Below are 69671 nucleotides of genomic sequence, written 5' to 3'. Positions count from 1 at the left end.
ATGGATGTTTTGCTCTCCCACCCGCTTCCAGGAAGGGCACAATCCCCAAATAAAGCATCTTACAATTGGATACAGTGGTCCTTTAAAATACCGTGAAATCCTTATTTTTTCATTTGGCCACAGACCCTAAAAACGCTGCTACCCCAAGGTTTGCAAACAAGGTTTGGGAGCCACTTGGTGGGAGGTGAGTGAGTGGCTTCTGGGACCTGGGCGTGGACAGTGGGCAGGTAGGGAGCTGGGAGGGGGGAGCAGCGGGTGTCCAGTCTGGCAGGTGTCCTGGCTGCTATCCGGAAGGCACAGGTGATGCTGCAGGAAGGGCGTGAAGCCACACTGTGGTCCCAGTTGCCCTTCAGAGAGACCACTCGGGGCGCATGAAGGTTGCGGCAGCTAAGGGGCTGAGGACGGAGTTGGACACCAGGCTCCTCAGTTCCTTCGGGGGGCCCACCTGCCACTGCTGCTCCCCAGACCCCCCCAGGCTGGGACCCTGGGCAAGGCAGAGGGGTGTCCGGAGCCTGGATGTGCTGGCCTAGGGCGGAGTGACAGCACCACTAGTCCTGCTGGAAGTAGAACTTGGTGACCCTGACCGCCTCCCGGGGCTCATTGGTGAGGCTGACGGGCTGGTCGGCCTCCAGGGCTGTGCAGAGGAACCAGCCGGGGCAGGCGGCTGACTCAAAGGTGGTGGTGGGGCCGCTGTCCGAACGGATGAAGGTGAAGCGCTTGTTCTGCTCCGTGGTCTTGCTCAGGTCAGTGATGTTGACCTCCTGGAAGCCAAGAGGTGAGCAGGTGAGCGCTCCTGTGCCACCTGCCCCTCCACCCACCACAGGGGCCCCGGGACTCCCAGGACATTCCAGGGGGACGCTGACTGCAGCGCCTGTGGGAGACCAGATGGCCCACAGACACACCTTGGCTTGGGAAAATCTGGCTGCTCTGGCCAGGGCTCAGAGAGTTTAATGAACACATGACCCATCAGCAGGGGCGCAGGCCTGAGCTCAGTTGGGTCTGTGCCTGCAAGGAGAGGGCAGTGCAGAAGGTGGGCAGAGCATCATAGTCCATTCGATGCCGCCATCTCTACCCCACCCAGCAGGCAGTCACCCTGCTGCGAGTGGAGCGATGGGACAGTGCCACGGTTACGGCCACTGGGCTAAGGTTACATTGGGTTAAGATGTGTCCCAGCACTCTCCTGAGACAGAGCCATCTTTTCTGAGGGCAGCCCATGAACACTGCATGGGACTAAGGTGTGCAGAGCCCAGGTGGCATGTTAGCCCGTGTGTCGGAGTAGACCAGGACTGGGAGAGAGAGGCCAAGTCTGCGTGGGTTGGAGGCCCTTGGACAAGAGAGCAGCACCCAGGGATCGAGGTCCCCAAATGAGTCTCTTCCTGGTGCCCACCCCTGTGTCGCTCCCTCCCCCACTGAGGCAGACTCAGCCACGTGACGGGCTTTGGCCAAGGGGACGAGCAGTGTGATGCAAGCAGACATTTAGTAAGTGCTGTGACTTTGGAATAATCCCTGTGAGAAGCCAGCAGCCGAGCTCCTTGCTGGATGCACCTGCAGGACCGGCCCAGCCAGCCCACGTGAAGCAGAACAGCCCGGGGGACCCCAGACAGCCCACAGGAAGAGCACATGCAGTCGCTCATGGTTGGGGTGGCTGTTAGCAGGCGGGTGCTTACCTCCAGCTGGAGCCTGGTCTCATCGCCAGCCTTGACGCAGGCCAGGCACAGCTTCCCGCCATGGATGCCCAGGAGCACAGTGTGGGGCTCGACGGGCACCACGTCTATCTTCTCTGGGGAAGAGCAGAGGGCAGGGTCAGCTTATAGAGAAGAGGAGGCCCTGATGGAGAAGAGCCTGGATGCTTCCCGGGGCTCCTCTGTCCTCCTGACTAAACCCAAGGTCCTACAGACAGTGGGGCCCCATCGTTCTGGTCTGCATCCAAGCTGAAGATCCAACCAAGAGCAGCCACCTAGCTGCTCCTCCGGGCCAATTAGCCTGGGTTCCACCTGATTTCTATCTTCCCTCAATCCCTGGAGACCTGCATGCCAGGTCAACGGTGTGGTGCTCGTGGGCCATGTCGCAGTAAAAGCCACGCCTTTCTGCTTCAGCGTGTTTATTAGGAGCAATACCAGGACTGGAAAGGTGGGTCTTGCCCTGGGGGGGGGGGGTGGTAAGGAGCATGGAGAGCAGGGGAGGCAGGGTGAGGAGATGGAGGGGATGCCAAGCCAGCCGACAGGATGTGGGAGCTTCCCAGAAGGCCAGCGGTGAAGCTCTCCCACCACGTCATCTGCCGCCCTCATCGTACTAAAGGGAAACTGAGGAATAGACTGGGGCGGCTGCCTGAGTCCATCTGGCTTAATTAGGACCTGCCCTGGAGCTGTGGCCCTGGGACCACAGTGCCTGAAGGTGGAGGCTCCCCAGCTATATCTCCCCTCCCTGCCCTCAACTGTGCCCTCCAGTGGCCCGGCCTCCCCAGTGGGATCAGGATGTCACAGAGGCCACAGCGCGGCAGACCCAGACCGTGACCCAGTGCCCGCACATCGGCGTTCCTGGCAGCCACTCACCTTCTAGTTTCGTATTTGGTCCTTGCAAGTATCCGGCAACTAGTTGGTTGTTCCTCAGGTAGAAGGTCTTCTGGTTAACATCCCAGATTCTGAAAAGCAAAAGGGCCCGCTGTACTGGACAAGGTTGTGCCCGGCCCTGGGCTCAGCCCCTTCTTGTGTCTCCCGGAGCTCACTGAGTCTGCACCCATCTTTCTGCAAGGGAGTGATGTTTCCCACACCCAGGGCATGAGGAGGCAACTGAGGTGGCCCCGGACAGGAGACAGGCCCGCTCCTCGCCCTGCTCCCCTCCGCGGGTTCCCTGGACCAGCGCCTGGACCTCAGCCCCGGAGCGGCCCCTGCCAATAGGCCTGCCGGGGGCACAGAGTCCGTCCCCTGCCCCACATGGGCCACCAGCCACCATGGCTACTGAGCTCCTGGAAGGTGGTGCGCCTGAGGATCTGCATTTTTAAGTTTGATTTTACTTTTATTAATTTAATTTTATTAACTATTAAATGTACACTTAGAGTCATCTGAGACCAGTGGCCGCCGCAGAAAGCTGCATTTTAAGGCACAGAGGACCTTGTAGCAACTGTGGGGATCTGTCCCAGAGCCTGTCCTCCACCACCAGGGACTGTGCTGGGTCTGGCAGGGGCAGCGTCCCTGGAAGGGGTCAGCTTCCCGTCCAGCTCACCCAGGAGCCTGTTTCTGGCTCCTGGTCCTTCCTTCTTGGCGAAGGGCCCGTCCACTGGAGGGCCCTCCACTCCCTGCTGCCCACCAGCCCGGCTGTGGCCTGTGTCCTACGAAAGGCAGCTGACACCTCCACCTCCCCAGGGGGCTTTGAGGAGCCCCCGCGCTGGGTGGGCGGTCAGGCAAACAAAAGTTCTTTGCACGTGGATGCATTTAACCTTTCGTAATTATTCTAGCTCTGGAGGAGTGTCCATCTGAAGGGACTAACAGCCCCGACTGGAGCCTCCGGGGGCATCTCCTGGAGCCCCCCGCCACAGGAGGAGGCAGAGCCAACCTCCCCCTCTGGATGCGCACGCACGCACACAGTCTGACCTGCAGCCCCCGCCAGAGACACCCAGCGCTGGGGGTGAAGTCACCCAGCCCAGCTCAGTCCTGGGTAGCAGGGTAGCGGGCGTGTGCAGATGCGTCACAGCCTGTCATCCGCACAGCAGTGATGGTGATGTCTCACAAAGCTCCTGACCCCATCGCTAAAGCTCAGAACACCTTGGGGGCACGTTATAGTTCACAGAGCACAGTCACACTGTGACCTTCACAACCTCTCTGCAGGCAGGCAGGCAGGAGTCACTGGAAACCCCCTGTCACAGGTGGGGAAACTGAGGCCCGGGGGTCAGGATCTGCCACCGTGAGCACAGACGGACACTGCTAACCACCATCTAGAACCAAGGGCCACCCTGCCCCGGCGCCCTCTCTGCTTCTTCGCCCAGCACACCCCGCCCACACCTCAGCCAGGTTCTTGGGCACGTGTCCGTCACCTGCTGAGTTGCCAGGGTGTCTGGGAAAGCCAGGCAGGCCTCAGAGCCAGCCATGCTTGCACATCTGGGACATTTTGACACACAAGTCCTGCAGGCTTCACACGTGGCAGCCACTTTGTGCAATAATGGACGGCCCTTTCCCGCCCGACAGAAACGCGAGGGCTGTGGCACGTCCCCCGCCTCCTCCGCCGGCCTTACCTGAAGGCTTGCATCTTGCTGGGCCTCCTGCCTGAGGGGCGGCAGGCTGTCTCTGAAGGGAACAGGAAGAGGAGGAGAGAGATTAGGTGACTGAGGGGGCACCTGCAGATTGCCATCCCGGGGCGCCTCGTGCAACAAGGACTGCCATTCTGGGCCGGAGGAGCTGCTTATAAAGAAGGTAGCCACTCACCACACCAGCAGAAACGGAAATGCCCTCACATTTCCAAAAAGAGAAACCTTGCTGTTGTCACGGTCAGGCCTGCTGGGTGTCGCAACACAGTGTTGTAACCATCCCTCCCCTTTTCCCCGGTGTAATTTCCCCAAAATGGAGATCTCCATTTCCCTTCACTGAGTTCCTGGGAAGAAAAGCACAACCATCACCGAACACCGTCATCTGCCTGACAGGTGGCCAGGGACTGTTGGCCAACCTGAAGCAAATGTGAAGAACCTGAGGCATGGCTGCGTGGAAGACTGACAGACAGCTGTCAGAGGGGAGGGGGCGGGACCGGATGAAGGAAGGTGCTGGGAATTAGCCGAAGAGCATATATGCACAGCCCAAGCACACACACAACAGTGTGGTGATGGCCAGAGGGAAGGGGGGTTGGAGGCTGGGAGGAGGGGGGCAAAGGGGTGGGTTGGGGAGGAAAAGAGACCTTGCTTGGGGGGATGTGTGCAGGATGCAGTGTGCAGAGGAGGTTTCGTTGACTTGTACACTTGAAACCTATATAGGTTTCACCCCAACGTCACCCCAATAAATTCAATTTTTAAAAAACCATGAATCCGAGTAAAAACGTCCCCTTTCCTAATGCCGAGTGCCAGGGCGGAGCACAGGGACCGTCTCCTGTCACGTGGTGTCCACAGAAGGAGGGACGACCTAGCTGGACTCTGGACCAGGGCTGTGAACCTCCTGTAAAAAGGACCAAATAGTAAACATTTTAGGGTTTGTGGGCCACGCAGTCTTGGGATTTCTCAACTCGGAGTTGTAGTTCAAAGGCAGTAAACAGTCCGTAACTGAACGAGCTGGGTGAGCTCCGTGTGACTTTATGTACAGAACCGCGTGGCGGCTTTGCCTGCAGGCTGCCACTCCTGCTCCAGAGCCAGCTGCCTGGAAGGGGCTTTGACACCAGCTCTGCTCCTGCTGTCCACTCTCTGAGGTTATGGTCCTGGGACACTGGGTGAACTCAGCCCCGGGTCAGAAGTGGGTCCAAATTCCCCCTGCCCCTCGCCCACAGCCACCTGTGTGGCCTTGAACAAGTCACTTCACTGACTGCAGCCTCTGCCTCCTCACATTCAGAATGAGGCCTATCATGTCTTCCCCACAGTGTGAGGAGGGAGGGAAGGAAGGAAGCAAAGGGAGGGGAGGGGAGGGGAGGGAAGGCAGCAGGGAAGGGAGAGTTCCGGTCCAGAGTGGGCAGTAATAAACACAAATTCCCTTCCTTATTGCATTCTTGCATTCTAGAGACTTAGGGGAAAGGTAAGCACACTGGTTTTTATGGAAAGAACAAAGGCAAGAAGGGTTCTCTGTGGCCTGAGTGATGGGAGTACATGTTGGTACAGAAACAGGCCTCAGCGTCTCAGGACTGAGGGGAGCGCGGCAGTCCCCCCATCTCCCAGCCACTGTTTGGAAGAAGACCGAGAAGGCCCAGGAAGGAAGGGGACCTGCCCAAGTCACACAGCTCGTCAATGGCACTGACAGGACGCCCAGCCAGGGCCAGCCTCCTGCAGTTGTCCATGGGATGGGTCTGACTTTATTTTTAATCAACAAATCAGAGTCTCTGTCCAAATGAGGGTAAACCCTTCAAAGGGGAGGTCACTCCGTATATTTGAAAGTTGCTAAGAGAATAAATCTTAAAAGTTCTTATCACAAGAAAAAAATTATATAGTAAAACCATGTGTGGTGACAGGCAAATCATTGTGTCCTACACGCGAAATCAGTATATGTCAATTACGCATCAATAAAAAAATAAAGAGGAAGGCTATACAAAAGAACTTCCCAGATCTTTAAAGAGCTCCTCATGAGAACAAATGGAATATTTCTGAGAAAACTGTATCACCTCCCTGAGCGTTTGCTTGGGGAGGCAGATGGCTCATACCTGCCCTGCTCTGTTGCTACAGCCTTTGAGTTGGTGGGAGTCGTTGACCCACGTTTGAGAGATGGTATCTGTCTTTGAGGGCCAGGGATCGATTTGTTTTTGTTAGTTTTAGGGAGGGCTGCTTGAAGGAGGTGCTGTGCATGAACCCACAGTCAAGGTCCTGCCCACAGTTTGGTTCCTGGGTATGTTCCTCGGCCCCCAACCCAAATTCAGAGACAGATCTCTCCTGGAGAGCTGAAGCCTGGGTTGCCACCTTTCCCACATGTGTGCCCTTGGCCCACTGCACCCGAGAAGTGGCCCACAGGCCTTCGGGCCCGGCTTGAAGTCAGGCAACCTGGGCTGCGTCCTCCTTCGTCATTCCTGAGCTGGGCCGCCGGGACATGTATGTGCCCAAGCTCTCCTGGTCCAAGTTTCATTATCCATTAGCTGGGCTCCTAACAGACGCCTTGTCATGGGTCGCTACGTGGACTGAGGTGCTGCACGTGGTGTACTTAGCCCTGACCTGGTCACAGAGGAAATACTCAAACAATAAATTGCTATTGAGTGTGCTTTCCATCCCAGTTAAAGTGGGTGAGGGCAATCACAATGCCTCTGACCGTCTACACTGCCCTGCACTCCGGCCCTCACTCCCTGGTGTGGGAGGAAGCAGGGGAAGGGGCAGCTCCCTCCTCTACTCACGCTTCTGGCCACAGTTCCACTCTTGGTTCCGTCTTAAGACAGTTGATGTCCCTACGATTTCTGCCCACAGGAAACCTCTGACTAAACTTATTCTCAGTTCTAGTGCTCAGTCCCTCACGCTGCTTCCTGAATTAAGATCAATGACCACATCATACAGTGGACTTGGCCCTCCCAGCTGCCTCTTGTCCCTCTCTCTGAGCTGCAGGCATCACAGGTATGTCGAGTGTCTTCCATGCTGAGCCCTCCCCGACTGGACACTTATGACAGCAGAACCGACCAAGTCCCACTTACAGAGAGACAGGAACACCAGGCTGTCCACGTCCCAGGAGTGGCAGTAGGCAGGTCTCCAGGGTGAGCCCTGGGTGTCGATGCCCATACAGTGTTCAGCACGGCGACATTCACCTGAACGCCATCTCTTTCTCAGTTTCAGTTCATTGTGTCTTTCCGTTCTACAGTTTACATTTGGTTCCTTTCTTGTAGTTTCTAGTTCTCTGCCCAAAGTTTCCATCTTGTCTTTTACATTTTCAACATTTTATTTGTGGTTCGTGTAAAGGCTGCTCCTGATAACTCCCTCGTTGGAGCTCCACTGGGCCTTTTCCTATTGTCTGTTTCATTCCTGCGCAGGTTGCCTTGTCTGTACCTGACAACAGGCTGCTGACTGCTGGACACCGTATAGCAAACGCTGTTGGGATCAATGAGGCTCTGGATGAAGTTGTCTTTATCCAGAGACGATTCACTTTGGTTCCACTGGGCGGTGAGGCCAGGGCGCCGCAGCCCAGGTGCCCTTCCCCCAGACAGGGCTGGAGATGACGCAGTCACTGTGCAGACTGCTCCACTTCCATCCACTCCTCATGCTCCAGGGTCCCAGCCCAAACCTGCAGCGTTTATCCAGGCCCCTCCTCCCCAGTGGGAGATAAAGGCAAATGTTATCTTCCTCATCCCCAAACCCCACGAGTCTGTTCAAAGACCAGCCACAGCTTTTGAAACCAGCAGATGCATTCAGTGCAGTAAACGGGTAAAGGCCCAGGTGCTGAGCTCCAACTCACTGGGCCTTTGCCGTTCCTCAGAGCCTTGGCCAGAACATTTCCGGTCAAGATGGTGGTGTAGGTAAATGCAGTCCTCCAATCCTCCCACAACCACATCAACATTACAACTCAACTACAGAACAACCATCATTCAGAACCACCTGAAATCTAGCTGAATAGATGTCCTACAACTAGGGATTTAAAGGAGAAGTCACAGCCTGGCCGGTATGGCTCATTGGTCAAATGTGGAACTATGAACCAGGAGGTCACAGTTCAATTCCTGATCAGAGCACATGCTGGAGTTGTGGGCTGGATCCCCAGTGTGGGGCATGCAGGAGGCAGCCAATCAATGATTCTCTCTCATCATTGATGCTTCTATCTCTCTCTCTTCCTTCCTCTCTGAAATCAATTAAAAAAAATATTTTTAAAAATAAAAGAGAAAAATAAAATAAAATAGGAAGCCATGTCTTGGCTGCGAAGGTCCCTCCTGAGAAGCGAGGTGTCCCAACCTCACACCAGGCCTACCAGCCCAGGGTTCCAGAGCCAGGAAGAGAAGTCCCATAACTTCTGGCTGTAAAAACCAGTGGGAATTGTGGCTGAGATGGAGGCTGCTGGAGTACCAGGCAGTTCCTCTCAAAGGGCCCACATATGGATTTACTTGGACCCACTCCCTCTGAGCTCCAGCACTGGGTCAGCAATTTGAACGGAAACAAGGACATATTCAGAAACTGAATTGTCTGGCGTCAGGATGAAAGGGGCGGGGGGAAGGGAGGTCAGTTTCTGTCAGACAAAAGTCCTGGATGAGGCCATTTCTCCTTTTCTGGCCCCCACCACCACCCCAGAGCCAACAGGCAGGCACAATATCTGAGTTTCACCTACCTGGCTCAGACTGTTTGCCCCACCTAACCTGTGGGCCCACCGACACTGTTTCCAGTGGCTTTCCATGCAAATGGCCTCTTCCACCTGATGCTTTGGACTCTCCTAACATCTTTCTAATAAGCAGCATCTGGCCTTGACATGCCCTGTACCTCTTGCTAAGCGGCCCCAGGCCTGGCACTGGCAGTAGTAGCCTTGGTTCGTAACTTGACCTGTCTGGGTACCTTCAAGCCCAGCATAAATGGTAGCCATTTACAGATCGCTCTGTAGCTCGTGTTGGGTGGCCTGGGTAGTGCACAAGTGACGGCTGACCTTGCACCTCCCAGGAAGCCCCAAAGCCAGTGCGCCTAGTGGACAACTTCTGACCACACTGGATTATAACCCTACCACCTCCATGAGTGACTCATCAAGGGGTACACTTAGTGGGCACCAAAGCCCCACTGAAGCAAGTCCTGCTTCATACAGTCAACGCCTGCACAGCGGCAACTCCACTACCGTCGCAGCTGATCCTTGCAGACAGTTGGCCTGGGGGGTCAATCCCTCCCAGTGTCTCAAACAGCAATCAAGGCTCAACTACAACAGGACAGTGCACACTGCTCACACAGGGACACACCTGGAGCACCCAGCTCAGGTGACTGGGAAGGCTGTGCCACTGGGCCTTACAGGACACCTACCTGACAAGGCCACTCTACTAAATCTGGGAGACGTAGCAGCTCTACCTAATGCATAGAGACAGACATTGGGAAGTAGACAAAGTGCGGAGACAAAGAAACAGGTCCCAAATAACTATAAGGATGCTCAAGGAACTTAGTGAGAGCATTAAGAAACTTAGTGAGAGGGAAGGAGGGGAAGAGAGAGAGAGAGAAACATCAATGTGAGAGAGACATGTCAATTTGTTGCTTTCTGCACACACCCAGATAGGGGCCAGAGATCAAACCTGCAACCCAGGTGTGTGCCCTTAACTGGGAATCTAACCCAAGACCCTTCAGTGTGAGGGCTGATGCCAAAGAGAGAATCTTAAAAGCGGCAAGAGAAAGACAGCTATCTACAACAGCAGTCGCCAACATGTGGACCACAGACCACTGGTGGTCCGTGAAGTCCGAAAGGTTGGCAACCACTGATCTATGAGAGAGCTCCCATAAAACTATCAGCAGAAATTTTGCAGGCCAGAAGGGATTGGAAAGAAATTATTCAAAATTATGAAAAGCATGGATCTACACCCAAGATTACTCCACACAGCAAAGCTATCATTTAGAATCTCAGGGCACATACAGAGTTTCCCAGACAGGAAATAGCTAAAGTAGTTGGTTCATCACCACCTAACCAATATTACATGAACTATTAAAGGGTCTTCTTTAAAAGTAATAACAAGAAAAGATAAAAAAGATGAACAATAAAAGGGCAATAAATGCATATCTATCAACAATTGAATATGAAAAATAAAAACAAACAAACAAGCAGAAACAGGCGTAGATACAGAGAACATTTTGATAGTTGCCAGGTGGGAGAGGTGTCCCTCCATCAGTCCTCAACACTCCAGCCCTGCCGTGTAGCCAAGTCCATTTTAACCAAATCAGCAGCTTATTGGAAGCTCCCTCCAGTAGCCGGTCAGATTCTCCTGGGCATCTCTGCCCCCCAAACCTCAGCATCAGGGTAGTCATATCTGCTGTCCAGCTGGTGAAGGGCAATCGGGAGCGTGTGTGTGTGTGTGTGTGTGTGTGTGTGTGTGTGTGTGTGTGTGTGAAGCCAACTGTTACAATCGCTGCTCTCCTTCCAGGTCTAAGTGCTCAACGGATAAGGAATCCTTGCTCAGCTTCTTCCACGATGGGTCTGGGCCAGCAGCTTCTGGGTTTGATGTGGATCTGCACTGCAAGCTGTTCTTTGTTAAGCCTAGTTATCTTGGGTTTCCAGAGGGACATGTTTGCTCTTGCCGTCTTGGTTCTGATGAGAAGCTTTATGAGGCAGCTTCTCCCAGGCAGAAGGAGAGGGATGGGCACTTGGGGAAGGAGAGCCATCCCTGCCTGCTGTGCTCAGGCTCCTTTCTCATACAGATCTCATGTTGTCCTCACAACATGATAACAACAAGCTGTGCAAGGTGGGCACGTTTACACACACCTTTGAGAGTGGCAAATACATACACTCAGTCTGTAGGATAAGAAATCAACTCTCAGCCCTGACCAGTTTGCTCAGTGGATAGAGTATCGGCCTGCAGACTGTGAGGTCCCAGGTTCGATTCCGGTCAAGGGCATGTACCTTGGTTGCGGGCACATCCCCAGTAGGAGGTGTGCAGGAGGCAGCTGATCGATGTTTCTCTCTCATTGATGTTTCTAACTCTCTATCCCTCGCCCTTCTTCTCTGTAAAAAATGAATAAAATATATTTTTTAAAAAGAAAAAAAAATCAACGCTCAGAAAGATTAAATCACTTTCCCGGGTCCTGGCAGAGGCAGGATTTGAACCCAGTTCCTATACTCACCCGGACACCGCTGTCCTGCCAGTGTGGCAGCTGGCTTTTCTTCTCTGCTTCATATCGCAGTTCACAAAAGCAAGAATTACATTTGTTCTTACGGTGTTCCTTTCAGTTTCAACTCATATCTTACAGACCAACAGTTTATTCCATAATTACTTTGAAATGTTAGTGTTTTGTTTTGTTTTGGTAAGGAAACGATGGTTCTAAAACCTTACATGTGCTAAAGAGAAAGCTCTTTATCTGCTTACAGAGTAGGGTGGCCACTTGCCCTGGTCTTTCCAGGACTTCCCCAGTATTGGTACTGAAAGTCCCACATCTTGGGAACTCCTCAGTCCTTGGAAAACTGATATGGTCACCATATTACAGGAGCCCTTAAAAAGTGCTATCGCCATCTGGTGGCTGATGCCCCAAATTGTAGGTACAATTCACAAGCATTGTATCTTGCCTGTTCAGCGTGGGTTTTTTATTTGTTTTGTTTTTGTTTTAATCCTCACCAGAGGATATGTTTTTATTGATTTTTTATAGAGAGAGGAAGGGAGAGGAAGAGAGAGAGAGAGAGAGAGAGAGAGAGAGAGAGAGAGAGAAACATTGACGTGAGAGAGAAACATAGATTAGTTGTCTCCCTTATGCACCTGACTTGGAATCAGACCCCCAACCTGGGTATGTGCCCTGATCAGGAATTGAACCTGCAACCCTTTGGTGCACTGAACAACATTCCAACCACTGAGCCACACTGGCTAGGGCTGTTTAGCGTATTCTGAGCAGCAGAGATGTGGTCCATTTTACTAGATAAATAGACATATAGATAAAGCACATAAGAGTGCCCCCCAAATTTAAATTTTCCATTCAAGAAAAGAGACCATAGTAGATATAGTAGTGATCAATTAATTTTTAATTTATCAATTCATATCTAATTGCCTCCAACTATGTAATCACTATATAGTCAACATCTAGCAGCTTAAAATTGTTTTCAAACTTGGGTCCTATAAAGGACTTATCGCGGATCAGTGGTACAGGGAGGCCCGGAGGCGCAGTAAGGTAGGTGACTTGCCCAAGTTATGTACTAGGTGGCCCATCTACATCCTGCTCCTCTGTACTCGCTCTCCCGGCTCTTTAGTCAAACCAAGCATCTCTCCATGTTCTCTCTCCTCAGAGCCCTGTCCTCTGCTTGGCCACAGAGGTGCCACCCAGGCCCCTGGCCTTAGATGGAGAAGGGATTCCTCTTCCCAGGAAATGGTGTTCTCACTGGGCTTTCATGCACTGTCTCCTGAATTCGATTCAGATCAAGTACAAATACATTTAGTTAGCATCTATGTTTAAAATATTTTGGAAGGAACCACTTTTAGGTGCAGTGATTTTTTCACAGTATAGTGATTTTTCAGTCTGGGAGTGGTTCCAGCATCCTCCTTTACACATTGGAAAAATGCACAGGCCCATGGCCTAACATAGTAACACGTCACTCTAGAGCAGCGGTTCTCAACCTGTGGGTCGCGACCCCTTTGGCGGTCGAACGACCCTTTCACAGGGGTCGCCTAAGACCATCCTGCGTATCAGATATTTACATTATGATTCATAACAGTAGCAACATTACCGTTATGAAGTAGCAACGAAAATAATTTTATGGTTGGGTCACAACATGAGGAGCTGTATTTAAAGGGCCAGAAGGTTGAGAACCACTGCTCTAGAGACTGTTCCGCGCCCTGGGGGAAGGTGGGGACTTGCTTCCTGTGGAACAGTCCCTTGTGGTTTACAAAGCACTTCTCCTTCCATGGTCTCCTTTGGTCTCAGGCCCCTGCAGCTTAGCACAGTGGGGAAACAAACTGTCTGCAGTCAGGCCAGACTCTTCCCTTACAGCCATGCCTGGTCTTGAGCAAACTGCTTAACCTCTCTATGCCCCAGTTTCCTCTTATGGAATGTGGAACAATGATCGTCCTTCCCACACGGTTGTTATCAGGATTAAATAAGATAAACCACGTGAGGAGCTCAGCAGAGCCCCCGGTTTGCAGGGAGCCCAATGGAAACTTTTGCGACAACAGACACACCTCGGAGATCTTGCAGGTTTGGTCCCAGACCACAGTGATAAAGCGCACACCACAATAAAGTGAGACACACAAACTTTTCTCTTCTTTTGTGCATATGAACGTTATGTATCTACTATAGTCTATTAAGGGTGCAATAGTATTATCTCTAAAAAAGACCTCAATTAAAAATAGTTTACTGCTAAAAACGCTAACCATCACCTGAGTCTTCAGCAAGCCAAAGTTTTTTTGCAGGCCGAGAGTCTTGCTTTGATGTTGATGGCCGCTGACAGATCAGTGGTGGTTGCTGAAGGTGGGTGGCTGTCCAGTTTCTTAAAATAAGACAACAGTGAGGTTTGCCACTTCGACCGACTCCTCCTTTCACAAAAGCTTCTCGGGAGCATGCAGAGCTGCCTGATAGCATGGTACCCACAGCAGAGCTTCTTTCAGGATTGGAGTTAGTCCTTCAACCCTGCTGCCGATTTGCCAACCGAGCATATGTGATATTCTAAATCCTTTGTTGTCATTTCAACAATCTTCACAGCATCGTCACCAGGGGGAGGTGTGCGACTCTTCCTTCGACTTGAACTTGGAGGCACTTGTAAGGTTATTAACTGGCCTGATTACAATATTATTGTGTCTCAGGGACTAGAAAGGCCCGAGGAGAGCGAGAGAGATAGGGGAACAGACGGTTGATGGAGCAGTGGGAACACTCACAACATTTATCAATGTTGATGTCTTATATGTGGTGCCAAAAGCAATGACCATGGTGACATCAACATCGTTGGCCACAGATCACCATAACACATATGAAAATAAAGAGTCTGAACTATTGCAACGCCAAAACGTGACACAGAGACATGAAGCAAGCAAAGCTGTTGGGAAAATGGCACCGACAGACTGGCTGGATGCAGGGTTGCCACAAACCTTCGATTTGTAAAAAATGCAGTATCTGCCAAGTGCAACAAAGTGATGCACCATACACCAAGGTACACCTGCACTGTGTTCGTGAAACCCTGAGGGTTGTCCAACCTCCTCTTGACATTGAGGCAAGTGAGAACCAGAAGGAAGAAGAGTTTATCCATTAGAGGCCAACTTAGAATTGGAACCTGTGTCCTCAGACCACCAATCCTAAGATATTTTCTGTGCCCCACACAGATCTTTTTAAAAAATATTATTTTAGCTGTTTTATTATTGTTCTTCTAGCTCATGAGTTATCATTAACAGGATAAATAGCTTAAAACACTAACATGACAGAGAAACAACAGAAGTAAAATGAAATGCATGAACCTATAATACTTGCCTTTAAGAAACCCATACTTTAATCAATGTTTATTCTAATATAAAACAAATTGTAAGTGGTTTCGTTTCTGTCACCCATAGTTCAGTTTGAAGTCAGCACTTCTTTTCCCACACAGATCTTAACCAGAGCTTGCCAACCGGTAGCCCATAGACTATTTTATTTGATCACTTTATTTAATCAAAATACTACACATACCAATATCAGGATCTCTGACTCTTGAAAAATAAGAAGTTCTGTCTACCTGGGCCCTAATTCTCATGGGACAAGATCTGCTGGAATTAACTGGTGACAGCCGCCATCCTCTCTGCTACCCCTCAGATCTTGTGGCCAATCCCAGCTTCCCTCCATGTTCTTCTGAGCTTACCCTGTCCTTCCTCTCATTTTACAGAAATGCCTCCCCAATTCCCATGTCTCCATCAACAGGGGGAAATGCACAATAGACTCTCAGAGCACCAAGGTGTTCCTCCCGTCGGGCCAGCCTCCTGTTCACCTGCTGGCGGCACCACAACCGCGTGGTCTCCCCGTGGCGCTGTGGCCTCCGCAGTGGCCAGGCTGCCCAGGCAGGCCTGGAGCTCCACGACCCTGCCATTTCCCTGGAAGCTTGCTTCCCAGAGCCTGAAAGCATTTGGAAAACACTGATGGTGGACATTTTCCTCCCCATTTTTCAGATGAAGAATACAAGAGTGGAAAGAGCTTACCTGAAGCCATGGGAGGACCTGAGAGAATACGAGGTCTTCTGAGGTTTTCCAGCAGCTGGCTCCAGCCCAGGCTGTGGTGCAGAAAAGACGCAGAGTGGTACCTGTGCACCTCCTGGGAGCTGCCTCTTCCTCCTGAGACCTGGGGAGAGGCAGGAGAGCAGCTGCCTTCCACACACCCACGCAGGCTGGCCAGGCCCTGCTGCCAGAGCGGTGACTCAGCCTAGCAGAAGCCAAACTGGTTCTTATCTGCGTAAGACGGGAGGCCACGTGAGGACCTGAGCTGGACCAGTGGGGCTGGCCCTGTGTGCCCACCCCACCCGACTGCCACCAGTTCATGCGTGGGTCCATACATGCAGACAATATGGACCGACTTGATCCTGTGTGCCAGCCACTCCTCCAGACATGGGAACAGCCGGACAAGGTCTCCAATATTCCTTTCTTTATTGTTATTTTTACATTTTAATATATTTTTATTGATTTCAGAGAAGAAGGAGAGGGAGAGAGAGATAGAAACATCAATGATGAGATCGGCGGCCTCCTGCACACCCTCTACTGGGGATCGAGTCCGTAACCCAAGTATGTGCTCTGACCAGGAATCAAACCATGACCTCCTGGTTCATAGGTGGATGCTCCACCACTGAGCCACGCTAGCTGGGCAAGTCCTCTGATATTCTAATGGAGGAAGGCAGACAGGAAGGAAATAAATTAACCAATGTTATATGACGGTAAGCGCTACGGGGGAAATCAAAACCCGATGTTTCTGAGGAACACCGAGGTGGGTACGTGTTGTAGGGAAAGTGGCCAGGGTAGGCCTCTCAGAGAAGGTGTCGTGGGGCTGAGAAGAAGAGGAACATGTTCCAGGTGGAGGGAACAGCAATCTCGAAGGCTCCTGGGTGCGTGCGGTTCTTCATGGTCTGAGGGTCACGTGGTTGGGGCATGGCTTAGAGAGCAAAGGGCATCCGTGCGCTTTCCAGTTACCTCGGACTCTGCACCCCGGAACCTGCACGACACTGTCCTCAAGGCCAGATACTGTCCCCACCTCCGCAGGAAGACCCTGTGTTCTGAACCTTCTCCTTTTGGCCATTCAGAACCTGCTCTCTGTCTTCATGCCCCTGGACCCTGCCATCAGGGGAAGACAACCCAGAATCCTTAAAGCCATCTGGGTTGACACCTGGGGAAATAGAGCCCAGGGCTCTTTTGAGAGAATGGAAGTCCTGGCTGTTGTCCCCAGGTCTGCACTCTTGACATATCCCCTCTGCTCTCTAGGCCTCAGTCCAATAGTTGTAAAAGGGCCGACACGCCCTGCCCCACCTTAGATTAGAGGCAGGCCAACAAGAAATGATGAGCAAGCTATAAAACGCTTCCTGCCCTGAGTGCATGGAAAGAGGGCCTTGCGTGGGCACTGCCTTAGGGCATAGGGAAGCTAGGGGAGAGGCAGGCACGCCTGGTGTTGCCTTCGAAGGCGGCCGTCAAGCCTGTCTCTCCTGTGGGATAGGATGGACGCGTTCACTCCTCATCCTTAAAAATGTCCGGAGGGGTCTGCTGAGCCCTTCTCGGTCCCCTAACCCTGTTTCTGGGGCCTGGACTCAAGCCCTGAGTCCCTGTGCTCAGCCCACAGGCCTGAGGTCTCGCTGGGAGGTGCAGGGAGCGGGTGGAACCCCGTGCTGGGTGTTCCGACCGACCGCAGGGACTTCCCACGCCTTCACTTCCTGCTCTTCAGCTGGGCTCACAGCAGCACGCAGGCCTCTGAGCCAGGCCGGGGACTTCTGAGGCAGCTTCTATAGAGAAATGCCTGTTCCAATCAGGAACTAGATTTTGTAAACCTGGAAAGTTGGGCATTGGGGCAGCCAGGGCACCTGCCAGCGAGACACCATGGTGTCTGTATCTGTAATCAGTCGGGAGGGCCACTCCGGGAGGCGGGTCTGGCGCCCAGAGGTTCACACTTAATGCCTCCTGTCTTCCAAGCAACGTCCGTTGGCCATCTCAGTCCTAAGCCACCCCACGAGGTGGGCACTGTCTGAACCTGGTTTCACAGATGTCCTCAGGGTCACACAGACGTGGTCCAGAATGAAACCCAGACGCAGACATGAGGGGGTGGTGGACAGACCATCATGGCTGCTTTGGGGCCCGTGACCTTCCTGTTCCCAGTTACAGTCTCTCCTGAGATCCGCTGTGCTTCCTGTCACCATGTCCTGTTTCATAAACTCCTCTTTACAGTAGAAGCTCAAGCAAGTCTGTTTCCTGCAACCAGAGCCATGCATGAGATAATCCTGTAAAAGCCAACGAGTGATGCAAGCAGGACTGAGACGTCTGGTAAATGAAAATGAAAATGCAGAGGATGGGCTCCGGGCGGGCACAGCAGCTCCCGCATCTGAGTGCACAGGCCACCCCCAGCTCCCCGCAGGACCCCATCGGTCTGCCTGCACCTGCCTTGCTCTGGAGACCCGCTCCTCCTTTTCTCACTCCCCCTGCCCCCCCACCCCCCCATCCTCAGACAGTGCAGAACAGAACACAGAGCGAGGTCAGAACAATTGACCCTCCCGGTGTCTTGGGAGTTGAGGCTGAAGGAAAAGGTGTAGTGCCTCTGGCTTTCGCAGCAGCCGATGGCAGAGCTGTCAGCTGCAGGATAAGCAGGAGTCACCACAAAATCGATGTGCGCTGGTCCCCACGCACCTGCCAGGTGCGACATGAGACCCTGAGGGGACAGAGGTGAGCATGGTGGGCGTGTCCTTGTCCTCTGGGACTCAGGGTTCACACCTCCAGACACCTCATCACAGGGTGAGGTAGACGTGGATACAGGGCGCACAGAGCAGGAACCCCCAACCTACAAGGCTTGGGGTGGGGTCTCAGAAGGAGATGGGACAAGCCTGGCAAGAGGAAGTGAGAGGCAGCATGCCTGGGGTTCAGGCAGGCCTGAGTCCTCAGCACCAAGGGCAGTGGTCAGAGCGGAAGGCAACTTGAGGAGCCCACAGGGTGAGGGGCCTGGCCTGCTCACCCTTATCCAGTTACCCCTTCAAGAGCCTTGGACTTGGGGCAGAATAGGGGCACCAGGACTTCCCACAGGGAAGGTGTGGGAACAAGTTTAGCAGCTCTTCAGTTTGCGTTTTCCTGCTTACGTCGTATGCTTCTCTGGGGAGCTGGTCATGATTATGGCATCTTATCCCCCAAGAGCAACTGGAGCCATCAGGTGTCTCTGTTGGCTGTTTCGTGTCACAGGGGGATGCGCGTGGGAAGCCCTGCCCCAGATGTCGGTCACCTGGGAATGCTTCCTTTTCTGAGGCCAGGGGCTTTCAAGGGGAATGTCGAAACATTCCCACCACAGGGCCTTGCGGTGATTCAGATTCCTGGGCAGACGGCTAGCTACAAGCCTGTCCGTGCCGGGTGACGGGAACACTCTGTGCTGGGTGGCAGGGTTGCATCACTGGGGATAGGAGGCTGTGTCCGGAACAGAACAGCCCTGGGTCGGGCTTGCCCAGGCCAGGAGGCTGCCCCAGCTGCTGGGTCCCAGCGCGGTGCGGGGTCATGGACTTAGACGGGGGAGGGCCTTCCCATCTTGGTCTGTTGCAAGAACATAGATGCTTTTCACGGGACGGGACTCTGTGTGATGGTTCTATGCAAACTCACCCGCTTTGTGGTTCCTGCTTGACCGGCAGAGGATGCTTTCAATAGGCGCGCAAGCCTACCATGCCGTGGAGATTAGCATGCGGGGCACTTACTCGGGAGCTATTTTGGGATGGGAAGAAGGAAGGACGGAGCAGATAGTGAGGTTGAGCTGTGATGCAGCCCAGACATAGACCTCCGTCCATCTGGAGGGAGGGTGGCCCTGGCGAGGGGGTCAGGCCTTTCCCTCCCCACACTGACTGGTCATTGGATGCAGCTTCCCTCGGAGGCGCGCCGTGACCTCCCAGCAGTGGCCCGTGCCCATGGCCAGGGAGGAGGTCTGGGCGACACGCTCGGCATCCACAGTAACAACGACCACAGCAGCCGTCATGCTGTCATGCACACACTCACTGAATCTCACAACAATCTTCAGATGTATTTTTATTATCTCCCTTTTACAGTTGGGGAAACCGAGGCACGGGGCTGTTTGACTCAGAGCCCTTGTCACCACCATGACGGCTCCTTCAGAATGAAGCGCTAGCAGTCAGGACACCTAGCTTTTCCAGTTACTCACCAACAGTGTCTCAGAAAAGCCCTATTCCTCTCTGACATTCAGCCCCCCAAGCTCTGAAATGGGGAACAGAACACCTCACCTGCCTTTTATCTCCCTTGCAGCATCATTGCCAGGACCAATTAAAACAGGGCCACGAGGTGGGAGTGCTGGGTGAATGGCTAACCCTATACACGTACAAGATGGAATTCTTATTCCACAAGAAGGGCAACACGTGACCTAAAAGGTGGCAGCATAAGCCCACCCCAAACCTCTGAAGATGGTCCTGGGCCTAGACCTTTTGGAAACACCAAGTGGCAGAGGCCAAATGCAAATGCTTCCACTTGGCAAATGGAGACATGGAGGCAAGAGACAGGGAAGCCTGTGGACAGAACTTAGGCTAAGAATCCGTTTCCAGATTCCATGTCCAACATGGCCTTGCTAAGGCTCCAAAGCCACTATGGAAATAAGGGCTAGCCCATCCCAGAGCCCGCGGACCTTCTGCGCAAGGTGGGAAGGAGGCAGCCTTTGTTGATGCCTACCTGTGCTCGGCACCCTGCCAGGTGCTTTATGTATGTGATGTTTGCCTCTCTTCAACAGCCAAAGGCACTGTGGACCAGCAAATCAGAGGTTTGGACGTGGAGGTGACTTACTAAGAGCCCAGAGCCGGGCAGGGGCAGGGCCTTGGCCTTCTGCAGCACCCCTGGCTGCCACCTGCCAGGCGAGATGCTAGCTTCAGTGCTGCAGTTGAGGGGATGTTGGGAGCTTCGTGGGCTGGCCAGCGTGTGAAATGTTTCTATACAAGATCAAGCTGTGGGAGAGAGGGAGAGCCTCCAGCTCTTGCAGGAAGACCTGTTCTTTAATTTGGGGATTGGTGTGAGGCCCGTTCTGGAGCTAATATGCAGGGGCCTGATGTGGGTGATCAGAGCAAGTAGCAGGCTGCTGAGGTGAGGACTGGAGCCCCCGCGCTCAGGAAGAAAGCTCTGGGCCAGGGCAAGGGCACAGAGAGGAGGCTTTCCTATGGCCCCAGCCTGGCAGTGGTTCCTAAAAGAGATTCCGAGGAGGACCACCGTCAGGCCTGGAGAGGGCTGGGTGTGCCCGTGTGCGTGTACCATGTGCATGCCATGACTGACCTGGGTAGGTGTACCCCGGGGCCTCTTTATTCATTTGCAACCAGGGAAGGTCCACCCAGATCTATCTAAACCTGTTCCACGGTGACTGCGGCCCTATGGACAGTGCCAAGTTCTTCAAGGGAGCTGTGGGCTCAGTGAGGAGGGAACAGAGCCCAGAGGAAACCATGGCCCAGGTCTAGCCCCGTCCTCTGTGGGGAAGGCTTCCCATCTGTAAAGTGGGAATGATGCTAGCACTTTGATGAACCCTCAAAGCTTTTAGTAGAGTCACGTGAACATAGTAAGCACGTGCCCCCTGGTGGCTATGGCTCTTCCAAAGTCTATATATGTTGAAGTTTTGGGATGTTTTGTTTTGTTCACAGTTGTACAAGTTCAGTGCCATCTATTGTGGTGAGTTAAATACTTGGTCACTACGAGGTGGCCGTCTCCTTCCTGTTCTCAAAGAAATTCTGCTCTGAAGGAATGGATAGGCCCCGCCCCCTGCTAATCAGTGCTTGACTGTGTTCTTTCATCCTTACACTTTCAACTTTCCTGTTTAATATTTTGGGCATGTCTCTTGTAAACAGCATTGAGCTGGATTTTAAAATCCAACCTGATACTCTGACCCCTAAGTAGGAAGCTTAGTTCATGTCCACCTGTTATAATCTTTACTATATTTGGACTTGCTTTACTACTTACATTTTTTTAACCCTTTTTGATGTTTCTATTTCTCCTTTCTTGCCTTATTTGGTGGGGAGGGGGGCAGATGTTATTGTCTTTTTATTTCCCCTACTGGTTTAGAAGTTACATAATCTGTTTCTGCTTTTTTAGTGGTTACTACTGAAATTTTACCAGGAATATTTTACTTTTCATATTACTAAAGGTAATAAATATTTAACTTTCTTTCCCCAAAGATTCATGGATCTATTTGCATTTTTAACCTCAATCATCTCCCGCTTAACCTGTAAGGCATTGTTGATGGCATTTTAGGTCTGTCCTTTTGCTGAGTCCACATTTAGATTTTTTTTTTACGGGGTTTGTTTAGATTTTCCTACATGTTTACTGATTTCTTGGCTCACCGTTCTTGCTTTCATCCCAGATCGTGTGTGATAGGCCGAAGAATAGCCCCCAAACCCATCTACTTCCTAATCCCCAGATCTGTTAATGTGTCAGGTTACATGGGAAAGGGGGAATTAAGGTTACAGATGGAATGACTTTGCTAATCAGATGACTTAAAACAGCGGTGTTGTTCTGTGTCATCAGATGGGCCCCGTGGAATCACAGGACCCTTCAAAGTGGAGGAGGACAGGAGAGGAGTCAGAGTGATGTGCGGGGAGGAGGACCTACCCCAGCTGCTGACTCTGAAGAAGAGGAATGCCCAGCGATGACAGGAGGGGGCCGCCAGATGGTAGAAAAAGCTTCTCCCCAGAGCCCCCGGCAGCCCCGTTGACACCCCATTCCAGCCTGTGAGCCTGGTGTCAGAATCTGACCTGCAGAAAGGAAAGATGATAATTTTGTCTTGTTCTGAGCCACTAAGTTTGCGGCAGTGTGTTATAGCAGCTAATAAAAAAGGAATATACTTTCATTCTAGGATAATTTTCTTCTTTTTAAAAAACCCTTTAGACATTCTTTTAAGAAGGGCTTGTTGATAGCAAAGTCATTTATAATTTATCTGGAAACATCTTTATTATGTCCCTTCTCTTGACAGATAGTTTTGGTAGGTTCACAATTCTGTATCAACAGTTAATTTTCTCAGCACTTTGAAGGTGGCTTCCATTTCTATCGTGACGTCAGCCATCAGTCACTTTCAAAACTTCACTTACACATTCATTGCAGTCCATCTGTGCACAGATTTCTCTTTATCTTTCTGGGGATGAACTACGTTTCCTGGAGCTGTGGATTCATTTATTTACCAGTTCTGGAATATCCTAAAATGCTAACTCTTCGAACATTGTTTTCTCTCTGCTCTCTTCTTCCCGCTAAAGAGGCTGTGACTAGATTATGCTAGACCTTCTCACTCTGTCCTCACAGTGTCTTAACATGTCTCCCCATACTGACTTGCCCTGTTTCTTTGTTCTTCAGGCTGAGTAATGTTTTTGGACTCTCCCAGGGCAATAATTCCTTTTGTAGCAATGCATTCCTTCTACTGTTGAAACCCATCCACTGAGCTTTTTATTTCAGAAACTGTATTTATTATTTCTAAAAGCTCAGTTTAATTCTTCCTCAAAACTGCCAGCTCATTTGTTATACTTTTCTCTTGCTTACTTTTTGATTCTTTTTTTTTCTTCACTTCAAGTTTTTCAAACACAGTAATTTAAAATTTTGAATCTGGTAAATCTTAGGTCTTTGGGGCCTCAAACTGTTATTTTTGTTTCAGACTCAGAGGTTCCCATATCACTGAGCCCTTGTCACAACAGGAGTGGGAGGGACTTGGATTCCACATCACTGAGACCTTATCACACCTGGAGTTGAAGGTCTGAATGGTGAGGCCAAGTTCCCATCTGGGACATTGAAGTCCACCCAGCAATAACCTCCAAACTCTCAGAAAAAAAATAATAAAGAAATAAAGAAAAAGGAAAAAGAAATAAAGACTAGCCCTAGCCAGTTTTGTTCAATGGATAGAGCGTCGGCCTGTAGACTAAAGGGTTCCTGGTTTGATTCCGGTCAAGGGTACATGCCCGGCTTTTGGGTTGAACCCTTAGTGTGGGGCCTGCAGAAGGCAGCCAATCAATGATTCTCTCTCATCATTGATGTTTCTATTTCTCTCTTCCTCTTCCTTCCTCTCTGATATGAAAAAAAAAGAAACCACAATCACATATGTGCGTGTGTGTATACACATATATAAAGAAATAAAGACTACATTGAATTATTTATAACATCAACCTTCTAACAAAACATAACAACTAAGATCTTTGCTCAGACTTGTAAAAAATAAGCATAATTAGCTTGGCCGATGTGGCTCAGTGGTTGAGCATCAACTCATGAACCAGGGGGTCACGGTTCCATTCCCGGTCAGGGCACATGCCTGGGTTGTGGGCTTGATCCCCAGTCAGTGGCTTGCAGGAGGCAGCTGATCAATGATTCTCTCTCATCATTGATTTTCTATCTCTCTCTCCCTCTCCCTTCCTCTCTGAAATCAATAAATTTTTTTTTTTAAAAATAAGCATAATTAAATGAACATTTTCGTTAAAGCAGTTATAGAACAAAGGACCTTGACTGAAAGGGATCTGTGGACAGGCCTCAGGGAGGTGGGGGGTCCATGAACTCACTTAAATTCTATGCCCTAGGTTAGGTTCACTTTGGGGATAAAGAGCCATATCTCAAAAAGGATGTGTAGACTCATAAAAGGTTCAGAATCACTACTCTGGAGCTACTTCAAAAATGAAGACAAACTCTAAGCTCTTACTTTGTATGTTTCCTCATTACCCCTTTGCTGTTCTGGCTCCTGGTCCATCTTTATGTAGCTTCTATGAGGGCCTTTTGCCTATTTTCCCACATGGGATTTTGAATTCATACAATTTGAAAAGGAAAATATTAAAATTCTATTAGATCAGTGAGCAAAGGGAAATTTGCCAAAAGTTGAAATCAGATGGAAAACAAATACAGAAAATGCTTAACTTCTGTAATTAACAAGGAAATCACAGTTAGAATAGGCATTTACACCTAATCAATTAGCAAAAATTAGGAAAAGCACATTTCCCAACATTGGTGAGGCTGCAGTGAAAGGTGATGCCAGCAACAGGCTACAGTTCCAGCTTTTCAGAAGGTGATTGTGTGACATGTATCCAAACCCATAAAAATATGATGAATCTTTGACCCAATCATCCCACTTCAGAGAACCTTTCAACAGAAGATAACACAAAGTATAAAAGGCACACCATTGTTTCAGCAAAGCTGAAAACAACAAAAGACCAAGATAAACCTCAGCATTCAAGAAAAGGAATATTAATTAATAATGTTGTATTAGAAAACTAGGCAGGTATTTAAAATGTTTAATTGTGAAGACTGGGTAGCCCACTTGAGAAGTGCTTATTACGCACTGTGCCATGTCATCCTATGGGGCTCAGGAGGAGAAGGAGGTCACTGAGGTGCACAGTTCTCAGAGGAGATGGAATGAGGATGCAAATTTTCTTCCACTTAAAAACTTTGAGCAAATGGTTGTGCCTCATCACTGACATTGTATGAGTAACAAACCAAGAAGCCTGTGGCTACATGCATAGACTTTACAGTTCTGGGCAAACAAATCACACCAAAAATGCTACAACATAGTGATCACGAAGCAGAATCCCCAAATGTTCGCCTTCTTGGTTCTGAGGAGGGCTCATCTGAAAGTTAAGGGTTTTATTTTCACAGGATCTTCAGTCATCATCATGCCAATACTGTCCCCTGAAGTCACGAGTTCTTGACTCATCATGATGGTCACTAATCTACTCACTCTTCCCAAACACGTCCACTATCTTCATGCCTTTGCCCATTTCTCCTTACTCAGAAGATCTTACTTCCGGCCAGAAACCCATTCATCCTGAACTCTAAGGCCAATTCCTCTGAGAGTTATGCCCACACATTCCCCATCAGTGTTAGAGCTTCCCCAGGGCTTCCATACTCTTCCCCTTCTTTCCACGTGGCTGAATGTGCTAGGATACATTTGAGCTTCATCTGTTTCCTCACAGCTACTTCGAGTTTCTTGAAATCAGAACCTTCTTTAATCCATAGAAAAATTGATCAAATATGAGATCTCAAGTTGGATAAACCTGGTTTTTGTTGTTGTTGTTGTTGTTGTTGTTTTAATTTGGGCCACACCACTGACTCTCTTTGTGACGTTGGACAAGTTATTGTGCTTCCTTGAACTTCTGTTTCTTTATTAGTTCAAAAAAGGTCAAGGAAAACCTGTTTCATAAAGCTATTAGCATATGCTAAGTGCCCAATAACTGTTAGCTATGCATGCAGGCTATGGGCCAGGGGAGAGGGCCAAGACCAGGTTCTTTGCTCCCAACTCAGTGCCACACCAAGTGTGTTGGGGGAGGTGTATGAAGCACAGACACTCCAGCTCCCTGACAACAAGTGTCCAACTCTGAGTCTGGAAATTATCAGTTGTTTCTCCTGTCCCCTTGGAGCCCTCAGATGTTGGGGAAACCCCTTCACACACTTCCTCCTGTGCCCATGTTGAGGAGGCCCAGGAATAGATCCATGCAGGGGCAGGAGTCAGGTCCCCTAACCACTGCCCAGTCTCCCACTCCCTCCCTCTTCTGGAACAGCAGAAGGTGGGTGAATCACTGCTATCATCACTGTGACACCCACTGGTCTGGGAGCCTATGACCTCATAGCATGAAGAAACTTTCCTTCTGAGAAGCATTTCCTCCGGATTACCAAAGATTAGTCTCCTCTCCTACGGCCATTGCTCTGAGCTTTACTCACCTCTAACTTCTCGAAGTGACCCCTTAACCCTGACATTAACTGTGTCGGGGGGGACCTCATCTGTGTTCCTGAGAAGAATCAGGACATCTGTCAGGAACTGCGTTGATTTCCTTCCTCAGAACTGCAGTGGAATGATAACATCATGAAATGATAAAAAATCACAGTCTAAAACCAGATTGGACGAGATGTGAACCTCGCTTCTGTCTGTTGCTAGCTGAGTAAGCTTGAGCACATGTCCTAACCCCTGGCCACTTACCTGGGTGGCTTTCCTGTGAAAATCAGACACATGTTGTTTCCCTGAGGAGCTGAGCCCTGAAGAGTGATTTCTTGCCAGGAGCAGCACATGCTATCACTGAGCTTGGGCGAGAGCACAGTGTCCTGGGGCACCTGCAGGAGACTGGCAGTGACTGTGGCATGTTGTGGGTACAGGGAGCCACAGGGTCCAGAATATGAAAGATCTTGTCTGCCAAAAGCAAGTGGGAACCATGGAAGGAGAAAAGGTAGAGGACCGCCCTGATAGCAGTGGACCAAGGTTTTGAACAAGGCAAATGCGGTAAGGAGGCTAGTTGGGGGTTGCCTAGGTAACCCACAGATGAGAAGAAAAGGTCTGAACTATGGAGATGACCATCAGGATGGACAGCAGGCCCTAGAAGTATTTAGGAGGTAAATTCAACAGGACTTAGTGAGGACTGAGGGTGGAGATCAAGGGTATTCTTGTTTATGGCTTAGATAAATGAGGGGTGGCAGCATTTATTGAGAAAGAAGACACAGAAGGGCGAGGTTGCTCTGAGGGCAGTGGAGGAAGACAGTTCATTCAATTCAAGTCACGTGTTATTTGAGGTGTGGATGGGATACCCAGTCCAGGTGGCTGCTGAACCTACACACCTGGAATCTAGAAGAGAACATGGTTCAGAAGATGAAAGCTCTGTATGTGACGGGTGAAGCCTGAGGGAGAGAGGGCATGGGTGACATTTTAGTTTGTGCTGTTTTATAATCCTATATAATAAAAGGCTAATGTGCAAATTGACTGAATGGCAGAAAGACCAGTAGCTATGATATGCACTGACCACCAGGGGCAGATGCTCAATGCAGAAACTGGGCCCTGGTGGTCAGTGTGCTCCCACAGGGGGAGCGCCGCTCAACCAGAAGCCCTGAGCCAGGCTCACGGCTGGTGAGTATAGCGGTGGTGGCAGAACCGGTATAAGCCATCAGTTGGACATCTCCCGAGGGCTTTCAGACTGTGAGATGGCCCAGGCTGGGCTGAGAGACTTCCCCCACAAGTGCACAAATTTTTTGCACCAGACCTCCAGTGTCATTTATAAAAACCATCAGTTCTCCCCGCTGGACTATGAACTATCACATTTTAATCTTTGAGTGTATTTTCTACAACAGTATCATGAATAAAGGTAAGAGCTCAAAAAGTTGGAGTAAATCAATCAATAATGAATTAGTTTAGTCATTTAAAAGGAAAGGGCTTTCACTGCAGCCAAAAAACTGTATCTTCCTCATGATCACTGGGAGTAGCACAGGTGAGGAGAGAATGAGGGAATAGGACTGCCGGATGCAAGATGCAGGAGGATTGGGCTGGGGTCCTGGGTCCTGCCCTAGTGGCATCTCTGATGCCCTGGCCATCACAGCCCCAGGCAGCATCACAGGAGCCCAACCTGCTGCTGTCAGGGTCACCCAAGGTGAGGACCCCTCCAAAGTCCCCAGTTCTCATTACCAGACAGTGACAGCTCTGTCCCCAGTATTGTTGCTGGTCTCCCACTAACCTTAGCTCGAGTTCTACTAAGAAAGTAAATTTCCTATGCTTACCAACATCTGGTAAAGTACAACTTCCTTTTCTTTGCCCTAAAAAGGTCTCCTCTAAGCCTCAAGGAGTGTCATGTCTGAAGTGCTAGCCACTTCCCTTTGCTCAACTTTGAGAACCACTGCTTCCTGCACTGCATGCAAGCTGCCCACGCGAGGCAGCAGCGTCTCCTCTGCTTTCCAGTGTGGGACAGTAGTGGCTGGGGCGGCAAACATCTGTCACTGCCCTTGAGGTCAAGCAGGGTCATGCACGGGCAGCTTCCCTGGGTCCCATGCTGGGCAAGGGCTGCTGTAAAAACCCTGGCCGTTACTTTGCAAAAATCACCTGTCCCACAGCGATGGCTCGCAACCCCCAACGTGCTTTCCTCCCACTGCGCCCCCGCTCCTGTGGGGACACCCTTTGTGACAAACGAATCCTCACTTCCTCCTCACACCCATCGCTCTCCATCTGAGAGCCCCATTGCTTTTCCTTCCCAGGCTGTATCACTACCCGAAATTATGTTGTGTGTGTATTTATCTGGGTGTTTATGCTCTGTCTCCTGCACCAGAATATCAATTCCTTTACTCTTATTTACAAATATACCCAAAACACAAAACAGCATCATACACACAGCAGTGCACAATGGTTATTTCATAAATGAATGAATCTATCTTTCCATTCCCTTTCCCAAATATGCCCCCCCCCCCCGCCCCCGATTCTCGGGTTCTTGCCCTGGCTGACTCCGGGCCCTCCTCTGGGGATATGCTTTCCCTGCAGCTTCCTCAGGGACAAAGACCTCCCGCCCAGACATTTCAGGACAGGAAGCTGGGGCCAATACTGGGTCACCTGCCCCCTGGCATCAGACTGTGACCCCCATAACAATGAACAGCCCATTAAAACAAACCAACAGAGGCCCGGCCCTTTGACGTTTACACCTCTCTTTGAAGCTTTTGCCTCCCGGCCTCCTGTCGCCCCCTCCATGAATTAGTATTTGGTAACGGAACCACGGCTTCCTCTTTGTCCTAAACCCTGAAGGACCTCTCAGTCGCTTGTCTTTCTCACCTCCAGGGACTTCCACTCCTACCAGCTTTTTTCTCTCCATTCCCACAGCCACACCCTGCGCTTTGTCATCACTCAGAACTTCTTTTGCTCTAAAAAGTTCAAAATCCTAGCCTGGCCCATGTGGCTCAGTTGGTTGGAGCATCCCATACACCAAAAGGTGGCAGGTTTGATTCCAGGTCGGGGCACATACCCAGGTTGCAGGTTCCATCCCCAGTCAGGAGGTTGGGTCATGTGCTGGAGGCAAATGATCCATGTTTCTCTCTCACATGGATGTAGCTCTCTCTCAAAAAATAAAAAAAATAAAAAAAATTCAATAATAAATATATCCTCGGGTAAGAATTGAAAGAAACATTTTCTAAAAGTTCAAAATCCTACCCTCTGATCATAACAGCCCATCTTTATGGCCCGGACCCCCTCCCTCCTCCCTCCCTCTGTTCCTCACTCTTTCTGCATTTCCCCATGTGGCTGTGTCCTGCACCACCAGGGACCCAGTCCTTTGACTTAGTCAACTTTGCTCTACCATCTCCCGCTGTCTCACTTCCTTCCATCCCCTCACTGGGGCCATCCTTTTGTCAGTATTCCACTGCCTGGCCCCTCCGCTCTCCCAATGTCCTACCCGGCCTTGATATTGCTTAGCAATCCTTTCATGTATCTTTTTTAAAAATATCTTTTTATTGATTTCAGAGAGGAAGGGAGAGGGAGAGAGAGATAGAAACATCAATGCCTCCTGCACACCCGACACTGGGTATGGAGTCTGAAACCAAGGCATGTGCCCTGACCAGGAATCCAACCACGACCCCTTGGTTCATAGGTTGATGCTCAACCACTGAGCCACACTGGCTGGGCCCTTCCATGTATCTTTGATTTCCTGGCTGTCCCATCTTCATAGAAAATATTTCAAATGTTCCCAACTTTGTTCAGTCTCCTGTCCCCTCCCCTCTCCCCTCACTTACAGCAAAATAACGTAACTAGTAGAAGGAGACATCCTCACGTCCTCATCAACCCACACTGAAACCTCCTCAACTTTTCCTTCTTCCCTCTCACCCAGCAGAAGCAGTAGCACACTCTTATCCAAGGTCCCATCTTGCTCAGCCTCTTCGAGGTTCGCACGTCCTGGGTCATTCTCAGTTCTTAGTGAGCATCCGTTGGGCCTGGGCCCCACTCAGGGCTCTGCCAGCTTCGGCTTTCTCTGTCCTCCCCATAAAGCTGTGATGCGATGATAGCTGTCAGCACACCCCTCCACTGGCCCAAGTTTACACCCGGTGGGAGAAGTACACTCTATGTGCCTTACCCTCTCCCCTGCGATAAAATGTGATTTCATCCTCTTCCCATTCCTGTGGGAAACATTACATGTAAAGGCCAACCGTTTGCTTATCACAGGCATGCCGCTGCCTGTCGTGCTAGTCTTCACAACGAGGGACAGGCCGCCTCGGCGATGCAGGAGCCGTTCCCTCCCCGCTCCGCTCCAGCGGGAGAGATACGGGCCTGCCTCACAAACTGGATCAGGCACTAGTTCACACAGTCGTTTTGAGAAGCAATAAATTGAGAACGGCCACAGACTATCGTTTTTCCCCTGTGCCTTATGAAAACTTGTATGGATATTCATTTCTATCCCCAGCTTTTCTGCTCTTAGATAAGATAAACATGCCCTTGCAAGTATTGTTGAAACAAGAAAGTCATAGAACACTGACGGCTTCGGGAGAACACCCTGAGGAAGCCTGTCATTGTGATTTTTTTGTCTACATTGGCAATACGTTGCTATTGTGGCTTTAAAACAAGCCCACACATTCTTTGAGGCTTTCTCACTGAAAGGTGGAGTCTGATTTCGCCCCTTTTGAAGGTGACTGAATTAGTGATGCGCTTCCAATGAACGGAGTGAGGAGAAGGCGATGCTGAATCACTTCCCAAGTCAGGTCATCAAAATCCCACTGGCTCTCTCCCTGCAGACACGCACTCCGGGAAGCCAGCCCCTGTGCTGCGGGGAAGCCCAGGTTTCTGGAGAGGACAAGCGATGGTGTTGGGACCGACAGACCCCCCTGAGGTCCCAGCGCAGAGCCAGTGTCACCTGCAGGCCTGTGAGACACGGGTGGCTAAGAGATGAGGTGACCCCACCGAGCCCCGGTCGACTGCAGACTCACAAACAGAATATAGTCTTCCTTTTAAAGCCGAGAGGTTTCAGGATGGTTTACTTCACAATAATAGATGAATGAAACCGTTTCCTTGGAAATAATGCTGAGCCAGCATTTTCATATCCTTACATGGTACTGGCACTAAGTCTAAAGAAGGCCCTTTTCCCCCAAGTGCATCATGGAAAGATAAAAGCTTAAGACTCTGCTACACCTAGAATTCTTTAGTATTATTATTATTTATTATTATTGATTTCAAAGAGGAAGGGAGCGGGAGAGAGAGATAGAAACATCAATGATGGAACCATGACCTCCTGGATCATAGGTCGGTTGATGCTCAGCCACTGAGCCACGCTGGCTGGGCTAATTTTTAAATATATATATTAGTATTAATTGATTTCAGAGAGGAAGGGGGAGAGAGGGAGAGAAACATTAGTGATGAGAGGGAACCATTGATTGGTTGCCTCCTGCACTCCCCACACTGGGTATCAAGCCCACAACCCAGGCATGAGTCCTTGACCAGAATAAACCCAGGACCCTTCAGTCCGCAGGCTGACACTCTATCCACTGAGCCAAACCAGCTAGAATTCTAAAGGTAACTAGAGTGTGTCTATTTCATTCTATTTACTCAAATAAGAAATGGCAGAGTGGAAACTTAAGCTCAGATAACTTTTCTCCACAGCCCATGCACTTAACTTCGGACCCCTAGGGCGCCCCCCCTTTATCCCAACCTGCCCTCCGCTGCCTCCTTCCCATCAACTTTACACATGTTTAAACCGGTTACGTGTTGAAAAATTCTCCCCTAGCCTTGTGTCTCCCTCTAGCTACACCCATGTCTCTCCCCTGACCTTACAACCAAATTTATTGGAAAATGATCTGCACTCAGTGTTCCACGTCCTCGCCTTCCAGTCACTCCTGAACACCCTTCATCTGGCCCAGCCGCTCTTCTGGAAGAGCTCCAGGGCCTCTCAGCTCCTGGATCCCACGGACACTCTGAACTTGGCCTGACTGGCACTGCAGTGTCCGCACGCTGACTCACTTTGAAGCCCTTGCCTCCCTAGACGTCCACACTCCACGCCTGCTGGTCGTCCTTCTACGGCCCTGCCTTTCAGCCTCCGCGGAAGGCCCGGCATCCTGTGCCTGACTCTCAAATACCTCTCTGTCCTGGGCCATCTGCTCTTTCAAACAACTCAGTCTCCCCATTTCATCCACCCCACAAGCCCCATGCTGAAAACTCCAACACTGGTCGTCAACCCCATTCCGCATATAATCACCCAAATCTGCCAACTCTTTCCTCGTCCTGTGCCTCGTGTCCACCTGCGTCTCCCAGCTCCCCTTCAGCGGCCACTAGACACTGGGTTCCATCGGCGCTGGAGGCGAGCAGACCGGGAGCAGGGAGCCGCCAGAGGCCGTGCTGACACGCCTTCTCCGGCAGCAGCCGTCGCTGCTGGTAGGAGCCTTATTGGACCTGTCACTGCCCTGCTTGAAATCACCCAGGGCCCCCACGTTGCCCTCCTGCTAAGGACCAGGCCACTAACACGCCCGAATCTTCCTCGGAGCCACGTCTCTCCCTCACCCCCTTTCCTTGTTCGCTTTGCTCCAGCCACCTGTGGCCCCTGGGAGTGAGTCACAAAAGGCTTCCACTCCTAATTTTATTTTCATCGGCTAGAAAGTCGTTAGACGTACTGGCTTGTTAGCACAGGGCCCTTGTTGCCAGCTGCCTGTCATATGTTGCCATGATACACATTCAAGTCTGAATCAAGACATGGCGGCCCCAGAACCCGGCAGTGGTACCTGCACGTTCAATCGTGGATCCTGGCAGCGCTGTGCTCATGTGTGAGCAGCCGGTCTGCCCCTCATAACGCCATGAATGGGACGCTGATAAAAGGCCAGCACCCTCTCTGCCGGCAGAGTCCGTGTGAACGGGGGCTTGGCCACCCCATGTTCTCTCCTCAGGGTCCCTTTAGAGCTCCCATCCCTTTGGCTTAGTGACTGGCCAGCCTGGGAAGTGCCCCCGCAACAAGGTCAACACCATAGAGAGACACCCAACCTCCAGAACAGGACAGAGGTCACGTCACCTACGCCATGACCCTGCTGCCCACCAGCCAGCCCCGGCGAAGCCCTCCTGCCCACTGGAGTCTGCTCCAGGGGATTCCAAAAATGCGCCCCTGGTTTTCCATGCGGTGACCCCTGCGCCCCCTCAGGGTGTGGGGAGGTACCGCTGACAAGTAGCCTGTGAATGAGGGTGATGTTCCATGATCTTCGGTGACTAACAGGCCCAGCAGAGGTGACACGCTGGTCACATTTGCAGCACATGCTTTCTGTAGGAGGGTTATGTTTTGATTGTCAGCTTCCTGTTTTAGTGATTCCCTTTGTGTCATGGAAACAGGCATCCCAGCGTCACGGACACTGACTGGGCTCTCTTTGCCGTCGGCTGACCTGGAGGAGGTGGAGCTCAGCGCACACTGCGGTCAGAGTGTGTTAGCACGTGATCGTGCCATAGGGCACCCAGGGGTGCAGAGACGCGGAGAGGGGGGTGTGGGACATGTTAAGTGATCAGAGCAGCCTCATGGAGGAAGTGAGACTTCCAGACCGAAGGCTGATGTAAAGGCCTTGGGTAGCTCCATGCCTGCAATCTCTGGGGAAAAGTTAGGAGCCTGGTGTGGCTGAAGCAAAGTAAACAGGTATGAGGGTCCCCCCAAGAATCAGCAACAGGTGTGTGTGTGTGTGTGTGTGTGTGTGTGTGTGTGTGCGCGCGCGCGCTAAGATAGATAGGTAGGTAGGTAGGTAGGTAGGTAGGTAGGTAGGTAGATAGATAGATAGATAGATGATGGACAGATAGAATATAAGAAGTTGCTCACTGTTACAAGGTTATGGAAGCCAGAAGTCGCATGGTCTGCTGTCTGAAAGCTGAAGGGCCGGGAAAGCAGTGGTAGAACTCAGTCTGAGTCTGAACGCCCTGGAACCAGGGGCTTTGAAGTCTGAGGACAGGAACAAATGGACATCCCAGCTCAAGAAAAGAGGCCAACCTCGCCCTTTCTCTGGCTTTTTGTTCTGCTGGGGCCCTCGGTGGACTGGATGGTGCCCACCCACACTGGAAAGGTGTCTGCTTCACTCAGTCACTGATTCAAGTGTAAGCTCTTCCGGAGACACCCTGACAGACACACCTAGAGACAGTGTCTGGCAGCCACCTGGGCATCACTTAGCTGTCAAGTTGCTGCATAAAAATTAACCACCACAGTGACTCATTTTCCCCATTAACCCAGGAGCATTCCCTGGAACCCTGTTCCCTGGCGTCAGTGTGGGAAGTACTTGATTAGGAGAAACCGAGTCTGCGGTCCTCTGAGCACATGGGTCATGTGACCAGCACTGCTCTCTGGAGCTCCAGAAAACGTCATGGAAGAGTTCCAGTGCAGAGCCTCCTTGCCCTCACCTGCTATCACAGGCCCTGGACCCATGTCCCAAACGCGTCGGAGGGGACAAGGGTGGGAGGACTCACTGCAGAGGATGTACTGCAGACTCACGGTCACAGGAGGAGGGATCAGGCAGGTTTGCTCCTCCACATACAGGCAGGAATGTAAGAGCGTGTGTTTACATTTCTCTGCCCTCCCAGGCTCGGAGGTCTGCTCCTCCTGTGAGGGGTTGCTAGGAATCTGCTGCTGTGGGAAGGGAGGAGTTGTCGTGGGATTCGGATCCGCACAGCGTGAGATAGATGCTGCTACTGTGAGGTGGAGATATGGGGCACGGGGCTGACCCCCGTGACACTAAATACAGAGGACTTCATCGAAATTGCTCCCCAAAATGCCGCAGAAGTTGATCTTTGTCGCCACCTGCAGACTGGAAGCGGAGCTGCAGGTTCCTGGGCTCAGAATAGTTTTTTAGGGGCAGAGAGTGGAATTTGCTTGGGGGTAAATAGACTCTGTTTTGGTCAAATACTAGCAAACCCTTTATTTAGTTACACAAATGTAAAATCCAACAGGAAGTGAGCTCAAGTAACTCAAACACCAGTGCTTCTGACCAAGACAAACTTCTCTGTTGGTGCCCATTTCGTTCATTTCTGTCATGTTCCTTTCGGAAATGGTTGTATGTTTTAGCAGAATGGTATCCAGGAAAAGCTGGGTCCCATTGAGTTTTCTTTCTCACTTTCATTCTTCCTCCCTAAATCTGAGTGTGGACCTGCCTGGAGCTGCCCTGAGTTGTGCAGACAGTGGCCAACGTTTTGAGCAGTTGTGTGTAGGGCCTGCAGTGCCGGTGGTGGGATCACAAGATAAAAATGTGCTCAAAGGGAATGTTGGAGTGACACCCGGGTTACAGGAGACCCTGAACACATCACCCTCTGTATGACGTTGCTCCAGAGTTTCCTGGAATAAAAACATGGGCTTTTATGTATCAACCACTGCCCATGTGCGGAACCCTAACACGTACACACACACCAGACACTCATGCACACACACAGTTCATTTGCATACGGGTGGACACAAGTTCATGAACACATATACCCACACCCAGACACTCATGCATACACACAGTACACATGCACACAGGTAAGTTCATGCATACACACACACACACCATACACACATGTGCACACATACCTGCATGCACTAACACACACACAGCCACACACAGCACCTCCTTCAGGCCTGTTTTGGGGCGTCTCCTCTGCCGGGACCATCCTGTCCTGCTCACGCCTCCCAGAACCTCAGGAGCGGTCACCATGAGCTCTGAGCACCAGCTTACTGTCTCGGCTCTGACCCTCCGGTTCACTCTGAGACATGAATAGTGGGTAAGACCCCCAGTGAGCCTCTCCCGGAATGTCCGTGAGGATAGTGCTGAGTTGCTGGTTGTGGGATGAAGCCTCTGGTGTGGTCACCGAGGAGGAGAAGGCGTTTAAGGGACAGCTCAGAAGGTGACAGCTCTGAACTGCACCTGTCAGAAGGCACTTCACGTCTCCCTCTGAAACCCCCAGGACCACAGCCTCCATCGTTTCCCCAGAGCCCTGCAGGCCCCCGTTGGCACTGTGTCTTCTAACTCTCACGGAGCCTCTCGCTCTCCTGAGCACGAACACAGAACCGGCATACGTCAGGTGTGCAAATGGTGTTTCACGTGAGTAGAGAACTTGATCCAATTCACTTGGCTGGCCCTTCTCTTCTGGGCTGTGCCCGCAGCCACCAGGCATGCCACATTCCCTGCCATGCGTGGGCTCTGCTCAGGTTGGGTCAGGTGAGTTACCGTGAGTGAAGGAAATGAGGGGCTGTGGCCAGAGATGGTCAAGCCAGAGTGCCACACTGACCCCAGGGCAGTGCCCAGCAGAAGGCCTGTGGGTGCGGAGGGGAGAGCAGGAAACCGAGCTGAGCTGAAGGGGCAGCAGCAGGTAGGTTTGGTGTGGACCTCCAGGGCCCAGGCTTAAGACCCAGGTCTGACTTGAAATCCTGGGATGACTCCTCCAGGCCTCCTACATGAAGTCTAACCTCCCTCCAAGGCGCTCACAGTCAGGCCCCACCTGTCTCCTCAGCCACAAGCCCTGGGCCCCAGCCCACAGGTGACTCCACGCACCGGGTGGGCGCTCCATCATCACCTCCCTGAGTCATTCTCTCTGCCTGCAGTGCCCCTCCCCACATTCCCTGTTGGGAAAAGTCCATTTTCTCAGAGGCGCAGGTTAAAGGCCCTGCCCTCGCGAAGCCTGCCCCCACCGCCACCAGCTCCAGCTCCAGCTGCAGCGGCACCATCCCCTTGCTGCCCCAGCTCCTCAGGCTGACCCGACAGGAACCAAGTGATCATCTACCAAGTTGTTGGAGATTTTGCATTTGCTCAGCACCTCCCGCTGTACCAGCAGCTGCTCTGGGCACTGGTGAACCAAACTTAACAGAACAAGCCCTCAAAAGGCACAGGGTAGTCCCAACCAGAAACACCAGGCCATGGAGAGGCGAGGGAAGAACCTAGACAGGTCAGAGCCATGGAGCCCGGCATGACTATCCTCTGGCTTCCCTTTGCATCTGAAAATGAACCAAAGCTCTTACTCTGCCTTCGAGGCCCTCTGATCAGCCCTGTGGTCTTGCTCACCTCCTGACCCTCCGCATCGCTCTCCATGCTGCAGTCCCCTGGCCTTCTGCTGCTAAATGAACACCACGCCCCCTGGGTCCCAGGGCCTCTGTGTTGGCTCCTCCTCCCCGGGATCACTCCTCGCCCACTCCTTCCTGTCCCTCAGTCTCAGCTCATGTGTCACCTCCTCAAAAAGTCAGTCATCTCCCTCTCCACCTCATTGTTACCACCCTCTATCAGGTCAGTTGCCCTTGTTTGTTTTCTTATTTGTTTGTTTATTTTTTTGTTTAGTGTTTCTCACACTCAATTATCAGCTCCAAGGACCTTGGCTCTGTCCCCATTCTACCCCCAGCTCCTGGAATAAGAGTGGAATACACTGTGGACGGCCATCGGTGTCAGATGCTCCATGTGCAGCGCGTTATTTCACTCCTCTCGGTACAGGCTCCTCGCCTGTCAGAAGGAGGTCAGGAGCCCCCCTGTGGGTCGCTCTGGGTGAAATCATAGTGCTCTGAAACTCCTTGGCCCATGGCACCTGTCACACAGATGTGGAGTGTTTTTACAAGAGAGGAATGGTGCCAGCAGCCCACCTGCTCTGAGCCCGGCTCCCTGGGCTCTGGCTGGCGCCCTACCACACATCCTCTATGAGTGGAGAGAGACCGAGCTCTGAGAATGAGTGTCAGTTCTGGCTGCAAACTCTCTAGCCTGTATCCCAACTGTAACAAGTCACCTCAACCTATCGGTTCCACTGGAACCTTAAACTCATCCCATCCCGTAGAAACCCACTGGCGGTCCCTCGCTGCCCCTCCTTGCTCCTCGCTCATTAGAACCAGCAGACGAAGGTTGAATGAGTGATACATTGCAAAGTATCTCATAGGAAAGTTGTAAGACTTGAACTAAAACTGAAACCGTTAGCAGCCCAAGGCGTTGTCCGTGAACAGAGGAGGACAGCTGGGTTCTCCCTGGAGCATCTTGGCTGTTCTGGAAGCTCTGGAGCAGAGGGACTAGAGGAGCAGCCATGGCCAGCCTTCTGGGGACTCCTCAAGGTTCCCCTGGCATTGGACACAGCACCGGGGCCTGAGGCCCTGTATCAGTTTCCTGCGGTGCTGTAACAAACCACCGTACACGTGGAGCTGAAAACAGCACACATTTAATATTTCGCAGCTCTGGATGGCAGGGGGGGGAAATGGCGTCATGGGATTGAAATCAGGTAGTCGCGGGGCTGTCTCCTTCTGGAGGTTTTAGGGGAGAATCGTTCCCTTGCCTCGTCTAGCTTCTGGACCACCTGCACGCCTGCCACAGCCCCTTTCCATCTTTAAAGTTAGCAGCACCGCCTCTTCCCATCTCTCTCTGACTCTTGCCCTCCTGCCTCCCTCTTATGAGGACCCCGTGAGCCATTGCCCATCCCCCCCGCCCCATAATCCAGGATGGTCTCCCCATCTCAAGACCTTTAACTTACTCCGAGTTCCTTTGCCTTGTAAGGTAACATGTTCCCAGGTGCTGAGGGTCAGGAGGTGACATCGCTGAAGGGCATCGCTCTGCCTACCACTGGCCCCGAGCAGATGGGCCTGCTTTGGGGGCCCCAGGCTGGACCTCTGCCTGCAGCCTCCCTACCGACTCTGTTCAAAGTAGAACTCAGTGCGGGCGGAGGGTTCAGTCTCCTCGGCCAGTCGAACCGGCTGCTGGGGCTCAGCCGGGCCACAGAGAAACCAGCCCGGCCAGGCTGCAGCCTCGAGCCTGAAGGCGGAGCCCAGGCTTCTCTGGAAGAAGGTGAAGTGTGTGGCCTGCTCGCCGGCCTTGTACAGGTCCTCGATGCTCACATCCTGTGGGGGAAAGCAGCCGGCTGCAGGGTGAGGCTGTGGAAGAGGCCAGGGCGGGACTGGGCAGGGAGGGTCTTTACTGGGAACGGCCTCCTGAGGGCTATGGGGGTTAAGGGTCTTGGCACTGGGTGCAGAGGGAGATGGCAGAAACCTGCCGGAGAGGGACATGTGGACCTGGCAGGGCACCCACAGGTGGGAGCAGAGATGCCAGAGTGGTCTGGAGGACAGGCGGCTCTGCAGGGTCCCCTAGAACAGGACGCGTCTCACCTCCAGCTTCAAGGCAGGCCCCTCCCCTGTCTCCACACAGGCCAGGCAGCGCCTGCCTCCCTGGATCCCCAGGAAGATGGGAAGTTGGGTGCGGTCCAGGCCTCTGTTGGGAAGTATGCAGATCTTCTCTGGGAAGGAAGAGAGGAGAGCGCCAGGGCTTGAGTGGACCCACATCACAAGCTTAGACAAGTCTCGTTTGGGCAGGAACTGGGCCAGGGCCCAGCAGGATGAACTGGGACGACTTCAGGGTTATGCCCTCTTACTAGGAGGGGTCTCAGTTGTTCCCTGTCTCTTCTCACTGTCTCCAGAGGCAGGAGGGCAGGGAGAACATGTGGCAGATGGAGCCTGGGCGGGTTCCAGCAGCGGAGGCTCAGGGCTCACCTGCACAGCAGTTGTCCGCATCAGGGTCTCCCACCAGGAGCTGGTCGCCTCTTATGTACAGAGCCTTCTGGTCGGCATCCTTAATTCTGGAACAGATGGCAATGCTGATGGCACCGCTGAGCCCCAACCCTGCAATCTGATTACATACTAAGTATCTGGGGTTTTTCTCCTCCTACAGGTGAGAAGGGGCAGATAAGGACCAGGTCATCTTAAGGCAGAAAGGCCTTCCGGATCTCGTAAGAGGCTGCACCTCCTCCCTTTACAAGGCTTGGGCTCTGTCAGGCCTTCAGGGCATTGAGGGGAGCGGGTGCCATCTCACTGTGGGGGTAGAGAAGTTTCTGGACGATGTAGCCCTTTTCCCCTGCCTTCTGGAGAAATCTCCTCAGGTGTCTCTGGGTTACAGTGAGTCTTCTCCTGGGTTTTCTGGGCCTGCCCCAGTTCTTCACCGAGGTTTATTCTCTTACTGAAGGAATCAATTGAGTGTATATTGAAGTGTGATTTGCTTTTCAAATATTTAAACACTTTTTAATAGAAGAAAATCCATAAATTGGGGAAATAATTTTCTATGTGATGGTAAATAAGGTCCCCTGTACCGAGCAGGTGAACTCTGGGGCACCCATGTTACGGGGGCCAAGTAAGGAGGTCGGCAGAAAGCTGGAGCGGCCTGATGACAGCCACTGGGCTTGGCCGTGGTGGCGATGCTGGGCCTGGGCGGGTGACTGTGCCTGGGGCTGAGAAACTGCGCTGAGCGAGCGTGTGCAACCTCACAGCCGTGCGGCCATTAGCTCAGTCGCCTGGCTGGTTTCAGAGACGTTTGTCAGCCATTCTCAGGCCCGAGCAGCCTCCTTACTTTCCAGGGCAGAGGCTCAGGGCCAACCCCGCTGCCTCCAGGAGAACTTCCTTTCTCAATAACAGCTCATCACAACACCCTTAGCTAATGACTGTGTTTAAGGCAAGTTCACTTACACAATAAAAAAATAAGCATCTGAGGATCCTGGGCTTGCCAACTGGTCCTCCCAGGCAGTATGCAATGCGCCCGCTGGCAAGAGTCTATTTGGAGACCTGAACCCAAGCCAGATACCCCAAGGTAGGCACCTGTCTTGTCATTTGCGTGTTTTGTGCATGTGTCTCGCCTTCCAGCCATGCCGTGACTTCCTGGGGCCCCGACTGGTCCATGTCGGGACAGGATGGCCATGCGGGAGCTGAGGACAGGCACCCCAGCGGCCAGTGAATTTTATTCATTACATCCCATCACCTTCCCTAAGGGCCGGAGGTCATTTACATAAAACGTCATGGACAGTAAAGAGTAAACTGTAAGTAAACACCCAAATGTCCAACAAGATAAAATGCAAGCAAGATACAGAAACCCGGGTTAGGAGTGAGGCCACAGAGGCCAGCATAGAGCGGTGTTGTCCCTGAGACGCAGAATGGTCCCTGAGCTTTCAGAGGGAGGATGGAGCAGCACAGAGAGTGTGCAGTCTGGGCCCTGGCTCTGGGTGACATCCGGGAATTTGTTTAACTTCTGAGCCTGTTTCTCGATCTGTAAAATGGGCTTAGTAACAACCCCTCATCGATTTCTTAGGATGGAGACAAGGCTGGCATCTTGCAGATGCTCAGGAAAGAGACTATTGTTATCGGGGTGGCGATCACACTTAATTACAGGGCATTTGAGGTTTCTAGGGTAAGAAGGAGGCTTGTCCTTCTGCTTCGGCCTCTTTCCTCTCCCGCGTCATCCCCAGGCTCCTGACGAAGAAAGGGAGGACTTACATGTAGTATCTTGCCATGGGGAGGGAGCACATTCCTGCAATCCCAGGTGACTGGTCCTTGTTGAGGGAAAAGAGAGAAGGGCTGTCAGAGGAGGCAGTGGAGCTGGGGGCAGACACCTCATGAGCCCCAAATCCCCAGTCACAGGGTGGAAGGTCCCACCAGGCCGCTGTTCCGTAACTGGCCCCCCGAGTGCACCGAGGTCTCCCTAGCCCCGTACACTCCAGGCAGCGCTGGCCCCTCTCATTTGGGCATCTGGGAACAGGTCGAGCTGGCTGGGGTGTGAGCTTGAGAACGTGCCCTGGCGCCAGCCCTGCGAAATCAGAGAATACCCTCCCCAAATGGTTTCTCCAGGAGCGCTTCCCACGGCTGAGCCTGGGGGGTGGGAGGAAAGAAGGCTGGAGCCTCACAGCTTGAGGATGGGCTCCCTGGAACCTTGCCCCACTTCCCAAGGACATAGTCACCACAGCCGCCCTCCCCCGCCGAGCAGGAGGTGCGGACCCTGCCCTGCAGAGTGAGACAGCTGGTTCCCAGGGACTGGTCGCCTTACCCAGACTGTGGAAGAGAGACCATCCAAACCCTGACCAGCTCCCGCAACGACACCACGTGGAAACAGGACAGGCTCGAGGTAGAGACACTTGTGTTTTTGAGGATGAGTGATTGAAACTGAAGCCAGTGTCCCCATATAAACCCCAGACCACAAAGCCTCTCCTTCCAGCCAGGTTATCTGCCCCAGAGGTTTGCCCTAACGCTACCTTCCAAAGGGCTGGTCTGGAATCTAGCCTGAAAAGAGCCAGAGCAAATCAGGGCCTGAGTGTGGTAAGAGTTGGAAAATAGCCCAGAAAAGCAAAATGCAAGGATGGCTAGGGCTGAGGTGTACCGAGCAGGTAAGATTCTCACCAAGAAGGGGAAAGGGAAGAAATAAGGTAGGAGAGCAGAAAATAGAGGGGGTGGGAGAAGAAAGGCGGTAGAAAGGAGCAAGGCTCAGAGAGGGAGAGGGAGGCACTGAGGCCGCGTGGAGGCAGATGAGAGGACAGGTTGATGCTGATGGTGGGCTCAGCCAAAGCAGCAGCACTGAGCTCCTAGGCCTGCATGTTAGAAGGAGGTGGGGCCGAGACAGCTTTAGTGCTGGATCTGCCTCAGTCCGTTGGACAGCCCATTTCCTGTCTCTGGGCTTTGCAGTCAGAGTGAGGGTTGGTGGGAGTAAAGGATAACAGGGCACTGGGCAGGACTGCAATTCTGGGTGATATTGGTGATGTGATCAAAGTTTGAAGAAGTCTTCGTGCTTGGCAAGTTCATCCATTGCTCTTATTCTAATGAAACATAAGAGATTGCCCAAACATGCAATCACAAAGATCTTCACTACATCACTTTTCACAATAGCAGGAAGTTAGAAATACTCTAAATCTATACTAATAAAGAATAATATGCTAATTAGACCAGGTCGACTGGACATCTAACTTCCTTCTGGACAAAGCCATGGTGGTGGGGGCTGAGGCAGAGGTGGTTAGTGGCAATCAGGCCAGCAGGGGAGCAGTTAGGGGGTGACCAGGCCAGCAGGGGGGCAGTTAGGGAGCAATCAGGCAGGCAGGCAGGAGAGCAGTTAGGAGCCAGCAGTTCCGGATTTCGAGAGGGATGTCCAACTGCCAGTTTAGTCCCCATTCCCCTAACTTCCCCCCCCCCCCGCATGAATTTCATGCACCGGGCCTCTAGTGTTCAATAATAGGCCATTGGTTTAAAAATTATGGCAATCTAGTAAATAAGAAAAGTATGTGTACATTAAATATGATATGGTAGGAGATTTTATTACATAAAAATGTTCCAAATATACCAAGTGAAAAGTGCAGAATATAAATAATGCGTAAGTTATGATTCCACTGAAATCCACAAGCATTCAAAGACACAGAAACAAAGGAGCCCACATCACTATAGCACTGACCTGCAGTAGCAGGATCATGAGTGATTTTTATTTTTTTAAGATGTTAACATTCTTCCTATATAAATATGAATTTTAGTTTTAATATAAAGTAAGTTTTAAATTTTTTTTAATCCTCACCCTAGGATTTTTTTTCATTGATATTTGTAGAGAGAGTGGAAGGGAAGGGGAGAGACAGAGAGAGAGACAGAAACATTGACTGGTTGGACCCCAACCTGGGTCCAGGGATTGAGTCTGCAACGGAGGTACGTGCCCTTGACCAGAATCTAACCTGGGACCCTTCAGTCCAATGCTCTATCCACTGAGCCAAACCAGCTAAAGCAGTTATAATTTTTTTAAGTGGGGTGTTCAGATAAAGTCACTGGCTCCCCAAAGTGCCTGCCCATTGAGTCACCTGGGGGCTCTTGATGAGGCTTTCTGAGCTTGGCGTGATCCCAGTGATCAGCCAGGCTTGGGCTGCTAGGCTACTCAGTTCTCTCTCTGGTGAACATGTAATTCATTTGCAGCTATTGCTAAAAGCAGATTCTGATTCCCTTGGTCTGGGGTGGGACCTAAGACTCTGCATTTCAAACTCGCAACCAAGGGACAATGCTGCTGGTCTCTGGGCCACACTTTGAGTAGCAAAGACGGGATGATCCTGCAGCCTAGAGAGGCCCACAGCAGCATGGCCTCACGAAGCCCACCTGACGCTGTGATCTCTCAGCCTAACTCCGGGGATTCTTTGGTTATGGCAGCAGAAGTATGCGCATCCAGGTAGCTGTGCCAAGGTCTGGCTGGGGCAGACCCAGTGCAGGGCCCTATGTGAAGCTGGACCAGCAAGATTCCCACGGTCAGTATCAGCTCAAAGAACCGGCAGAAATTCAGGGCAGCTGAATCCCCTGGAGCCCCAGAAGCCTCCAGGGCTGGCATAGCCCCAAATCCCAGTGTCTCCCCTACAGGCTCCCACATCAGCCCCTGCCTGAGTCCTGGCTACACTGTGATGGAGTGAGAAGGAGGGAGAAGTCCGTGGCTAATCCATCAGGGACCCCAGGGGCCTCGGTCCCTCCCAGTGTGCCACACACTCCATCCCCAGAGCTTTTCCTTCTCTTTTGCCCCCAAGTGGCCTTTCACTGGACTTTGTCCAGTACCCCTCCCTGAACACCACCTCTGGCTGTCACAGAGCTCATCAGTTCTCCTGTCCTGGGTCACATACCAGCACCAAATAGCCCCGGACATCCTCCAAGCTATTTGCACACCATTCCCATTCTATCTGCTCCTTGGTCTCCGACACATGAATATGTTCTCTAAGACCCACATTAGCTTCTGTGGCACCAAATCTAGACTCTTTCTCAATCCTCTGATAGTTGGCCACTGCCCCTGGGGACCCTTGGTGTTGACTGCCTCCCTTCACACCTCTCCATGTCCTCTTCTCAGACGTTGTAGAGTCTCCCTTCCTTCAGGAGTGTCCCTAACACTGGAAGCCACAGTCAAAGTCCTAAGCCCTTCTCTTTCATTTCCCAGAGAGTTTCAATTCACCCATTTCCATAACTGCAATGATCATGTTAGTCTACACCCCCAAGTCCAGGCTGAACACCCCAGTTTATCTCCAGCAGCTACAGGACACCCCCTTCTGGACATCTTGCCATCACATCCAACCAAATAGCTCTAAGGTCAAATTGATCCTGTCCTGCCCACCCACCCCCAGGCCATTCTCCCTCCCAATTTCATTTCTCCCACCTACAAAATCTTCCTCCAACTAGTGAGATTCAAAAACCTGAGGGTCATTGACCATTTCGCCCACATCTCCTGACTCTATGTTTGATTTATCAACAAGTTCTGATAGATTATTCTTTAAAATGTAACTTTGTTTTCTTAACAGCCATTAGACCTTGCCTGTATTCCTGGTTTTTCTACCTTCAATCCAGACCAACATAGACTCATCTTCTAAGCACTGCTCTCACATATCCCCACCCAGCTCTGCAATCCACAGTGGCTGCCCTTTCACCATCCGCTGGCCCAGATCTACTTGCATGAGCAAGCCTCACTTCTCCGTGGACACTGAGCCATCCGTCCAGGCATATGGGCACACTCAGGGCTGTCTTTGCTTCCCCTGCCTCAAAAGTCACTCCTCCTCACTGCCGTCCACTATGACCTATGGCATTAGGGTTACTGAACATGGAATCATTATCTATAGGTTAAATGTCTAGTTCTGCCAAATTAACTGGCAGCTCAGAGTAACAAGTCATACAAGTTCACTTAACCACAACCCTCAGTTTCAGCATCTATAAAATCATGAAGTTAGAGTATGTGGTTATTAAGAATCAGATCAAACTCTCTATGATGCCGTGACTCAGAGTTTAATAAATCTTTCCTTTACCATTGCACCCTACTCTGCATCCTATTAAATTTCACTATATTGTTTATTGTTCTAGCTACAGACATTTGTTTCCCTTATAAAAATTAACACGATCTTGCAGCCATAAAGCATGGCTTATAGCTCCCTCCAACCTCCTTCTGACACAAATGGTGCTCAGGGGCAGGACACAGGACCATGCAGCGAATTTAAATGACAAGGTGGGCTCAAGACCTAGTGCTGTTACTCATTCGTATTCAACCTTGGGTAGTCCCCTTTGTCCTGAGCCTCCAACTTACTATCATTGGAATGAGAGGCTGGCCCAGGCAGTACTTTTAAAAACTAAGTTTTACACTGAATTTTTACACAGAAACTTGAAAGCAAAATGGGTAAAGGGGGCCTGCCTTTGCTGAGTCAAGGTGTGATGAAGACACCAGAACATGCGAGCATTGCCCTTGAGCACTAGAGTAGGCACTGGGGGATCTCTAAAGAGCCCAAACCTCACCAAGCACTACTGAACACCACTGGCCTAGAAAATTCCTCTGGCATTACATTCTAAAGTCTATAGTTCTAAATAATAGCATTATCTTGATTCAACTTAACCTATAGTTTCTCCTCCAATTCCTTCTGTATGCCCTGGGACTTACCCAGCATCCCTGGTGTTCTGTGGATAGAACATCTTATCATCCAGAGAGCTGCCAGGAGCAGTTAAGGAAGGGGCCAGATTAGGGATGTTGATAGAAGGGACAAGAAAATAGAGAGAACACTGCCTGCCCACCACTAACCTGCAGATCCTCGGTGCCTGGAACCACCAACTGACTTCTCCAGGGCACCTGCCTGGGTTTATACTGTCTGATCTGGTGGGTTGGGCCTTCAGCATCTTTAAAATTGGTTCCAGGATGGGGAAGAAGAACCTGGGGATTTCACAATGTCTACAGCAAGTATGGGTAATGAGAAGGTGGAGGTATTAATGAATGTTTGTTTGCAGAAGCCCAGCGCTGGGCCCCTGCTCATAGCTACTGTCATTGACACTGTTATTGGTGGTTTGGGCCACTAGATAAACAATGCTGGGGTCAGATGTCCTCATGTTGCCTTCCCTTTGGTACCCATGGGCTCCATTCCAGGCTTAAAGGTGGCAGAGGCAAGAGGAGTGAGTGCAAGGGGCCTAAGGGCAGAACGACCTCTGATGGCTGGATAGCTATCCACTCATAAGGGGCATAACACTTAAGTGTAGTGTTCTCTGGGGACCAATGCCTTATTGTACTTCTTCATCTCAGGACATTTGCAAAGTTCCATGCAGGGCTAGGGGAGGAAGTGGGAGAGGACAGTCTAACACCCATATGTTTGCAGAATGAGACATAAGAGAAGATGGGCAGGAACAGGACCAGATTTCTGTTTTCTAAGGCCAGCAGTCATTCTTGACCCCCTCTCTCAATCTCTTGCCCCTCTGTGTAAAGGGCCAGAGCATGGGGTATGATTCTAGGCAATCAGTGAATTCAACTGCTGTGTGACAAACATTCATTACATGGTCCCTGTTAAGTAGCTTTACAGTCCAGCTGGGGAGCTAAGTTATAAACACTTGAAAAGACAATTAAGAAGACCAGACTCCAATCTGTGGGCCAAGGGCATATTGTGTTGGAGACAATACAGATAAACAGTTTCCTTGAGTGAGAAACCAAATTTATTACATAATTTTAAGAGTCTTAGACATGACATAAGGGGAGCTACAGCATCCCTGACTAATAAGCTAAGCAGGCTCTACTTCAATACCTCCAGGGCCAGAGACATCACAACCTCTTGGAGAAACTTTAACAGTGTGTGTGGTCCTTATGGTTAAAATTTTCAGGCAAAACAGCTCTATCCATTCACCAGTCCTACTTGTGTGTTCTGGAATCACATAGAATGAGTGTGTTCTCCTACTGACAGGTCTTGGAGTGCTTGAGGACGGCTCTTCCTGTACAGCTTCTTCGGGATATGAGCCCTCAGCACCTCTGCTGCTCCCCTGAGACATGGTCTGGGACCCTCTCTGCTCTTCAGGACACACTATTGTCCTCAGTGATGACAACTGGCACAGACTACATATGTCATGGGTATATACCGCTGTAAATACTGGCCGAGTCTGGGGGGCTTGTGCTGAAATGGAAAAAATCTAAAACCATGAGACCTGTTTCATTTGAATGTCATGATGCCAGGGCCTCTGGTTCATATACATAGCATTTTACATTCTTTTCTTTTCAATCAACATGTCAGCTTGTAACCAAAACCAAGGTTTGGCTATTTGGTGCCACGAAAGCCAAACTCGTGAAACAGGTGCTGGTGAAAAAGGAAAGAGGTTTATTCAAGTGCTAGTCACCTGAGAAGATGAGGGACTCTTGTCCATAGCCCATCCCAACATCTCAGTGCAGACAGCATTTGTATAAGGAGGGAGAGGGAAAGTAGAACAAAGAGATCAAGAAGATTGTGTTGGAAAGTCCTCTACATGCAGACCAGTACAGTCCATTCCAATAAGGATCTTGGTCAAGTGATGGTCTGGTGTGCATCATCCTGGTTTTGCATCATCCTGGTTTTACAGTTGAAGGTCAGGAACAACTGAAGGTTGGAGTCTGTATCTTCTAAAGTTAGTTCCTAGGATTCTTATACAAACATGCTTTTTATCTACAAGCAACATACTAGAGTCAGCATTTACAGAAACAATGTCAAAAGAATGATGGGGTGGTTATAATTCCCCTGCTACATGCTCATCCCTGTTAAATCCCTCTTGAGTTTTACCATCCTACAAATGATGAAGAGCCATTTCAGGCTGTAGAAGCTTGAAGGGATTTCAGCTGCTCCCTGAGGGTGGAGCAGCTGAAATTTAGATGGAGGAGGAAAGAGAATGTGCCAGAGTAAGAAATGGCTTCCACATCCCACTCACTGGATTCCAATTGCCAAAGATTATGCAAGGTACTTGGAAACAAGCTGATGCAGCCTTGACTTTGAGGTCAAATTAGGGACCAGAGACCCCAAGTCAGCTTACTACAATGAGGGGGAGGTCACATAGAGGAACACATAAGACAATGTCAGAACAGGTGACCAGGGATCTCAATTCAGCAGATGCTCCTCAGAAGAGGTGACAATTAGGGACCATGGCTGGGCCTGTGGGCACAGAGTGTGAACTGGATCTACAGAAATAGCCTGGTGCCTGGAGCCATGTGCTCAGCACTCAGGCCTGGGAGGCTGTGGCTGAAGGTCTAGGAGGCAGACCCTCTGGCCTGGCCACCCCTTGTTAGTCCTCAGTGAAACCATGCTGGTCTGACAGGTGAGGAGCAGGTGCAACACCTGGCTCAGATTTGAACCCCTCCCTGGCCTCTGCTCTCATCCCCAGGGTTTAGGTGGGAACACTGGGGTCACAGTCCTGGCACGCATGGCTGGAGGTACAAAGGTAGTCAAGGAAGAACTAAAACTTGCAGAAACAGAATATTTGGCAAATTTAATATGAGCAACTTTTAAATAGAATGTTTAAGGAAGTAAAGGGGCCAACATTCACTTTGAGAAGGAAAATGAAAATATTGGAGAAAATCGCAATCACAGTAAAATAAATGCATTTACTTCTCTTCCCTGTGTATTAGTCATCTATTGCTGCCTGACAAGTGACCCCCAAAACTTAGTCACTGAAAGCACCAGGTATTTATCTTCTTCCTTGGTCTTGGGGGAGGGGGGTGCCTACAGCAGCTTGGCTGTGTCACTATCCTCCCAGGTTGCAGCCAGCAGCGTCATGGCTGCCTGACCAGGGCTGGAGGGGCCATTTCCACGCTCCACGTAGCTCTTGGCAAGAGGCTTCATTTTTCACCGCTCGGGTTTCTATTGGCTGCTTACAACATGCAGCTGCTTCCCCAGCTCAAGGGAACAAGGAAACGAGAGCGACCAACGTAGAAGCAGTGGGAGTTTCAGAAGTGGCACCACATTCCTTCTGCCATATTCTACTGGTCACAGAGAGGGCTGGTGCAATGTGGGAGGGGACGCAGTGTGTGGACCCCAGGAGTCCAGGCCATTCATTCTCCAGGGCTGCCGTGGCCAATTACCACAGACTTGGCGGCTTAAAACACCAGGGAAGTGCTCTCTCTCAGCCGGGGAGACTGGCAGGACAATGCCTCCTCCCGGGGGGCGCCTCGGCCACGGCGCTCCTGCCTTACTGTAGCTCAGCTCCAGTCTCTGCCTCAGTCTCCACACGGCCTTCCCTGGGCCTCCTGTTCTTACCAGGACAGCAGGCATATTGGGTGAGGGCCCATCCAATACAGCGTGGCCTCAACCAATGGCACCTGCGAGGGCCCTATCTCCAAATCAGGGCACGGTCTGAGGTTCCCAGAAGGACACGAATTTAGGGGGACATACTCAACCAGCACTGGAGACCCTGGGAGGCTGAATCCCACACCCTGAAATCTCAGGGACCGTGGCCACTCCCGGTCAAAGTGCAGGGTGTTCTCTCTGTCGGTTCCCTCCCCAGGAGACTCCAGCCACAGGCACCCACCGGGCCCTCCTTCCCAGCCTGCTGAGATCTGACTCTCGCTGCTGCCGACCAAAGCAGCAGAAGGCAACCACCCGATCTCACTCCTGGGAAGTGGGAGCCGAGGACAGCTAGAAATGATATCTGCTCTGTTCACCTCGAAATTAATTCTTCTGATCATGACACAGGTAATCCATCTTCAGTGTAGAACAATTAGAATATATAAGTAAACAAAAGAACAACAACAAGAGTGTCACCTTAATACCAGCAGCCTGACATTGCTAAAATTGAAGCAAACTCTTAAAGACTTTTTCCTATATTTTTAATTAAATATGTATTTTTAATTAAAATGGAATTAGAAGCTACGCCACTGTGTAACTTGCTCTTCTCGCTTACTGTGTCGAGAGCATCTCCATGTGAACAGACACCAGCATCTTGGATTGTAATTGTACCTTGGGTTTCAAAAGGAGTGACTGCCTGCCCAACCTCAGCCTTCCAAGCTGGAGCCACGCCCTTGGGCACCACCACCCTGCTAGGCCCATGGTGAGAGCGTGATGGTGGGGATGGAGAAGGCACATATGATGGCAGCTGAATTAAGGGAAGGGGAAGGAACTGGGCCTTGGGTCCCTAACCCTTGACCCTGCACAGGGGTGGTGATGGGACCCCATGTGGGCAGCTGGAGGCCCTAATAGGCTCAAGTTGGGACGGGGCTGGCCTGTGGGGTTCAGGGGCACTGGGCAAGGTACCATGAAGGATGAGGATTCCCACCATTCCCCTTTTTTACCTTATGTCATTTTTGCAAGGTTCCACACCAGGAGCGCCACCCAGCAGGGAAAGAAATGGAAGGAACTAATCGCCAAATCTAGAAGGATTTACCCAAACTGGGAACTAGGAGAAGGGAGAGTGGCCATGTGCCAAGTCAATCAAGTGGGGGCCTGAGAACAGAGGAGCGTGGTCGCCTGGGCCTCCTCCTCCTCCTCCACTCACCCCTGCGGGCTCTGCCCCGGGGTCCTGGGAGGTGGGTTGCCCTAGTCACATTGCTGGAAGTAGAAGTCCATGATGGGGTGGTCCCAGCTGGCATCTCCCGGGAGCTGGCTGAGTCTGAGAGGCTGGTCCGCTTCGGGCACCGTGCAGAGGAACCAGCCCGGGAAGGCAGCCGATTCGAACCTGGAGGTGAGCCCCGTGTCCCGCCTGTAGAAGGTGAAGCCCCTGGAATCCTTGGGGCTGCGGTAGAGCTCCATAATGTCCACTGGCTGCAGGCAGAGGGCACGGCAGGCGAGGGGTGTGAGTGGAGCGACCAGGAGGGCTGAGACGAGGGCTTGGGACACAGGGCAATAACAGAACCTGGTGGGAGAGGCGCTCAGGAGCCCGGCTCCAGGGGTCCAGCATCGGCTGCTCAGGGGAACCCACAGGACTCACCTCTAGTTTCAGAGTCGGTTCCTGCCCCGTCCCACACGACAGGCACTGGCTCCCTCCCTGGACGCCCAGGATGACTGGAGAAAGGCTGTCGTCCAGAAACCGATTGGAGACAACACTGATCTCCTCGCCTAGAGGAAGGAAGCCAGATGCAGAGGCCTTGCCTACCTTCCCCCCCACTTCCCCTCCCACGTCGTGGACTTTGGGGAGCAGGTCTCTGTGAGGCGTGCTGTCCCCAGGCTCAGCAGCTGTCCTGTGGGGAAAGGCGCTCGCCTGCCAGCTGGCCCGAAGACATCAAGACACACGGCACATCCCACCCCCGCGCCCACCCTCTTGCCCACGATCAAATCCTCAAGCCTCCACCAGCCTTACAGGACATCTGACCTCCCCCTTTAATGCCCTTCCACACTCAGCCTCTCCTCAGTGACTTGGGCATCTTTCTACCCCCAGTGAGATTCCCAAGAACAGGAGTGGTCTCAGTCCTCTGTGCCATTCCCTCCACATGCACACACGTGTGCACACAGGCACCCAGAGATACATGTGCATGCACACACACAGCCTCGCAGAGGGTCTGCCTGGCCCCAGGCCCAGGGAGTGTGTCCCAGGCGGGCAGGTGAGGGCTGTTGCAGAGAGAAGGGCCTGCCGCTCGCAATGTGTGGCACAGAATGAGTAAGCACCAGGCCAGGGGTGCCACCAGCTCTCAGGGTCCTGCCACTCTGAGTGACCAGGGGTCCCCTGGCACAGAGGGCACCCAGGGCAAAGGGACAGAAACCCACCCCCTACGGGAATGAAGGCCCAGGGAGCCTGCCTGGTCTTCCCAGCACTGCTCCCAGGAAAAGGATGTGTGGCCTAAGTCCAGCTGTGAGGGCAGGACAAAGCATTCATCTTGAACAGTCCCACCTTTGCACAGCGGTGCCCAGTGCCACTGGGACACGTGTCTGGCGTTGCAGGGAGGTGGCACTCTTTTTGTCCTTGCGAGGAGCCTGGCGTCAGGGTGCCCTGGCTACTGTGTCAGGCCTGGGTCTCGCAAGGCTGTTCTAGGCCCTCCCAGCCCCTCCCCTCAGAGCAGAGCCCTAGGGAAGAAGGGTCTGGGGCCACCCACCTTTCACGGCCTTCCCTGCGTGCACCCCCCCGGCCAGCAGCTGGTTATCCTGCAGATAAAGCACCTTCAATGCCGCATCCTTCATTCTGGAACATCAGGACAATGACACTCAGTCAGGGAAGGGGGGGTGTCCAGCTTGCCCGGCTCCAGAGTCCCCCAGTGCCAGGCACTGTCCCTCTCTGCCCGCTGTGCCAAAGGAATGGCACGACCTTCTTCCAACCCCACTGGCCCCACAGCCTCCCACTGAGTCTGGGGCTCTCTCCTTCACCCTATTCAGTCTTTCCTACACCAAGCAGCCCCTCGTGTGCCATGTTGGAAAGTCGGAGTCCCGGGTCCCCGTCCTGCTCCTGCTCCGCCACCACGGCTGCTGATTCGCCGCAGACAAGCCGCTCGCCCTTGGGCCCGGTCTGCCCATCACAAGCTAAGACGGCGAGTTAGACATGCCCGGGCTCTCCCAGATGAAAACCCGCCCGCAGTCATCACTGAAGACATCAGGGGCTTCTGCTCGGCCACCGATGCCCTGCTACCGTCAGAATGTCTTCACACGTAAAATGCTTTCCTTTTCCTTTCCACACGTGCTTCTCATCTGTGAGCTCAGCTGATTCTCTGGTGTCCTGGGAGGTGAAGGTGTGTCTAGCGGGGGTTCCCCAGACGTCTCATGGAATAAAGTGCAGCGTGTACACCTGGCTCGGTGTCGGCTAAATATGGACAAATCTCTGCCTCAAAGTGCCTCAGATGCTTCCCCTCATAAGGAGCCATAAGGAGCATGTCCCACCCTCACTTTACCGGGGAGCCCCCCGTGTACAGCGGCTCGCAGGGCTGGGCTCCACGGAACACACTTTGGGAAGAGCTGTCGAGGCTCTGAGTGCAGCGAGAGCGAGGACGAGTGTCATTCACGCTCCGATGTCCAGAGCACGGCCGAAGGCCCGGTCAGTGCATGCCCGAGGACAGGCAGACTGCCTGACAGTCGTCTTGTTGCTGTGGTTGTTTTGTCCTGAAAGCAGCAGGGACAGTGGGGCAGGGGCCAGGGATGCCAGGCCACACGCTGGGCGTGACAGCAGGGCTCAGGCGGTCTCTTGACTTCCTCTCAATATGGACGCAGGAGGCTGCAGCTCCACACAGGGGGCTCCCTGTCCCTCTGCCCACAGAGGAGCCCCCTGAGGGGCTGCCCGATGTGTCTTAGGCAGTGGGGCGCTGTTCACAATGGCCCACTCCCCACCTCACGTGGGGAGCTGGAGTTCCATTGGCCAGGCCCGTCCCTCCTGGAAAAGGCTGGACAGCAGGCACCTGCGCTGTCCCCCAGGACATGGCCAGCCCTGAGGCTCAGATACTCACCGAAAGCACAGGGCCCCGCTCAGAACCATCCTGCCCTTCAGCGTGCAGAGCGGACGTCCTGTCGTGAAATAACTGGCGTGTTAGGAGGAGACAGGCTGAGCTGGCAGGGGCCTGGGGAGCAGGCAGCCTCCGACCCCCAGCATGTGAGCAGCCCCCACAGAGCAGGGGATCCTGGTCTGGGGTCAGGAGAGAACCCCAGTCCTGCTGGGAGGATGGACTGGGCTCCCAGGGACACCTGAGAGCACTCCCTTCTCCCACGGAGCCACCGTGTCTGCCTGCTCTTGTGGGGACCAGGGCAGCACGGATGCCTTGCCTTTAATAACATGCCAGGGAGGGGCCTGAAACTGCCCCAGACAGGACGAGCAGGGTTCCCCACATGGCTTCACACCCCCTTCTCTCTCCCAGGGAAGGAAAGTTCTGGAGACCGTCTTCCTCCCAGCAATTCTGAACATTTCCGGGGTTTCCGGCTCCCCCTGAACACTGGGTTCCTGGACCTCAGGCCCTTCCAGACCCAAAGGTGTCAGTGCAGAAGCAGCTCAGGGAAAGTAGACTAACAATCCGCCCCCCTCCCTCCCTCTCTCCCTTCCTTCCCTCCTCCCTCAATCCCCCGGGCCTGTGGAAGGTGCTGGAGGTGGGGCTCTCCTGCTTAGATGTTTAAGTCTGCATATTCATTGTAGAAAAACTTGAAAATCCAGGTCAACAAAGAAGAAAAACGTGTGCCTCGTCTTGGCTACCAGAGCACGACCAGAAACCCCATGCGCACAGCTTTTCCCCTGCACACGGGGAGCTGTCCACGGCCTTCACACGCCTGTATCACAGGTCCTACCCTCCTTTCAACCTGCTGCTCATGTAGCAAAACCCCAGAGTACCTTGCTATACCCAACGCAAATAATGATGTCATCGCATTAAACAACTGTTTAGTACTTCATTGTATAGATGCAGCATCACGTACTTATAGTAATCAATCATTATTAGTCCTTTGTATTGTTGTTATTGTCATTTGCTATTGGAGATCATGTTGTGACAAACATATTTGTATCCGCTTCTTGGCTCATTTGTCTGACGATTTCCTTAGGAAATAAAATCTATCTCATGCTCTCTGTGATTGATTTTTCTTCAGTCCCTAACCGGTAAAATAATATGTGATTGTGTAATGATTCAGGCAGTGTTCACTCATCCATACACTCTCTGTGATCGATCTGAATGAAAGGTAAGGGTCCGAGCGTGATAATAAACAGTTTAATTATGTCTTGAGTACCAGTGATAATCACTGACTGTTAAGGCATAATTTTTTAAAATTGTGTTCAGGCTTATGGGCTAAATGATCCTTAAAGTACAGTATTCAAGGATAAATAAAACATGAAGTTGTTCAAAAGTTAGAAAATAATCTTCTATCATTCATGTAGGACCCCTGATGTGATAAACCCCTTTCAGAAAAATAAAAGTTGTAGAGGTTACCTTATTACAAAATTATTAAACTGACCAAACCAAAATGACGCTGAAATAGTGCAAAAAGTTAATAAAACCAGAAAGAATTTCCAGAAGGCTTTGGTCTATAGGCAAAGTGACTTGAAGCAAACAGGCTTTTGTTTGCAAAGTGACTATAGAGAAGTGGACATTATTTCACCTAAAAAGGTAAAATGCCATCTGCCCAGGCTGCCTGCTCTGAGCCCGGGCCCCAGTGAATGGCACCGTGTGCCCAGGACACGCCATGGCTTTACTCTCTTCCCTCCTCCTGCCTAGAAAGGAATGATGCCAGTGCTGGCCTCGCCTGCAGAGGGGGCTCCCCAAGGGCGCCGCAGGACACAGGATCTCTGCCCTCCACTGTCTACCTTGCAACGCGACTCCACGGAGACAAATACAACGAATGGGTGAGCTAAGAAGGTGGAGGTGAGGAAGATAAAACACACCCCTGTTAAGAAACATTCTCCAAACCTGAAAAAAGACCAAGTGATGGCTGCGCGTGCCTTCAGTGTCGCACTGGGCGTGGTCAGGCGGCCCCACCAGAAATCACTCAGCTCTCGAGGAAGCACACACCTTTGTTTGACTTGTTACTTTGGATTAGATTCCAGATTCTGTGACGTTAGATTTGAACTAAGAGAAGATTGACCATTTGCACATTATTGTTGCCTAAGAGAAAGATAGCCCCAAAGGGTGCAGTTTTACTGCCTTGCAATTTAAGCAGGTTGTGTGTTTTTTAACTTAAGTTAGCTAGACTATTCTCTCCCTCTGTTCCTGACTTATCTTTTAAAAAAATACGTTTTTATTGATTTCAGCGAGAAAGGGAGAGGGAGAGAGAGAAACATCAACGATGAACGAGAATCATGGATTGGCCACCTCCTACATGCCCCACACTGGGAATCAAGCCCGCAACCTGGGTACATGCCCCGGCTGAGAATCGAGCCGTGACCTCCAGGTTCATAGGTTAACGCTGAACCGCTGAGCCATGCTGGCCAGGCCTGACTTATCTTTTAAATTGGCTTTATCACCCTTCATTTATTAATCATGATAAATCCTTGACACGTGTTCACTATATGCTTGTATGGGCATCACGTTTTAGACTTTGTGAAAATTAAACTGGTACTACCTACGACAATGTTGCTTTGCCCCAAATTCACACACCCTGAGTGGTGGTTTTAAAATGTGTCCACAAATTCTGGGATACTCTTCCTTCAAGAGGTGGAGCTTGAGTCCCTTCCCCTGAGCGTAGGGAACTTGGCGACTTGCTTCTGAAGAACATGCTGTGATAGAGGCCAGATCATAAAGGCACTGAAGCCCCCTGCTTGCCCTTTCTGGGATCACAAAATCAGGCTCTTGTTACCTCATCCTTTGGCCACCTGTGCAGGACCCCCAGACCACGAAGGTCTTTGCTCCCACCTCAGGGCCTTTGCACTGGCTGTTTCCTCTGCCTGGAAAGCTCTTCTCCAAGATACACACAGGTCTCACCTCTTCGCCTCCTTAAAGTCTTGGCTGAAATGTCACCTTCTCAGTGAGACCGACTCGCCTTCCCATGCCCCTCCTCCTGCTCCCACATCCCTCACTGTGCTCTGCTTCTCTCCAGACCTCACTATTTGCATATTGTATAACTCAGCTGTGTATTGTGTGCACTTGTGATAAATATTATTCACCAGCTCCCAGCCTGGCTGTACTGGAAGTAAGCTCACAGGTGGGGGCCTTGGGGGGGGGTGGGGGGGTCCAGTCTGTTTCGTTCAAGCATGGAAGGTAGTGCCTGGTGTGCAGTCTGTCTTCAATAAACAATGTTGCATCGACCTGAATGAACTGTGCGCTTTCACATGGACAAGGCCAGAGAACTGTCAACATTTTTGTTCACAATTATGATTTTATTTCTCAGACAGCTTTGATGCTTTTGGGTCCTCACCCTCTTAATGTAGAATTAAGGCCATGGGTGGACACACTGTGGCTTGTAGGCTAAGACGGACCCACTGTTTTATAAATGAAGTTTCATTGGAACACAGCTAACACAGCTGAGCTCATTTGCTTACATCGGCTATGGCTGCATCGGTGCGACAATGGCAGGGTTGATGTTTGTGACAGAAACTGCATCGTTGGCAAAGCCTAAGGTAGTTAGTACACAGCCCTTTAAAGAAAAAGTCTGCTGAATGCTGGTCAAGACTATCCTGGTTCAAGTCCTAAGTTGGTCACTTATTAGCATGTGTCTTGGGTCAAGTAATTTAGCCTTTCTGTGTTTTGCAGTTGTCTGTAAAATGGGGACAGGATAGTACTTCCTCAGGGGTTGTTAAGATTGAGTGAGTTGCCCTGGCCAGTTTGTCTCAGTGGTTGGAGCCTTGGTCCACGTACTAAAGGGTCACGGGTTCAATTCTGGTCAAGGGCACATGCCTGGGTTGCAGGTTCAATCCCCGGCCCTGGTGGGGGCATGTGCAGGAGGCAACCAGTTAATGTGTCTCTCTCACATCGATCTTTCTCTCGCTCTGACTTTCCCCCCTCCATTCCACTCTCTCAAAAAAAGAAGAAGAAAATCAAGGGAAAAACTATCCTCAGGTGATGATTAACAATAAAAAAAGATTAAGTGGGTTGTGGGAAGTGTGTAGAGCAGTGCCTGGCACATAGTAGGGGTTTAAATGTCAGCTATATCATCATTGTTGTCACCACCAGCTGTGTGGCTTGGGAAACGTGCTTCATCTCTCTGATTTGATGATTTCTCTTGCCTTGTTTTTGCTTCTCCCTAAAGAGGACAGTACTGTCCCACTCACTGGGCTGTCGTGAGGCCAGGATGAGTCAGCGGCGGTAAAAGGCAGGGTCAACACTTAGCACAAACCCACAGACACCTGCTCCCCGCACCCCATGTGTCCCCTCCTCCTGCACCCCTCCCAGGTGTGTCCAGAGGACACTGAGAACGTGGCAGAGACCAGGTTCACATTGACCTAAATCTGAGGCTGGCTCAAGACCAAACACTTGCTAACACTTCTCGCCAGCCCCAGACGGGGAGGAAGGCCGGCTCGCTGGCTGCAGGACTGCGGCATACGCGGTGGGGCTTTCAGATTACTCACAGGGAAGGCTACCGTGTGCGTACACTCACTGACAGGCACTGGCTCAAAAGTGGTGCTGACGCTGTGCCACAATGTGCGAGGTACATGCTATTCTCGTCCCATTTCACTGATGAGACAAAACGGGAAGTGGAGAGGGTCAGTCACCCAAGATACAAACGAGTAACAGATGGAGCTGGTGTTGGAGCCCTGGCAGCTAAATTCCCCACTGAGTCACCCCACTCCTCACTGCGAACAAATACACCATGGCAGGCTTAGAGATTCAAGCAGCAGAGGGTGAGGGCAGACCGGCCGACCTCCCTGCCTGGAATCTGTGTGCAGGAAGGACCAATGGCTCCCTGAGGACAGGCTTCAAGAAAGACCATGGAACCAACAGAATTGGGCCAGAGACACAGGCTCCACCAAGACAGAGTGGCCACCTCAGGGCGCAGAGAATTCTCTGCTCCTTGCGGAGACTTTGTTGGTGGGCATGGGAGAGATGGCGGTGATGCAAGGACACATGGCCTCCAGGGAGCCGTCAGCGGACAGGGACTTCCCCCTCCCCAGTCCTAGCCCCAGACACAGCCTGGGTCACTGTGGGGAGCGACAGAGGAGAGGTGCCACTTCGCTCACAGCACATTTGCGAAACACGGGATCCTTGTGAAATTACAGGGAGGCTGTGGGTCAGGGCGCTGCGGCTGAGGGCTGAGCCCGGATGTGTTTGCTTAGTACCATGGTATCTTCCTGGGTGGGGACTGGGGAGGGCTGCTCTACAGGCTGGGATGGGGAGCTGTGTGGGTAACCCACAAGGCGGGGCGAGGCTCCCGTGTGTCATACCCACAGGCAGTTGTTCCCAGCTGAGTCATTGAGGGCAGGGCCAGAGCCACCCACAACCTCCTCATCACAGACCCAGGTGAGAGACCCTCCAGGGCAGGTCCAGGGGTTCCCTTGGCTGTTCCTCAGAGGTCTCCAGAGCCCGAGGACTCGCCTCTCAGAATTAGGAGGTTTGACCACTGCTGGACCTCAAGAGAGGACTTGAGCAGCTCCGGGAGCTGGGCATGACATTGGAACAAGCCCAACATGGAAGGTCAGCAGGCTGGTCAGACTGCACTCTCCCTGCCTCTCCACCAGTGCAGGTTCTGTGTGCACGGCTGCGACCCACCAGGGAGGGCGCTCTCAGCCAGCTTCCAGGGGGCGGGCCACACAGAATGCATGTCTTCCTAACAGCTACCAGGTCTTTCCTCCTGCTTCCCATCTCTTTCCACGAAGGAGCAGGGAGCCCCCCTCCCCCTGACAGCAGCACCACACAGGCAAAGAGAGCTGCACAGGCTCCCCCAGCAGAGGCCCAGCCCTCCTTCCTCTGTGGGCAATGCTGGCACCGAGAGGTGAGACCATCCTCTTTCATGAGCTCCTCCAGATCAGGGACTGTTCATTCTTTTTTAATTAATAGTGTGTGTGTGTGTGTGTGTGTGTGTGTGTGTGTGTGTGTGTGTTTGATAACAATTATCACAAAGGTGTTTGTACATATGTCTTTTCTAATTTATTATTATTACTAGAGGCCCAGTGCACGAAATCATGCATAGGTACAGTCCCCAGCCTAACCTGTGATCAGGGCCATCTTCCCCAGCTGCAGGCAGCTGGCCCTGCCCACCACCGCCACCCACCCAGTTCCCCATTGGCCATTCAGTGATGGGATCCTGACGGCCAGGGGAAGGACCCAGAGGTTGGCCTTTCCCACCCACTCGCTGGCCCCAACCCCGCCACTGGTAACCCTCTGTGTGTAGGGTGACCAGTGGGGTAGGGGTCTCGGCCTGGCGCCGCCTGCATCCCCTGCCACCCACCCCGGTTCCCCGCTCGCCATCGGCAGCAATCGGAGCCTGCAGGCGGGGGGGGGGGAGGGGGCGGGGGGGGGACCAAGAAGTCAGCCCATTCAGCCCACTAAACGGCCCCACCCCCACTGCCAGTCGCCCTCTGTGTGTGGGGCAACCAGTGGAGCAGGGGCCTTGCCTTGGTGGCACCTGCATCCCCTGCCACCCACCCCGGGTCCCCATTCGTCACTGGTGATGGGAGCCTGCCAGCCAGGGAAAGGGACCAAGAGGTGGTCAGTGCACCTCATAGTGACTGGTTGAGCAGTCGTTCTGGTCGTTCTGCCACTGTGGTCGCTGGGCTTTTATTATATAGGATATTTGGAGTAAAATAAACATAACATTATTTGCCGTCTTAACCATAGAGTTCAGTGGTATTAAGTACATTCACACTGTTGTGCAACCATCACCACCATCCATCTCCAGAAGCTTTTATCTTGCAAAACTGAACCTCTGAGCCCATTAAACAATAGCTCCTCATCGCCCTCCCCCAGTCCCTGGCACCCACCATTCCACCTCTGTCTCTGAATTCGACTACTCTAAGTACCTCATATAAGTGGAATAATTCAGCCTTGGGTGTACGTGTGACTAGCTTTTTTCACTCAACAAAATGTCCTCACCCATGTGGTAGCATGTATGGGAATTTTTTTCCTTTTTAAGACTGAATAATATTCCATTGTATGGATAGACCACACCTTATTTTCCCTTTTTTTATGTACTTATTTTCTTTGTTTTTGTTTCTTTTTTTCTCCTTTTATTTATTGACTAGGGGCCTGGTGCACGAAATTCGTGCACTGGGTGTGTGTGTGGGGGGGGAGTGTCCCTCAGCCCAGCCTGCCCCCTCTCACATACTGGGAGCCCTCAGGCGTTGACCCCCATTACCCTCCAATCGCAGGATCGGCCCCTTGCCCAGGCCTGATGCCTCTGGCCTAGGCGTCCGGCCTGGGCAGCAGGAACCCACAGCTGCAGCGGCCCCACGATCGTGGGCTCCGCTTTAGGCCCAGGCAAGGGGCCCTAGCTCCCGGGACTGCCAGCTTCGACCGTGCCCAGCTCCCATCGCTGGCTCCACCCCTACTTCCTGCTATCACTGGCCAGGGCAGAAAAGGCACCTGATTCTCCGATCATGGCTGGGGGGCAGGGCAAAGGCGGCCCCAGGGCCACCTTTGCCCTGCCCCCCAGCTCTTAGTTCCCCCCTGGGTTTCCGATCACTGTCAGTGGCAGGGGGCTTCTTCCTGCTTTCCCTTTCACCTCTCTGCATTGTGCCTACATATGCAAATAAACCGCCATCTTGTTGGCAGTTAACCGCCATCTTGTTGACAGTTAACTGCCAATCTTAGTTGTACGCCAATTACCATTTTTCTCTTTTATTAGTGTAGATGGATACTTGAGTTGCCTCTACCTTTTAGCTGTTGTGAGTCATGCTGATATGAGCATGGATATTCTAATATCTGTTTGAGTTCCTGCTTTCAATATTTTGGGGTATATATACCCAGAATTGGGGTTGCCAGATCATATAGTAATTCTATTTGTAATATTTTTAAGAACCATTACACTGCTTTCCACAGTGACTATATTTTACAATCTCACCAACCATGTACAAGGGCCCCATTTTTTCCACATTCTCAACAATGCTTTTTTGTTTGTTTGTTTGTTTTGTGGTTTTTAATACCCATCCTGACAAGTTGAGATGGTGTCTTATTGTGGTTTTGATTTGCATTTCCCTAATGACTAGTGTGTTGAGCACTGATTCAAGTTTTTATTGGCCATTTGTATTTCTTCTTTGTTGAAATTCAAAGGACTATTCAAGCCCTTTGCTGGTTTTTGAATATGGTTATTTTGTTGTTATTAAGTTATAGGAATTCTTTATATATTCTGGATATTAACCTCTTATCAGATATAAAAAAAAGACTCCCCATCAGTGGAAACTTTTTCATTCTTTCATGTAAAGGACATTTAATAGTGTCTTTTGATGTACAGAATTTTTTATTTTGATGTAGTCCCATCTATCTATTTTCTCTTTTACTGTCCTTTAGTGTCATATCCAAGAAATCATTGCCAAATCCCATGACACGAAGCTCTTCTCCTATGTCTTCTTCTAAAAGTCTTATGGGGTAGCTCTTACATTCTGGTCTTTGATCCATGTTGAGTTAATTTTTGTAAATGGTGTTAGGTAAGGGTCCAACTTTATTCTTTTACATGTTGATAGCCAGTTTTCCCAATACTGTTTGTTGAAAAGATTGTTCTTTTCCTATTGAATGGTCTTGACACACTTTTGAAAATCATTTGACCATATGTGTGGGTTTATTTCAGGGCCCTGTATTCTATTCCACTGGCCTATATGTTTATATACGACAGTACCGCGGCATTTTTGGTTACTACACCTTCGTAGTAAGCTTAGTAAGCTTTGAAATGTTATTGATTTCTAGTTAATGCACTTACGGCCTGAGAATTCACTTTGTGTCATCTCCAGTCTGTTGAGATTTCTTGAGATTAGTTTTACTGCCCAGAATATGATCTACCTTGGTGAATATTCTGTGTGTACTGAAAAAGAAAGTGTATTCAGCTGTTTGGGGGTGGACTGTTCTATAAATGTCAATTAGGTCAAGTTGGTTGACAGTGTTTTTCAGGTCTTTTATATCTGATTTTCTGTCTACTTGTTCTAGCAATTATGAAGAAAGGAGTGCTGAATTCTCCAACTGTCATTGGAGGTAAGTCTCTTTTTCCTTTCAATCCCATCAGAATCAGTTTTTGCTGCATTCTGAAGACCTGTTATTAGGAGCACACACATTTGAGATTATTATGTCTTTTTGGAAAACTGACCTCTTTATTCACACACACACACACACACACACACACACAACACACACACACACACACACACACACACACAGGTTTGTTTGCAATGCTACCACCCTGTAGTTTTGTATAACCTCCATGCAATCTTAATACAGAAATATTCCATCATACAAGTCCCCCTTTATAGCCAAATCTGGCCTCCACCCAACCCCTAATCCCTACCAACCACTGCCATCATTTTAATATGTCCCAGTTTGCTGGGAACAGTTTAGTCTCACTCCTGTTATTTCAGCATAAGAATTAATAGTGTGTCTTCACATGTGCTTTGTAAAAGTGTGCCACTTTGAATAATAAATTTAATCCATTTTCTTGTATTGGGATTATTAGCATATTTGGGCTTATCCTATCATTTTATTTTTGGGTTTTCTGCAGATACTCGCCTTTTCCACTGGGTATCTATCTGGTTCCCAGTCCAAGTGGCACAACTTTGTTGTCATTTTTCTCAGAATGTGGGTTGGGGGTGGAGGGATGCTGTTTTGGCTCTGAGGAAGGTGTCCCCTTCTTGATACCAGGCCAGATGTTGGGGACAAAACTCGAGGAGAAGAGAGGCAGAGTTCTTAGGGGCTGTGGTGAGGATCCACACTCTCTGGGGCATGCTGGTCCCTCTATTTCAGGAGGTGGGTGTGTAGCTGTTGAGCAGTGTGTGACCACCAGTGTTACTTGCCTATCCTGTCACCAAGCGCCCCCAAGGGGCCTGCGTTGTGCCCAAACTCTTTCCAGGTTGAATGTCTCATCACTTAACCCACTGATCCCTTGGAGCAAAACCTCATGGTCCAAGCGTTCTGCCCACCTCAGACTTCTCCACGTGGAGTCACCAGAACCTTGGGGGTTCTCTCCCACCCACCCTGAGCATAGCAGTGCTCTGAGTGGGGTGGGAATCTCCATTCACTGCTTCCCAGGATGGCACCCACACTCCATTTAATCTCTGCTGGTGGAGGGAATGCTGGAGCCTCTATCTTCATAAACCTCCAGGACACCCCACACTTTCCAGATGTGGAAAGGTGCAGGCCAGGCTTCTGCCCTGGAGAACATGCCTCTCTCTTCTGGATTCCTAGCTGAGGGCTCTGAGTCCGCCTTCAAGAGCCCGAGGAGCCGGGACCAGCAGGTGGAACACCTTCACCAGACACCTTCATCCAGTCCTCAGATCACTCCCTCTCCCCCGCCCGCCTCCGCCCCTGGCCCCAGGCAGCTGCCAGGACCAGACAGCACAGGGCCCAGGACCTGACTCAGGACGGCCCCACAAATCCTCCCTATCATTTCCTACCTTTGTGTTTACTGTTGGGAATTTCTTCCTTGAGTAGCTTTAAGGAGTCTGACCTGTGCTGCACTGTCACTGCCCCACCCAAAGCCCCACCAGGAAGCCACTTTCCAGAAAGAGGGGCTTCCACGTGCTTTTGTGGCTAAAGGCTCAGAAGCCTACTCTGAGCCATTCAGAGTACAGGGGGCCATGTCCCCGGGAGCCGAAGACGCTGATCCACACCAGGGTCTGGGCCTCTGAGCCCAAGCTCTGCTGTGCCTTTGACCTGTGCCAGCATCGAAGGGATGGGTGCTTCTCACTGGGCAGCGGATTGCTGGGGCTGTATGTGCTCCTCACAGCAGGGCTAGAGACAGAGAAGATGGGCATCAAAAGAATTTGGCTCTGAAGTGGCCTTGGGCCCTCTGGGAGCAGACAGGCCCGGAGACACTGAGCTCTGAGAGAGGATAATGCCATCCCCCTACTTGTCACTTGCTGTCCTGAGTGGGACAGGGAGGTGCTCATCCAGGGCAGGGACAAGGCAAGTTCTAAGCACATGGACCCACTCACCTTCTGTGATGCTCGCCTCCCTGTGGTTGAGTCCGAGGAGCTGGTGATTGAAAAGGCCTCAGGGTCCTTCCCTGGTCTCATGGGCTGAGAGAGCCCATGACTGCTGGTGGGTCTGCTTTCCATGTGTCTGCTCTCCCAGGCCCCTTAGGTCTTCCTGAGCTTCATGTTCCACTCGGGAATAAGAGGAGGAGCTCCACTGAGAGACATCGTGGGCAGTGAGAGCGTAAACCCTCCCAGCCGTTCATGGGCTAGATGGCAGGACACAGACACAGCCAGCAGCACATGAACAGGAAGCAAGGCTTCTCCCAAGAACGGGCCACACGCGCCACAACATCTCCCTTCTTTGAGTGTCTGCTACTTTCTCAGTTTCTAAGAGACTTTGTTCTTAAAAACCATGGACTCTCCGAAATGTGGTGTTTGAATTATATCCGCAAAAATGAAACATTCATTTTTGCCTGAAGAATGTGAGTCCCATGGACACATAAGAGCAGCCTCGATTCCACCCGAGCACAGGTCCAGGCTTCGGTCTGGGCACAGCCTTCTATGTCTGCCTCGCTTTGTGCCTTCAGAGAACACAGACCTGGGTCCTTTCACACTCTGACCTGACACCACCCCTTTCCACACATCCCCTCTGCTTTGGGCCCATTGAAACACTGCTTTAAATTGTGCCTAAACATTACTGTTGCCCCAGTTCTGACAATAACTCTCTCTTCCTTTGTCCAGTGAGACAACCACGTGGCAACAGTCTCCCTCATGGCAACCTGATGCTGCCGACCTGCGGAGCTCTTCCTGGTGGTTTAGGCTGAGGGGGCAGGGACAGGTGAGAACCAGTCATGGGACCTTGACAGTTGACCCTGAGAGCAGATCCAAGCAGATGTCATGATATTCCAGATGAGTGGCCAGCATTTGTGCGGCTGCCTGGCTTATGTCCAGCCTCCCCTTCACCAGTGTTGTCCTTTCAGTCTGGCCCCAATGCAAAGTCTCTCTGGAGTGGGACACCCATTGATACCAATGACCTTGGCAGTGAAGCAAAAACAGTTTTTTGGCCTTTTTAGTTGTTTAAGAGGAGGGGTAATAAATACACCGTCTTTCCCACTTGAGTTATGAACCAATTGAGGATTAAGACAAAGTTTTGGGGGAAGGGGACCAAAGGGGGACATCTGTAATACTTTCAATGATAAAGATAAATTGTTTTATAAAAGACAAAGCCCAATGCTTATTGTTGAGTGGTAAGTTTACCATTGATAAAGCTGATATTGGAGAGTGTGGATTCTTTTCTGCAAACCAGTGAAGCATAGAGTAAAACCATGAGACTCGCTCACACCCAGTGCCAGGCAGCGGGGCTGTCGCAGCCTCCTCATGCAAGGATGAGCCTTGAGAACCTGGGTCGCAGAGGAGCAGAGCACAATGTACACTTTCTTCAGTTCCGTTGGCTCCCAGCCGAAGGCAGGTAAGAAGCAGCTGGGCCACACCACCCCAGGTTCTAATTAGTAGGATGAGCACATAATTTATCACCAAGTATGGCACCTGTGAGAGGGGAAGGACGATAGGTGTGCACCAGGATGTATGGTCTCCCTTGCACTGGGTAGATGGGTGAGAGCGGGGAAGGAGGCCAGGTGTGTAACAGAAGGGAACATCAAGAGTGGGAAAGCACTCTTCTCCCTCTTTGGCAGTTTCCGTCAGAGGAGAACGGACATTAAAGAGGGCCACAAGAGCCCTGGCCGGTGTTGCTCAGTGATTAGAGCATCGGCCCAAATACCTAGGCACCCCAGAGCAGGCAGAGAGAGATGGCTGGTGCAGCAGAGACGACTTCTCAAAGCACAGCAGTGACTGAGGAAAAGGCAGGCTAGCAGGATGTAAGGTGAGGTTCAAGGGTTATCCCCAACAATCCTGAGCAGTGAAGCAAAAGGAGGTAATGCCAGAAGGACAGGTCTTGGAACAGATTGTGCCTGGCTGAGAAATGCAAACTTGGTTAGCAATGATCACACTTGTCATGTGCAAAGAAGGGCAGGGTCTCCTGAGAGGAGATCCCATTTCACGCACATTCATGTCCAGGATATTAGAGTAAATTGCAGTTTATATGTGATGGGTGATGTGAATTTGTAGATTTCATTACAGGCTTTAACTAAAGTCACCCTCACAAAATGGACAATGGGCTTAAAAACATCCCAATAAAGAAACTGTGGCTGAAACCGGTTTGGCTCAGTGGATAGAGCGTCGGCCTGGGGACTGAAGAGTTCCAGGTTCGGTTCCAGTCAAGGGCATGTACCTTGGTTGCGGGCACATCCCCAGTGGGGGATGTGCAGGAGGCAGCTGATCGATGTTTCTCTCTCATCGATGTTTCTAGCTCTCTATCTCTCTCCCTTCCTCTCTGTAAAAAAATCAATGGAATATATTTAAAAAAAAAAAAGAAACTGTAATTGAAGATTCTAGTAAAATTCCAAAAAATAACGAGAAAGTGTCATGGCTGACCTACTTCCAGACACTTTAAAAAGTAACAACAGAGACAATACAATGAGTTTTAAGATGTTGCCGGAAAAATAATTCCAACTCATATAAGTGATTCTTTGAAACATGGATTGATTTGCATTTATATTGTTAATTAGCATTCATATGTTAACAATTCACCTTTAACCAAAATATATACTGTGTGTCAAATTATTAACTAACTAGAGGCCCAGTGCGCAAAATCATGCGAGACCCAGACCTACCACGCCATGAGAGCCATCAATGCACCTCCTGGTGACCAGTCATTTGGTCATTGCAGCGTTAACATCACTGGCTTTTTATAATATAGACTAGAGGCCCAGTGCACAAAAATTTGTGCACACGGGGGGGAGGGGGGGTCCCTCAGCCCGGCCTGTGCCCTCTCGAAGTCTGGGACCCCTCGAGAGATAACGACCTGCTGGCTTAGGCCTGCTCCCGGGTGGCAGAGGGAAGGCCCAATCCCTAGGTGCAGCCCCTGGTTGGGCTCAGAGCAGGGCTGATTGGGGAGTTGGGGTGCTGCCCCCTGTAATGCACAGAGCAGGGCGGATCAGGAGGTTGCGATGCCACCCTCAGTCACGCTCAGGGTAGGGCCAATTGGGGAGTTGGGGCGCCGCCCCCTGTCACACTCAAGGCAGGGTCGATAGGGAGGTTGCGGTGCCACCCCCTGTCACGCACAGACCTGGGCCAATCAGGGGGTTGGGGTGCTGCCCCCTGTCATGCACAGAGCAGGGCCGATCAGGGGGTTGAGGCACTCCCCCCTGTCACTCACAGAGTAGGGCCAATAGGGGAGTTGAGGCACCGCCCCCTGTCATGCACAGAGCAGGGCCCATCAGGGGGGTTGGGGCTCTGTACCCTGGCATGCACAGAGCAGGGCCCATCAGGGGGTTGGGGAGCTCCCCCCTGTCACACACAGAGCAGGGCCGATCAGGGGGTTGAGGAGCTCCCCCCTGTCACTCACAGAGTAGGGCCGATAGGGGAGTTGGGGCCCCGCCACCTGTCACACTCAGGGCAGGGTGAATCAGGGGTTTGGGACGCCACCCTCTATCACCCACAGAGCAGGGAGGATCAGGGGCTTGGGGCACCATCACTGTCACACTCAGGGCAGTGTCGATGGGGAGGTTATGGCTCTACCCCATCACACACAGAGCAGGGCCCATTGGGGGTGGGGGTAGGGTGGGGGCACCGCACCCTGTCACACACAGAGCAGGGCCGATCAGGGGGTTGGGGCGCCGCACCCTGTCACACACAGAGCCGCAGGGCTATCAGGGGGTTGGGGAGATCCCCGCTATCAGGCACAGAGCAGGGCTGATCAGGGGGTTGGGGCGCCTTCCCCTGTCACGAACAGAGCAGGGTAGATAGGGAGGTTGTGGCCCCGCCCCCTGTCACACACAGAGCCACAGGGCGATCAGGGGGTTTGGGCTCTACCCCCTGTCACACTGATCCCGGTGCCAGGAGGCCTCTCGGCTCCGCTGATCCCGGTGCTGGGAGGCATATTACCCTTTTACTATATAGGATAGAGGCCTGGTGCATGGGTGGGGGCTGGCTGGTTTGCTCTGAAGGGTGTCCTGGATCAGGGTGGGGGTCCCCACTGGGGTGCCTGGCCAGTCTGGGTGAGGGGCTGAGGGCTGTTTTCAGGCTGGCAGGTGACTGAAGCTCCCAACTGCTCCTTTTTTTGTTTTTTCTTTTTTTATTCTGGGACAGCTTTAGCTCTGGCTCCAGCTCTGAGGCCTCTGCTGCTAAAAGCAGGTATCTGATTTGTTTGGGTTCTATAATCAAACACTGTATCAACTCCAGCTCTGAGATCCCGGCTGGCTGAAAGCAGGTTTCTGGGGTTTTGTTTAGCTTCTATATTTGTAAAAATGTTTCAAACTGCAAGCTCAGAGGCTGGCAAGGCAGGCGGGGAACGTTGGAGTCCTCCATCACTGAAGCAAGCAAGCCTCATGTTAGCTTCAAGCTGCCTGGCTGCCGGCCGCCATCTTGGCTGGCAGTTAATTTGCATAGCACCCTGATTAGCCAATGGGAAGGGTAGCGGATGTACGGCTAATTACCATGTTTCTCTTTTATTAGATAAGATGGTATTAAGAATTCATCATGAGTATGAACATGTAAAATTTTTATTTCATATTTATCCTATCCCTTACATTTTTCTCTGGGAGTAAGTTTCCAATATTTATAAAGAACATGCATAAAATTAATAAATAGTATTTATATTGAAAGAGTGGTAAGAACAAAAATGTTTGC

At 51.4% G+C, this 69671-nt stretch overlaps 4 protein-coding genes across 6 annotated transcripts in view; all 4 read right to left on the bottom strand.

Annotated features, from left to right (window-relative positions):
• IL1RN (interleukin 1 receptor antagonist) overlaps positions 1-15600 on the bottom strand; it is a 16063-nt gene extending 463 nt beyond the window's left edge. The window contains exons 1-5 of one of the 2 annotated variants that reach the window (XM_059659194.1): positions 15388-15600; positions 4229-4280; positions 2553-2641; positions 1668-1780; positions 1-761 (exon numbers count right to left, since the gene is read on the bottom strand). The exon at positions 1-761 is cut by the window's left edge and continues 463 nt beyond it. In XM_059659194.1, coding sequence (XP_059515177.1) covers positions 549-761; positions 1668-1780; positions 2553-2641; positions 4229-4280; positions 15388-15397 — 477 coding nt within the window. In that variant the 5' untranslated portion in view covers positions 15398-15600 and the 3' untranslated portion in view covers positions 1-548. Of the gene's footprint in view, positions 762-1667; positions 1781-2552; positions 2642-4228; positions 4360-15387 lie in introns of those variants that run through there. The other variant, XM_059659193.1, reaches the window with a different exon arrangement.
• Positions 15601-38687: 23087 nt separating this feature from the next.
• IL1F10 (interleukin 1 family member 10) lies at positions 38688-41344 on the bottom strand. Its single transcript, XM_059660716.1, has 4 exons — positions 41313-41344; positions 39546-39631; positions 39165-39292; positions 38688-38900 (listed from the first exon to the last, which is right to left on the bottom strand). Exons 1-4 carry the CDS (start codon positions 41342-41344, stop codon positions 38688-38690), a joined length of 459 nt encoding a protein of 152 aa, XP_059516699.1.
• Positions 41345-47901: 6557 nt separating this feature from the next.
• IL36RN (interleukin 36 receptor antagonist) lies at positions 47902-54192 on the bottom strand. The gene is made up of 5 exons (XM_059660715.1): positions 54149-54192; positions 53914-53971; positions 52579-52664; positions 51480-51607; positions 47902-51313 (listed from the first exon to the last, which is right to left on the bottom strand). Exons 2-5 carry the CDS (start codon positions 53940-53942, stop codon positions 51089-51091), a joined length of 468 nt encoding a protein of 155 aa, XP_059516698.1. The 5' UTR covers positions 53943-53971; positions 54149-54192; the 3' UTR covers positions 47902-51088.
• A 15353-nt stretch (positions 54193-69545) lies between these two features.
• The window catches only part of LOC132213783 (interleukin-36 beta-like), a 5124-nt gene continuing 4998 nt past the window's right edge, over positions 69546-69671 (bottom strand). For both annotated transcript variants that reach the window (XM_059660713.1, XM_059660714.1), the window contains exon 5: positions 69546-69671. This exon is cut by the window's right edge and continues 526 nt beyond it. The gene's annotated coding sequence lies outside the window, so the exon portion shown is untranslated.

This window comes from Myotis daubentonii, chromosome 12 (genome assembly GCF_963259705.1).
Source record: "Myotis daubentonii chromosome 12, mMyoDau2.1, whole genome shotgun sequence".
NCBI lineage: Eukaryota > Metazoa > Chordata > Mammalia > Chiroptera > Vespertilionidae > Myotis > Myotis daubentonii.
The sequence above is the reverse complement of the archived record's forward strand: the minus strand, read 5'-3'. Positions and strand labels throughout refer to the sequence as shown.

Coding starts and splice junctions, on each gene's coding strand:
- IL1F10 (XM_059660716.1), bottom strand. CDS start 41,344: ATGTGCTCCCTCCCCATGGCAAGATACTACAT. Junction 39,632..41,312: donor CCCATGGCAAGATACTACAT/GTAAGTCCTCCC, acceptor CATCTGTTCCAG/AATTAAGGATGCCGACCAGA. Junction 39,293..39,545: donor TGCGGACAACTGCTGTGCAG/GTGAGCCCTGAG, acceptor CTTCCTTCCCAG/AGAAGATCTGCATACTTCCC.
- IL36RN (XM_059660715.1), bottom strand. CDS start 53,942: ATGGTTCTGAGCGGGGCCCTGTGCTTTCG. Junction 52,665..53,913: donor AGCGGGGCCCTGTGCTTTCG/GTGAGTATCTGA, acceptor CTGATGTTCCAG/AATGAAGGATGCGGCATTGA. Junction 51,314..51,479: donor AACCGACTCTGAAACTAGAG/GTGAGTCCTGTG, acceptor CTCTGCCTGCAG/CCAGTGGACATTATGGAGCT.